We start from the raw sequence: 72,089 nt of genomic DNA, 5'->3' as shown, positions 1-72,089 counted from the left end.
AATTCAGGAGGAGATTTCTTTTTTCTAAGGAAAAACAAAAAGTTCTTCCCAGCTAGAACTGTATCATACCTAGAGATGGTAAACAGATCTAGAACAGCAAAAAGGAAAAAAAAAAAAGCAATTCCCTTGGTTCCGGTGTGATATTCCTAGAGATGACTGTACATAATCCTGGGAGACAGCTGGACGAGTAGTGAAAGGTCTTGCCTGTAAGCCCCTTGAGGCAGACAGTCTCAAAATGGCTAAGATTTCAGGAGACTTTGCCTGCTAACTTCCTTGCATTGCAAGTAGAACATTTTGTCCACCAGTTCCTCTGAACTAGCAATGTTTGGCCAGGGAAAACTAAGACATAACAAGAATGGGACTCAATCAAAATTCTGCCTGGGACTTGGATTAATTACGGAAGGGCTGAGGTCCTCACTGGAAAAGAGTCTGAGCAGACATCAAAACAATATGGTGCTGATATAATTTAGACCCTTAAAGACAAACTTCCCAAGGCAGGATGCTATTAGAACTAGGAAGCCCGGAGAAGCTGAAGGGGGTGGCAAGGAGATGGGGAGTGCTCCCTTGCTACAGTGCACCTGCCAGGTGGCAAGGTTGGCTTTTTACAGGCAAAAATTAGCTCTTTTTTCTTCCTATAGGTACTTCTATAGGTTCCAGTTTCCTTTCCCCCTCCCCCTTTTAAAAATTTTGTATTACAGAATAAGTCTACATGGAAACAAGGTCTCCATTTTATTGGAATCCAGCAGTTGCAGGTGCTTATTCCTTGCACAAGTCATAATCCTTTGTCATCATCTCCGTCTTATGACAGCCAAATGCAATGTCACAAACAAGAGATTATGACTTCACATAGAAAACAAACATCTGGACCCAATGAATCCCTGCGGAACTAAGACCCTGTCTTCATGCAAATCAGCTCAGTAATAAAAATGAAGGAAAAGACATAAACCCTTTGGAAATACAGGGTGATGTATGAGCAGAATTCCCTCTAGATAGAGYTGTTGCCATATGTTCCCATGGCATATCAACCATTGGATTTCAAAAGAACAGATCTATTTTCATAGAGGAGTGAAATCCTGCTAAGTATATACATTAAAAGGTAGCCATTTAAAACAAATTTGAGCCTTTCCTTTGATTACTGCTGTCAAAAGCTTTCTATCTTAAGACCATSATTGCTGCTGAATTAGAGGGACACTTGGGGTGTTGTGAAATATAGCGACGTGTTGGATATGGGACTCTTCACAAGATTACTTGTCTCGCATGTGGCATTTCAGATATATTTGTCAGTACAAAAATGCATCAAAATGCTATCAACAGAAAATACCTACATTCATAACCTTCCCTGGCCCAATGGATCATACTAGCATATACCAACAAACAAAAATTAATGTACATGTCTTGTCATAGGTGTATTAGAGTCTGTGCACAGTCTTCCAGCTTCCACTAGCCCTGAGACCATCGCTGAGAGTACAAGCAATGAAAATCTACTGAGGATAGTTGTTTTGAACTGAACTGCTCAGCATCAATAAACCTGAATTTTCCATTTATTTGCAGCATTACATTTATTGGAACGTTTCCAAAGTTTCCTGTGCTGCAGCTCTAGTTCAGGCACCTTTGCATGAACAGTGGTAATGTAAAGTGTTCTCAAGCAGAGATTAGTCCAAGTGCTCTCGATATGCTCCTGACTTACTCCAACTATAAAAGGCTAATATCTTCTCTTCTGATGAAGGGCCTGTTACCAGTTTGAACATGCACAAACACTGGGAACTACATGGTGGCAGAACAATACAAATACGCACTTCAGGTGGAAAAATGTCCAATTCATCTACAGTAAAAAGACTGACTATAAAACAATAATCTGTGTAGCAAGTTTACAAGCTTGTATTCACCATTTATCAGCCCACAAGTACATACAAAGGACTGAAGTCCTTTATAATCACAGTGTGCCCCAGGAATTTCCTCACAACAACGTCCTCTTTTCTCACTTTGACAATTCTCATTAACGGCTGCCTACCCTCCATGCTACTACGCGGAAAGGTCTATGTGACCAGCATGCTTACACACAAAGAACATTCATTTGAGTCTGCAAAATTTAAATTTGGTACAAATGCTTATGGAAAGCAGAGGGAAGGAAAGGGAGAGGGAAGAGCATTTCAAAAAAACGTTAAAGAACTAGGCAAATGAAAGAGTAATCCGTAAACCAATCTCTACAAAGTATATTAAAGTGTATTTGTTGAGATGGTCTGCCCATGGAAACCTGTGTCCCAGGTTTCTACTCCTTTCTACCTTACACCTTGCCTTTTCCAAGAAAAATTTTGACAATGAAAAACAAGGAAGTTTTAAGGTATTTTTTCTTAATATGTAATAACCCAAACATATTATCAGCTACTCTCAAAAGATTCTGTAAAATACTGAAGGTCCAACTCTGCCATGTTTCATTGCATGAAGCGTGATGAAGGTTCCCCAACCTCAGTGCCTAAGTCTGGAAAATCTGGCACAGAGCATACAGAACACACAGAACCATGGTACAGTTCAGCTCACATTTCATGCTGACTGAGAACTTGGCCTGAATTAAAAACTTTTAATAATTAAAATTCAGACGTGCTTATTTATCAACTTACTCACACCACAGARCACTGATGAACTGAACTGAGCCATAAATTAAGAACAGCTGCTCTGAAAGAGAAGGAGACAGTTCAATCAAACATGGAGGTAGAGGCTGCTTTGATTTGACCTGATTTTTTAAACCCCCGCTGGAACATCCCTTTTTCAACCAGGTTTTGCAAAATACCTTAATACTTGCATTATCCTGAAGGTTTTTTTCCTGCCTTATACTCTCAAATTCTACAACCTCCCMCTTACTTAGAAGCAGAACTAGAGGACAATCCATGCTAGTGAAACCTTCCTCTGAGGACCAACATGGTATGTGCATATCTGAAAGCACTCGATATGTCTCTAAGATATGCTACTGCTGGCTCAGTACCAGATTTCTCTCACAAGAATTTGTCTAATGGCTCTGTACTAATACTTGGTTTCACTCCAAAATGCAACTCACCSACACAGTTAATACTATTTCAATCATCCTCTACGGCATATTTCCTAAACTTGAGCATGCCTCTTCAGAATGTTATTTCCCCAGATTTGTTACGGCTAACTTTTGATTTTTTTCTTACTGAGCATTATAGAGACCTGCACTTGTTTTTACAATGGTGCTATAGTTAGTATATGCAATTAAAGTAGTCTTGTTTTTAAATATTGGCAATTCTTGAGAAAAAAGAAAAGAAAAGAAAAAAAAGGTCATTAGTTCCCAAATGCAGAAATAAAAGTTGTTGGATGAGCACTTTTGCAGATGTGGTCCTTACTTAAGTACCTTAACAGTAGGAACTTGAAATTTAACCCAGTCATAGGGATAAAAGAGGCAACTGAACCTTGTCCAAGACAGGAGACTCAAGCTATGATGAATTATCATTTAAATTGTTCAGTAAATGTTAAAAGAAGGGCTAAATTTAGAAAACCACTTAAGTAGTCAAGCAAAATGGCATGCTGATATCAAATACATAATAAACAGTAAAGCATGCATTTTCATCTAAAACAGCAATTGGGCAATAAACGATCAACCCATACCAGAAAGCCAGGAATTTCTCTTAGTTCTTAAAGCAGGCACAGTTCAGATGAAAGAAAGTCTGCTTAGACTCAAGGAAGATTACTCCAAAAGAAGAGAAACCAAATTATTGTCCCTGCATGTACCGATTTATTAATAATAAATAGCATTGTCCTGAAACAACCATCTGGGTTTTTTTTAAAGTGCTTATGCTGTATTTATTATTAATGGCAATGAATTTGAATTCAGGCAGAACTTATTATCTGGAAATTTAGTCTCCATTGACTAAACACCTTTTTACTGAATAATTGGGTGTTACGCTAACCTTTCCCCCTCTCTCTCTCTTTTTTTAAGTGACTGATGTATTTTTTGAACACTTCAGTTTTCTTTTTCTAAACTAGCATGAATGGAGTGGGARCAAGACAAATCCTTGATTTGACAGAAAAATACTGTGTTCTCTCAGGACTGTAACATACCCACAAACATARATTATGTTTGGGAAAACTCTAATCAAAACTCTTATGAGTAACAACACATCTGTTCTTATTTACAGATGTTAGAAGATACAAGCAAGAGCTCCCAATCAAAAGTAAGGGGCATTAAATTTGATTTACTGTCCTTGCAGGCTGTAAGGAGTTCAAAGGCCACCTCCTCCCCATACACACAAACTCGTCTAACCTCCTTCCTTTCAGGAAACCTCTAATTGTGTTTCTAGAGATATTTGTTCTGTCCTTGGCCAAAATCTTGTTCTAAACATTTTCAGCGACTGCAGATGTAGCTTATTCCTTTGAATTCAGATTGCTTTACATTTGAAAGTGTTTTTGTGTACACCATTAACCGAGGGGGTTCAAACCACAGGGTTAAAGGCTCTTCCAATTATGTTACAGCATTATGGAATTTGAAAGTGTATAGAGAAATTAAGCACAAAAGCTATATTTAGTTTATAAATGAGAAAAAGTTGAGAGAGTCAAAGTTAAAGATGATGGTTTTTCAATCAGTCATCAGGCAAAATGGCAGGAATTACAAAGAAATGGTCTTTTTTCTTTTTTTTTTTTTTAAACCCACAATAGGGAGTGTAGTGCACTATGTTAAAGATAAAGGCAGAGAACCAAACAATATTGTGGGTGTTACTTTACATAATGCATAGCTCACTTCACAACTAGGGAAGTCCAACTTGATATGCAGCTGCTGGATGGGTAGTAGCTACTTCCAGCCACAGCATTAGCTTCAAATGAGCAGACTTTACTGCTCAGTTCATCTGCAGAGGTTCGTCCCTGGCCTTGAATCTAAACAGCATGCTTCAGAAACACCTCTGGGTATGAGAGACCACRGGAACGCTGTCTTTTGACACTGCTGAGGGAATTTACTTAGCACTTGGGAGATAATCAGGGTATTCCTGGCTCAGAATTTGGTCAGTCCCTCAGAGGGAACGCTTCGTGAGAAGCTTCATGGGATTTATAATGACCATCAGTGATCAACAGTGCTTCTTATTCAAGGCACAGCTCCTTCAGTCACTTCCAAGTAACACCTAGCTATCCACTTCCACCTGTTCCCCAGCTGATTCAGCACAAAATCACACGCAGAGACTGAGAGTGATGCAAAGCATGAAAACATACTTTTCAGTTTCTCTTGTTTTCCTACTAGTACAATATGGTTAACCTCCAGTGACACAAGAATACCTGGAGGAGGAAGTACAAGGATTTTTTGCAGTTGTCTACAACAAAGAAAGAAAACAAATAGCTACTTACTAAAGGTTATGGAGTAGATCATTTATTGGCATATATGTTTTAATTTTTAGTTTTATTAAACATTTTTGAAAATGCATGACATATGCCTCTGCCCTATCAATTGGGCATACTAGCTTTGAGTAATGCACAGAACATTAACCATAATTCACAAAACTCTGTGTAACCCCAAACCAAGTGGAAGCACAAAATCTTCTACCACCCCAGCTTGAAGAGAAGCTGTGAGCTTTTGGCAGTTTGGAGACTGCAAGGAGAAGCTAAGCAGTTCTCTTTAGACTTAGTAGATAGATGTGGTATCCCCCGAGACAGACCTGCATAGCTGAGTAGTGCATTAGGTCACAGCTCCGGATGAGACTGACAAGTCAATCACTCAAATTTATTTCAAAGTATATTAATATTTGTGAGACTGGCAGCTACAGGAAAACTATTCACCATAAATAGGATGGAGAATTCAACAGTGAGCATGAAGAGGGTACCAAAACTTGCTGAGCAGGAGTGAAAATGCTAAGCACTTGCTGCAGTAGGTAAAAATTGATAAGACAGCTCTCTAGCATTATTTTGCTCAACTCTGTTTATGGCAACTATYGTACAGAACCGAAGGGTCTTACCATCCCACTAGTCCTTCTTGGTATGCATGCACATCGCCATCCCAGCCCAAGGTCAGGGCATTCCCTCYAAACACCTTGTTCTGTTTTTCCAAGTGTGAAACTTGTGGCTGGAAGCACATCAAGACTCTCTGACAGCACATAACTTTCTGCCTCCTCTCTGAGGAGCACCCCTTCAGAACAAAAATGTAATACAGCTCACAGTGTCACCAGAGCTGCTGTAAAATGCACTTGGGCATTGTGAAGATTCATGCTTAACGCCTTTGTATAATTCGTGGGAATATGCTCAAAATCTCCACTGCATACTAATGAGGTATTATGCAGAAGAGCAGGATTGCATTAAAGTAAAACATTTTTAGATGACAAAGAGGAAGAATGAATAGCAGAGACTGAAGTAGAGATCATTCCATCTACCTGTGATCACRAAAATGTTAATGTATAGTAATGCTAGTTTCTGCTCTAACTCTACAGGGACTCACAATTCTACAGGGACAGTCCTGATTTCAAAGGTTAGTTCATTTTTATGGCAGAGAGAATGACGGGCAGTCGGTGTACTCCAACAGATAAAATATAAGAACTAGGACTCAAAGACCAAATTTGACTGGTTTCTGTGACCTCACACATTTCACATAACATTTTTATCTAGATTTCTTGGTCTGATAAGACAACAAACTTGATTGGAATAGAATTACTGTTTTCTGTGCTTTTATTCGAGATACTAAGATAAGTACTGTTGTTGAGCTTTAATAAAATACAAAAAGATTGTAGCCAACATCTACTCCACTGAAATACAGAAGCACACTTAACTATATCTGGCTCAGCCTATCTTCTGGACTCAAGAGTGACTTAACTAATCTGGCACAAACTTATGAATATGAGCCAGATACTGCATTCAGAGTTTCTTCTTTTGTCCTGCTAGGTAGCTGAAATGCAAATCCTGTAGGCTATTAGAAAAGGGGAGATCTAGGAATCTTCTTTCATTATTATTACAAATATCAGCTGAATTCAGACAGCACTAAATACTGTCCACTAGCGTATGAAAGTAGAACCACTGCCTGAGAGAGCTTATAATGAAAAAGACCAGTTTTGTTTACTTTTTAGAAAACTTTTGGTTCTTTTAAACAGCAAAATACGATCTCATAATTACTACTTTATGCTATCCTGACATTTACGTTACCATACACTGCTGAAAGCCAGAAAATACCAACTGTTCTGCAGGGGGCTTTGTTCTCTACAGGGTAGAAATCTCTTAAATTGCACTCAGATCTGTGAAACAAAACAAACAAACAAACAACAAATACACTCTTCTATTGCAAGGTTGGAAGAGTTTTGAGTCCTGAACTCTATGTGGAATAGCATATTACATATCAATTTATGATAATAGTTTAGGGAGAAATAAAGAGATATTATGAAAAGCCTCATAATGAAAAGGATAGATTGTGTGTACTTATTAATTTTATTTCCCCCTGCCCCAGTTAACAAAATTTAAGCTATAACCCTGCTCTTCTGTATCCATAAGTGTCCAGTTCTGAGCACTTCCTGGGAAACGTACATAGGTCCATATAATGGCCCAAAAGATTTCATTGTCCTATATTTGCATCACTTACTGAACTAAATGGAATCTGTCCATGAAACTGGAAGGTAAGGTGACATCAGAGACTGGGGCTTGATCCAAACCCCTTATATCCCATGGAAAGTCCTCCTAACTTCAAGGGTCACTGACAGCACTATTTCTATATAGAGATTTAACACCTCCTCCCCCCCCCCCCCAAATTTAGCAGCTTTTACAACTTCCATTGCTCACAACAGTGACATTTAGTAGGGATTGTAAAGGGCTTAGAGCAGCACTAATTTTTCTGATTCTCACTGGACTGATGAATGGCTCCTTTAAAAGGTTAAATCATCATTTATCCTGCCTGTCTCAGAACTGCAGCGCTTCCCAATCTAAACTGTGCTGTGAGCACTAGAAGCACAGAGGAGATAGGGGTGAGTAACAACAGCTTTTACCTAACAGCACAAAGGCAGTGTCCCCCATAGCCCGTTTGCCTTTACTTTACTCTGCCTTTAGCATGACGGTCTGTTTCTCTGCATCTTCCATGCAAAGACGAGACTGAGGAAGGAAAATGGATGGGGCAGATAAGCTGTGTGCTGCATCTAAGGTTTGTCCCATCCTCCACTCTTGGCGCAGGAGGTTTGCTGGGACCACCTGATCAGCGTCGTGGTGGGCGATGGGGACTGACCCTGGCTGCCGCTGCAGGGTGGCCCCTGGGGATGCCAGGGCCTTGCTGGATGTCAGCCGAGGACAGAAAGACTCTTCTCTGCATTAGAAAATCAGCAGCCAGCTGAGCTAGGAGGACTGCGTTAGGTGACCTCTGTCACAGCTTGGTCAGTTCCAGTGCAGTCTGCTACGTACAAGCGTTCGCTATTTAAAAAGATGAGTTTTAGCAGCTCAGTGAGCTGCCCGCATGCCAGTCTTGAAACAGCGTTACCAGCCGGGGGTGCTGCTTGTGTATGACATATACCACCAGTGCAAAGGAAGAGCTGGACTGGGGGCTTTTTTCCCCACTGACTTGATAGGCCAAAAAATTTAAAGACAACATGGCTTTGACACTTATCCTCATGTCACTGGTGCCAGATTGCACCTGCGTATCACCTGACACAGTCCAGCCAGGTAATGTGTGGCAGTTATCTTTAATTTAGAAAATAATTTAAAAACACAGTCTCCGTATTCAGTCATGCTACGGGGAATACAGCAGTGCCTAATTATAGATAAAACTGTAAATTAAGATGTCTCCTCTCCTTTGACTGAAGAGGGAGCAAGAGTTTCCTTCAAAGCTGATTCAGAACAGAAGCCCAATTTATGTGCTCCAAGTTGCCTCTGAAGGAGTCTTGTTCCCTTCCCACCACTCATCTCGCTGGCAATAGGGAGAAATCACTGTGTAGTTCCTAGCCTCTACTTCTGTGTCCATGTCATCCATACAAGGTATCAGCATGACACCAGATTCGCTTGTTCCTCCATTGTATACTAAATACTAATTAGTTGGACAGGCAGAACAATGAAGTTCCATTGTTTCCACMRGATCTCAATCTAGATTAAGACTTTAAGAAAAATGGCTTAGTTTGTAATTTAAAAGCAACAGAGAACTTTGTGTGAAAACAAGGATAAATGAATTTTTCCTGAAAATTAAATTCCTAAGTTAACAATAGAGAGAGCACAAGTTAACAGGTAAAGATGATTTATGTAATTAAAATACTCATGTACTATTAATAATCCTAATTTGCATGAGCATTAGGTCATTTTTATGTAATTAGCTGAAGCAGAAGGTTTTTTGTCAATTAAACTAATTGCTTTTCACACTAGGTGTAGATTGAATATTGATCTTTTCATTCAGCTCACTTGCATACGCAAATTAGATCTAATTGCATCCTTACCACATTGTTACTCAGTTCCTGTAAATTACAGAAAATATATTCTCTTGTAGAATAACGCTTTCTTTGTGGTATTGATGTTGAAAAGAGAGCTTAAAGAGCTTAAAATTCTTTTTCCATCTGGCAACACAGTAGACACTGGCATCATAGAGTATGGGTCATTATTAGTTAACCTAACATATTATTACAGATCTACATGGATACAAGAGATGCCCAGAAGCAGAGCTGTTTCTTTTGAAATAAGTTAAAAGAACTCAAGTGATGGGAGCTGACACATACAAATAATGACTGATGACCTTTCTAATTTAATAACATATTACTTCCAATTTTCCAGAATGAATTTGTTCTTTGGCTTAGATAGGATCAAAAGAGATGGGGAATTTCAGTTTTTTGTTTTTTGTTTTTTTTTTTTAAGAGAATGGAACGACTTTTTTAAAAGTAGGGGGAGAGAAAACGTACTTGTCATGTTTTACTTGCAGCGAATTCTAGTCTCTCAGTGGTTTTGCTGCACATTTCACTTCACAGTTCCTTCCTATTTTTATTAAAAGGGGATAAGGGAAAATGATTATCTAAGTCTTACAGATTTCTTCTCTATTTGTAACACATTAGCTCTTGAAGGGAGGCTGGAGATAAAAACGCAACAGCTCACATCAGAAACACTTTAAAAATTTTGGGGAGATGGTGAGGTGGACTGTCTCCCCTCAAAGSAGGGCTTTCACTCCACAGTGGGGATCTGAACACGTTGCTCCAAGCCTGGTACACGCAGCCCTCCCCTCTCCTCCACCCTGCTCGTGTGCGCACCGCGACAACCCTTCTCCTGAAGGAACTACACTTCTAGGTCCCGACTGAGAATGACACTGGTATGGATTTAAGCAGCTTATGCACTACCTCCTTTCTCATCTTTCCGCTTCCAAATATCTTAGAAACTCATACCCTAAAGGTACATGGGAATAAACCTGAATTGCCTACACAGCTTAGGAACATCGCTAACTTTGTTCAACGTGAATAATTATTTGAGAATGCAGACAGGCCACTACAGTGCGATTCACAAAGAACTGCAGCCACATGCAGCTCCAGTCTAAAGCTTGTAGCACTTAAATGATCACAAACCACTTTCACTGCAGCAGCAGCTTGCAGGTACTAGCTGCATGCTTGCTCCTACACATCATACATGTTTCCACCTCCAYCTCTGGCTCCCCATCCACGTAGTTCTCCCAAACACGACTAGAAGGAAGTAGCTGCTGTCCTGCCCACCGGGACCGTGGACAACAAGAGACCATAGTGTCTTATAAAGGTGGCCGGAAAGTTCCCATTTGTCCAGTCAGCCGCTTTGATAGAGCTTCAGAAATTTCCTTGCATATTGTAGCTTCAATAACATAGGTAGCTATATAGCACATTACCTTACTATGGGAAAGAAAACGCTGAGCAAGGAAAAGAAGGACTTTCCTAGAGGTATTTTCAGTAAGAGGCTGCACCCACACAAGTCTTCACAGACAGCAGTGGCAATAGGTACTAGAGAACGGCCTCTGCTCTTGACTAAATATCAAGGTATGGCCAAAAGCTTTATAAAAGGGTTGGGGGGAGGGAAACTACAGGAAAAAACAAAAGGTCTTCAAAGCAAAAGACAAGCTTCATACCACAAGAACAGTACATGCTTCGAAAAGGTGCTGTACAACTGTTGAGCAACACAGGCTATCTGGGGGTGGCTGAGGGGAAAAGGAAGGGAATAGAGAGCAAGATTTTTAAGAAAAAGCTAGTTATGCATGCACAGTGGCATACCACTTATTTTACATATCTACATACATACCTAAGAATGGCAGCTGGAATCAAGCAAGGCAGCAATTGGTCAAAGCTGTTAAAGTCACTTGCTTGTTCATAAAGAGTTTAGCCTTGCAAGYTGGAACATGGATGACTCAACCCCTAGCCAGGTTTGCTATTTTCTATCCATTACTTTCCCTTTCCAGTGTTTTTGCAGATTAGGAAAGAAAAGAAAATGCTATTTTTATTAGTCTTTGATGTCTAGAAAAGAACTATTCCCAGGTCACCAGGTACTCTGGGGACCAGACTTCATTATCCAAATATTTTCTTACAGAGAGGACTGATGCAGTTATTGCCCACACAGAAGCAYGTTATTTTCCCTCAGACTATTTGCAGTTTGATTGACTCATCATCATGAAGTGCTCAGCTATAAACCTGCTCTAAGAACAGGTTTATATAGCTGTAAAATAGTAAGAGACGAACACAGGAAGAGGAAGACACTGACACTAGCAAAAATTCACTTTTTGCATCACTCTTATATCCAACCAGAGTGTGGGCAGGAGGGGGCGGGAAGGATGCATTAGGTCTTCTGTGAAGAATTACTTTATCCTTGGATGTAGAGGAAGACGACTCTGCAGAACTCAGCTGGGSAGGATTTTTCATCGGGGTGGGAATCCCCCCCTGGAATGGAGCTGAAAAGGTTACACCATATCTTCCCTTCCATTCTGATTTCCAGACCCGGTATAAAATGTATTCCATTTGCTCATACTATTCTTGATAACAAATACCAATTCGTGTATCCTAGCACTGATTCAGAGCAGTGGCAGTCTGCAGAGGAGTCCAAAGCTCATTAATAGAAGTATTTATCACTGGAAGCATTTACAGCAAGAAAGAAGGACACTGACACTAAGGATATCTACCCTGCAGTCTGTTGTGTCTGTAGTTCAGAGACACATGAAAAATCTAGTTATTGGTAGTGCTAGCAGYGTAATTAACAGCAGGCTCCTGAGTATGACTGAACAGGTACTCAGGTGTTTGGCCTCTGCTAGTATCTACACTACTGTGTTTAAGCTGCAGTAGCCCTGGTCAGGCTCCAGCGTTTATTAAACTGTAGTGTTAATTCATATATTCTATCTTAACATAGAGAAGTCTTCAAAATATATTCAAACTTGTTATTTCAGCAAAATTTCAAATATTTTGCAAGGAAAAAATACTTGCTTTTCTTCTCCAATTCAGGCTAGAAGAAATGCTCCTGAATAGAAGTCACTAGGAACAGCAGCRTGTCTTAATATAGTACAAATTGCTTTCCTTAAAAATAAAAAATGAACAGTATTTAGGGTTGATGGATTGTTTGTCCTTTTCGCTTGTTAAGATTCTCTGGTGTTAAAACTGGGACATATGGAGCATAGTTGTTGGTGTCAGAGCCCAGATGCCAGCTGCCTAYGTTCTTACAGCAACTGCATCTGGATTTTTCATCACTCCAGTTTCCAAGTTAAAATAAAAAGTGCTAATTTCCAAAGACAGAACACTTCCCCCCCTTCCCCCCCCCCCGAAATTCAAGTGACTTCACAGTACAGCAAAGCTGGGGCAAAGGCACAGAATTAGACAGATTCCTCCCTTCTGCTGAGCGGTCATCACTAATCACATGGCCAGTACTTGCCCATTGCAACTGTGAGGCAAAATACATTCATTTTGGCATTGCCATAGGTGGCTTAGGTGAACACATTTTATTCTCAGTGAGGTAGAGCTACCAGCACTTGCAAAATCAGGGATAGCAACTCAGCTGACAAGTGGTAGCTTGTTAAGCCACTATAAATCAGTCGTATTCAATCTTATACCAAAAGCCTTTAAACAACAGGGGAAAAAACCCTTAAGAAGAAGCAATCTACCATCAGCTAAATGTAGCCACCTTGGCAACTTCTCAGTTAGGAAAGCAGACTTCAAGTGGGTATAACATATCTGGTCAAGTTATTGAAAGAGCCACTACGCTTTCTACATGCTCCCTGAGAAAAACAAGCATTTGAATTTAGGCTCTTGAAATAGATTTGCAGATTCTTATTAAGCATGCAAAGAAAATACTCTACATCTCTGACTAAAATGTCTAAAAGCCCATTCAGATATCTAAAAAGATAAGGTTAAGTGCAGAGAAATATAATGCTTCTCTTGAACAGTGGAAGAACCATGCTCACAACTAGCTTGGATAAATCTGATAAAACATGCTGTTGGAGAGCTGAAAATATTTACATTATTCTAAAGCATCTTAAACTTATCTGTACTTATGAAACCCAATGGTGTAATGCTTTTTTTCTTCTGTTTGATCTGAAGTAGAAATTAAAGGACTTCAAGGCTTTTGATGATAATTTAGACTCTTGCATGTAGGGCGTTTTTCAAAAGTAGAGAAATGCCTTCTTATTAGAGTAAGTACACAGTGCAGAACAGGAAGCCACTCACTATTTTAAAGAATGTTGACTTATCCAACAACTTCAGGTTTGCAGTAGATTGATTCAGTTTTGTTCACTAAAGACTGCACCGACTGGATGGGATTCCACAATTCATCTGCAACATAATGCCTTTTATATGCAACAGGATAATGAAGACGGTTCTCTGTTAGCTACGTACAAAGGTATCGGGACTCACAACTGACCCCACAGGCCATGTTTGGGGAACTCCCACTGAATAGTTCACCACCAAGATATACTCGGAGCCATGAAGTATCTTAGATGTCTGTTTTGAGGGACCTATCAGTGCTGAGAATAAGCAAACATGTAAAAACTGCTTATTTAGACAGTCTTATTTAGTATCTTGTAGACCACAAGTGAGATTTACTTCCTGACCTACCTTTAGTATGTTCAGCTTTTAACACATCCTAAATTGTTACTCTGGACTTGACCTTGCTGGCTACTTGCATACATTAAGTATTAGTTTCTAAAACTCAAATGTGCATGTCCTGTACATAAAATGATGGCAACCATTTCACTACAGCCAGCTTAGACAACTAAGAAAGTTTTGCATGCCAATGAGTGGATTTCAGCTTCCTTGTGATTATTTTGCTCCATAAGATGGTTATTTTAGATATTCAAGAGCCCACAATGAAAACACCTGTCTTCAAAATCCACATTCTGACACTCAGAGGGGGCTGCACATAGAGAGAGCTCACTTTACTCATTGTCTTGACCTATAGTGTTAAATACCTTTTTACAGATCCTCAGATTTGCGTTGTGTCTGAGAAGTAAGGAGGCTTCCTTTGAAATACATAGCCCTTTTGCTCTTTCTGTAAAGAAAAGGCAACTTTTGATACCGTATGCTGCCAGCCAGCTTCATTCCAAGCATACTGGAATAGTAAGTATAGACAGCAAGAGGGATTCTACAGATGCTAAAAGCAATATACCACAATAGGTATGAGGTACATTTGGGACCATCAGTGAACAGCTAATATTAGCTAGAAAGAATCGATATACAAGAATATTTCTAGAAAATCCTGTTGGATACATCTCTACCACTACAAACAAAATGTAAAAACACTACCTCGCACACTGTGGGTGCTATTCAAATCTTGGTGCAAATTCAAATTGAAGTACTCCATTTTTTATTTGTCATATAAATTTTAATGTTCAATGTTATCTTCTGAAAGCTTGAACAGGAAGGGAATGGCCCAATCTATACTCCCCCAAGTGTCTTCATATCTACCCCCACTAAAGTTACCAGGCAAAGTGGTACCAATGGATACTCTCTTAAAATATTTCTCCCTGAAGTATTTTTACCTACTGTCGAAAGAAGAAAGTATTGCAACACAGCATATAGTCAAATGTGCAAAGAATAACCTTCTCCCCTCTTCTATCCTTTCCTTTGCACATACAAAACCTCCTCTTGTACTAAGGGGAGTCCCACCGCAGTCAATTAGAACAAGGCTGCTTGTGGACAGAAAAGCCAYCCCTTTACAAATCAACTCACAGTTTTCTTTGTTCTGGGAACAAAAGCAGAATTGGGAAGGAATGGGGAGGCTGGAAAACAGCATGATCATTCTTGTTGATAGAACAGGTTTAAGGTTTCAGCAGGACAATCTTCTTGAAATGTCAGATTTTGATCAACAGGTAAAATGTTAAAGCAATTCTCATTTAGTCCTTGCCCTATCTTACTAACATATAAACAGTACTCTGTTTCTCAGAAAGTTCAGTTAGTATCTTAAAGCACCTAGCATTTTTCAATTGATTAATATTCAAGTTGACAATGTTCCCTTGAAGAAACAAGGTAAATGGCAGAACCACGGACTTCCTTGCCTTTCTGATTTAGGGTGTATATACGCACTTGTCTTTTGCTATATAATTTCTTTTTATTTCCTCTATGTGAAATATTTGGACAAAATCATTAGCGTCACAGTTAAACATACATTTTCTCTTGATAAAAAAGTTCTAGCCATTGCTATCCATTCAGTTAGCAGAGCTAACTAAAACTGCATGAAGTCTGAAAACTTTGATTTGGGCTGACATCAAGCCTTGATTAATTTTTGAAAGCAAAAGCTGGCTGAGGTATCTCCTCTAAAAAAATTCTTGCTGTATTCAAAAATACATTTTACAGCTGAGTGTTTAGCAAAGAAGCAACTCTTGGCTGACTTCATGTAGAAACTTCACATATAAAACTCCTTTCTTACTGCACTCACAAACGTCTGAGAATATTCACTGGGCACAATTTCACTGCACAACCTACATCATGCACTTTTAACACTCTGGAAATAACAGAAGGACGATACACAATCAAGAACAAACTATTTTTGACACTGGGAGAAAGTGAGAACTGTTAGCTTTGGGGCCTGACTTTCAGGTGTTCGAACACACACATACTATCAAGCTTTACAAACTGAAATGCACTCAATTCTATATATGACCTTTTCAAAGTAAAGATTCTTAGCATCTTACCTAATGCTTTCAGTCTAATTCAAAGCCTATTAAAAGCATGCTGCTCACCTTGAATGATGCTTAGTGTTTTTGGAAAGCCTCACCGAGTACCTTCAGCTGCCGCTGAAATCACCAGGAGTTGCAAGCACTCAATATTTTATGCTAGACAAGCAACCACCGTGATCAAACACCGTCTGAAGTAATGTTTGTCTCGCCTGCTGCGACTTACTCACATTCTGCATCTGGTGTTCTAACCTTTCTGCTAAAAGAAATTTCTCTCAAGGGAACATCTTGGCTCTAAGAATCAACTGACTGGCCCTTTTTTTAGTGGTTTCTTAATTTAGGTTCACTCTTTGTTCCTAGAGGAGGAAAATCTCCTCTGCTCTTTTTGCTTTCTGTGCTATTTCTCTAATGTATGTGTGTGTTACTACAATACCTTTCTATTATCATTATTTTTCTAAGTACAGATTTTTCCTGGCAAGGAAGAAAAACTGGTGTCAGCTTTAATACAATGATTTAAAAGCTTCTTTCGTCTGTGGACAAATTCTCACTCCAGGTTTAAAAATCTAGTGGCATTTTGTCAGAAAACACATCTTTTATTACTCCCCTCTCTTTTCTCTTCCCTGTTACAGTTAGGCTTGAAGATACATTAAGAACTAAAAGTGAAAGGAACCCAGAAAACAGCAAATAGCACAGACAAAAAGAAAAGCTGATTAGCTTTTTCTCCATGTCTTGCTTCCTTTTTCAATTTTTTTAAATAAGCAAAATCTCCTGGAATAGTTTTACAGTTGTTATGACTTTTGCAGGGCTTCTTTAATGACTCTTCAGGGTGATAAAAAGTACAATTAAGAACTCTAGCTTCCTCAGTTAATTTGTATTTTTTTCTTGTGGCACTAACACGATCAGCTTTATAATCCAGATGATTCACCTTTTCTGTGGACYATAATTAGATCCTTAAGCAAGAATTTCCTTAAGCTGTTAATTTCATGCCTGTCTTTTATCTAAGATTATTTGCAAGAGATATGTCTGCTTTGCCTCTTAAAGGTAGGAATACTGAAACAGAGATTAACCACAGTGTTTCAGTTATTAAATTAGCAAAAGAAGTGCTTATATTTGAACATTCAAACGTAAGGCAAGACTTGGCCAGACATTATTCTGGTTTGGAGGTACATGTTTCAGATAGCCCCACGATTCACTCGGGTTTGCAGTCAGACACCATTTCACAGCTGTGCTGTGGACAGTCATCAAAATGCTAACAAACAGTCTCAAAGATGACAAAATTGTTTTAGGCCTTTATTTTACAGAAAATCTCTTGTTGCAGACATCAACAGGTCAGGTCTACCTCAGAAGCCAACAGGGAAGGTATTCAGACACAGGAGGAACTAGCTGCTCCCCTAAGGCTGAGAGGCACCTCGGTTACAGGCAGGTAGARATAAGGTACAACAGGCTAAAACTGCTCAGATTTAAGTTAGAGAATGACATGATCAAGGGAAATCAAAGGCAAACTGAAAGTCGCTTCAGCCATCAATCCAGAGCAAGGCTCTGATAAGGACCAGAACTGTGGTCAAATTTAGATGTTRAATTTTATTTTGCCTCATATTAGATCATGGAAGGCAATGTTTGCATTCCCCTTCTCCCCCCCCCCCCAAAACCCGGGCAAGTCTTTTGCTTCCTTAGTTGGAGGCTTTATTTTTTTTACAAAATTAACATCCTTTGGGTTGTCCTAGGAGAGCTCCATGACACCACTGACTATGACTAGGTGCTGCATGAGTGTCTTAGGATAATAAATACCATGTTATTTCAGTGTGTTACATTGACTTTTATCTTTTTCTTCCCCTGTACCTTCACCATCTTTCTCATTAGAGTCCCTTTCTTCTCTCTTCACTCCTGACTTTCCTTACACTGTTTGCACTTCTTTATTCTTGTTCCCTATCCATGTATCAAAACTATTCTGTTGAAGAGCAAACGTCTGAGAGTGAAGATTTTTTTGGGGGTATCGAATGTGCTTTTTGATGCTCAAAGTGCAGCACAAAGAATTAAGATTAAAAGAACTGAGTGATACAGCGGAGATTAGAGAGAGCAGAGAATGCTAAAGACACACAAAGAGTGCAGGAGAGCTAAAACCACTTCAAACATTAATATCCTTCTTTGTGCCATATTTTACAAAAAGTGTTCTGTATCATAAGCTTGAATCTTTTATTCTTTTTATTTCAGGCAGTTCTGTGATAAGATGAACATCCAAACTTTTTAAAAATTAATGTTGTTATATAGATAAAAATATATTTCAGGAATATAATGCACTGTGAGGACTTCTGTTAAACCAAAAGTTAGTGCCTGAAAAACATAAATCATAAAAGTTTTAGTATATGGGACCATTAGAGGAAAAAAGGCAGAGAAATGTGATGAGAACAGAAAGAAAAATGCTTTGCCTCTTTCCCTCATAGCCTTTTCAAATAGAAGTTGAGAGCAAACAAAGTTTTACACACTACAACCACTAGTGGATGCTATTACACAGAAAGGAGTATGCAGTGAGAGGAACCCTTAAAAAGGAAAGTTTTCAATGAGGGAGTCTCATTTATGTAACAAAATTTTGAAAGTTTTCATAAACGTCCTGAGAAGCTTTGCTTAGACCTTGTCCAGCTCTGCTTCTACTTATGATCTATCCATTAAGTATACTTTAACCAGGAAGAGCTCAATGAACAGTGCTTCAACCTCAAAGTCAAAGGATAGTAAATAAAACTTAACCTAGATTATACTGGGTTTTGCAAAGCAATGGCTTTAAGTTCATAACTTTCTACGTAAGACAATCTTCTACGCAAATGATTCAACTATAAAGTCTAAATCCACTAAGGTTTTAAACTGATTTCTCTTTGTTGCAGAAAGAGCATGAAATGGGAGGCTGGAGCAGGCAAGAGTTAGTCCCTTCCCAAGTCCCTGCTTCTGCATACCAGTGCTGGATACCAGTTCCCAGAGGAAAGGGCCACTCTCCACAGTGGATTCAGCTCAGCGCACAATATTGGCATCACAAGCTTCTGGGGAAAACGCTACTTTCTTATACAATGAAGGACGAATACCAGTAACCTTCAGGAACTGACATGTAAATATGGGAAGAAAGTATTTTCTTGCTTACCTCAAATTTGTCTTCTCTGCTTCTACAAATACAGTGAAGACACGTCCATTATTTGCCTGCCCTGGAGCACAGACCAGCAGACACACCAGCAATGTAACATTCAAAGCAGATCATAGGCTCCAATTGTTTCTTTCCTCCAGTTTTCACTCAATTTGTGCCCACACTTTCTAATGCTTGCAATTGTGAGAGTATATGGAAGCACTCCAGATCCTTAATGCCACACAAAAGGTTTGGTTCATGTCACTTTGCCATGGCCCATTTTCCTGCATCTGCCACCTACTGTGTTCTTACGCAGATACAGGAATAAAGAGAGAGGCTCCCCACCGGGCCGATTCTGTCGCATCACAGCGGCCACAACAGTCCAGATGTTCAACGGGATGTTTGAGCGAAGCTGGCTCCTACAGCTTCTTGCAGAGCTCCGGCCCRCAGCACCATTTGAAGGATTTCCAGGGTAATAATGGAAGTCTGACAAAACAAACTGCTAGTATTTTTAGCTGGACAGTAGCACTATCCAAATTCAAATCTGCTTCCAGAAGAAATAATCCAAGTTCTGCCAGCACAATGTTACACTGGATGGTTTTTATCAAAGGTTAGCTGTGGGGGGAAGGTGGTGGCATGAGGAAGAATAGTCCAGACAGTGACTTGTCAGGCCGCTGTATTCTGAGAAACAGGACAAATGCACGATGTAATAGCCACCAACACAACAAAATTCCAGGACGTTTATTGTGGCCTGAATGCCTAGCTCGGCCTTCCTGGTTTGCTAACGAATTTCCTTATATCATACACCTCTTATGATAAAAGACTTGTTAAATACACTTGATTCTCAGTATTACAGTTCCTGGGCCTTAACAATTAATAAAGCATCGCAGGGAAAGCCAACTGCACACACTGACGATGAACAAGTCATTTGGCCTGTCCCTCCACCTCCGGGCTCCCATCGGATGCAACAGCACGTCAGGGTTTGCATTAGTGTTATCCAAGTGACTTCGCTGAGCAACCTGGTACAACACACGTGTTTCTAGAACTGAACAGTTCTCTCCATGGAGAGTACGGCAGGCAGYTGTGCGCCTAATCTGCACGCCCAATTTGCATGCAGCTGGATAGTTTCTTTAATTTGACTGTGTAAATACCCAATCCAAGAACAGAGTACTGGCCACTACACACAAGTTTGACATGCATTTAGACTTCTGGACTAAGAAAATAAGGAAAGAGGATTTTTTGCTTTTGCTTTTTTCTTTTAAAAGAAATATCACACTGAAAGTGAATGATGGCTAAGAAAAAAAAATTCTTGTATTTCTTCAGCTATTCAGGAATAATTCCTAGAATAAAAACTGCATTGTCAGAGCAGCTGAATGTATATATGGAAACTGTCTGGGAATCATCCCTGACTTCAAGAAACACTAGATCAGTGCCAAAGCACACAACTGAGTTATASTGTTGGAGCGTCAGCTGTACAATACGTGGAGGGCTTGACTGAAATAGATATAAATGTGTCTTCTAAGTTTGGAAGCAGTCACCCTCTTTGATTACCACAAATGCAACTTTAACGCAGTCTTCCCAACAGCTACATAGCTCTCCTACAATTTCATGCCATAGTAACAATGCTGAGGAAAGCACAGCTGTCTTCTCCTTTAAGTCAGATATCTCTGGGCAGACCTTCCGAAATCCCTCAGGGCATACGTGGCATTTCCCATCCAGTTGCCCCTCTCATGACCCAGCTTCCACAGGAGGATAAGGTCTTCGGAAAAATAGGAGACTAGCACCGGAACCAAAACACACGCCTCAGCAGCCAATATTCTCCATAAAGTCAGCCCATTAAGGTATCTCAGTTTCAGTTTTTAAAAAGAAGCACCAACACCCAGAGCTATTCTKGAGAATATTCCCCCCCTCCCTCAAATGCTGTTTGACTTTCCCCAGATAGACTCTTATTTTGCCGAACTTTATTAAATGCCATGCAGTCATTTACTAGCAGAGCAACTGAAGAACCGAACACTTGGAAGCCCAGAACAGAAAAATGCACTTTTCTTCCCAAGTATTTTATCGTACAGCTCCACGTCATTACTACTGCATTAAAAAGACYTATGTCGCTAGGAAGCCAAAGCTGTTGAGTATTAAGAGTCATACTTTCAGTGGGGAGAAGGGAAGAGCAAATTAAAGATTAAACAATCGCACGACTTCCGTCATGTCAGATGATACTAAATTTGCTCTGGCCAGAGTCACTAAATCAAAATGTGCGACTTCCTCCAAGTTGAGTGGCTGATACATTGGGTCAAAACAAATGACACATTTGCACAGAGAGAGGATCAGAGGCGAATTTAAGGTGGACATTACAACTGAAACCCTAATGTATTTCTGAAGCAACATGACAGGAGCTATAAAATAGCCAGGAGAGCACTATAATTTCCTTTGGGTGGCTGATACTGCATAGCAATATTCCAGTGGGAAATAAAAAAAACAAAAGCAAGAAACAAGAGGTGCTTTACAGGCGAACGCTGATCTACAGTGCTTGTGAGTTTTAAAAGAATAATTATAAATAATGATACAGAGCCTGATGGGATCACCAGGCTACCTAGAAAAAAGCACCCCTCTACCCAAACACATTGCAGCAGGCAGGCTTCCTTCAAGCAAACGCTGTCATTAATCCCACACAGTTCTCATAATAAATACAACCTTGCCACGACTAAGAATTGCTCCCAGATTTCCTGTGCTTAGATACAAAGGAAGACAGCTGTTCTCACCAGGCAAATATCAAGGTGGCAGTTTCCCTAGCAACAATAGCTTAAGAACTTTTTCCCCCTTAATCATGTAAATTTTCAGCAATTCAGGACAAGTGCTGGAGAAAAGATTCAGTCTGAGCTGTACCAGTGGAAGAATATAGTTTATACAGTAACATGAACCCTAACAGTAGGTAGCTACCCTTACAGTGTTGTGGGTATTAGGACTAACTAACTGAGAGCCCACTCCTGGAGCTTGACTCCTGCAGGCTCTTAAAAAAAAAAAAAAAAAAAATTCTTTCTTATTTTTCCTTAGCTGTAAATCTAAATAATCTACTTTGAGAAGGGAAGTTTTATAGTGTTTAAATGGAGCAAACTCTGCTAAGATCCTTGTGTGTTTTATTAAAAAGTAAAACCCAGGGGTATAAGATGTCTGCCTATATCCAAAACTTAAAAGTTTCAAGAGTGATATAACAGAGCCTTGAAACTGTAGCTTGCAATTAAAACTACACTCTCCTGCACCCCATTAAATGTTACCCTCATCCCTATTTTTTTCAACATCATCTGATGATGTACCTCATTAAGGCAATTACAGCATATTTATGAACAGTCTCCGGTCTCTGAGCACAGCTACTGAAAAGTGGTGGTGGTAGGGGATCTTATTTCTAAATCTTCCAGAGCTCTTCTTCCTCTCTGTGTATTTTTAAAATATTTTAATTAAATCCCTGGGCACAAGTGGATATGATTTAGAAGGCAATTCAGGTCTTTAGGCCTACACAGATGTCACATAAAATCATCTTTGAAGGATGATTTTAGAAACAACTAAAGCACCCTTAACTAGAGTAAATTGGAGGCACATGAGTAACAACCACTATTATTTTGACAGCATCTGAGTTAAACAGAAGCTACAAGGAACGTCTGCCCATTAATGCTGAGCTGATCAGCATTCAGGAGATTTCATTAGAGTATCAGTCAAATTTTTTAAACTTTGGTGAATGAAGAATCTGAATACAATGCAGAATTTGCAAGAAACAGATAAAACCAYGAATTTTCATAAAGTACTGAACACAGAAGAAAAAAAAAAATCAAACAAATTTACAAGGTTAAATATGCATACTGAGGTCCTCTCACACGTGACTGTACTCTGTTTTTATTGAATTGTTCGTGAGATGTATTGGTGATTCTTTCAAAAGTGAATGGTGTAGCAACCAGAATCTTGAAGTTAATATGAAATTAAGTATAAAGCAAGCTGAAATTCAGCTGTCATCAGGTCTTTTGCAACCTGAAACCAAGTTCAGCAGCATAAGCAGGACGGAGTTTTACAGACTTTTGAGCAAAACTAGACCGAGTTTGGAGCAAACGCAGACCAACTTACTGCAGGAGGCAGCAAGGCTCCTCAGCGCTTGTGCACAAATCCCACACCGGAGCAGCTTCTGCTGCCTCAGAGATGAGGTATCTTCTCTGACTTGCCATGACAGACACAGTCTAGATGAATGCTCTGGGTGAACTGCTACAGGCTCAGCTCTACTGGCAGCCCTTTTACTCACCAGAAGATTCAAAACGAGCTCACTTTTTCACAGCAACGGCAACCTGTCTTCTTGGATCGTCATCTCATGATGAGATCAGAACAGCCTATGAACTCTCCTGGAGGCAAGTGTAAAATCCTTTCTAATCATTTCTGCTTCGCACAATGCCACTCATGCCCAGGCGCCGCAGGGAAGGGAACAATATGAAATCAAGGCAAGGGTGCAAGTTCCCATGGCAAAGCTGACAGACTCAAAGTACCACGGTTCCCCTTCTTACACCAAGCAGGGCAAGGCAGACAATAAGCTGTTGCTAAATACAAACTAGTCATCACAACATCCAAAATTTGCAGCACCCCTACTAGTCCATAGAAATGTATATTTAAGAGAATCACACACACAAAATCTATTTTCAGGTTGTAGTGATTCAAAATGAACACCCTTTAATCAAGCATTCAGTTTTTCAGTATATTTTTGCACAATCTTTTATGCTTTTGTCAGCTGAGYGAGGTCGCATCAGCTAGTCACAGAAGCCTAAGACAGAGAGCTTAAGTATGCAGAGGGTACAAGGCAGTGGAGAATCTGCCTACTTGTGTCATTTTGCGTATGCGCATACATTGCGGACAAGACTTGGATTAAATAGTAAAAATATTAGAGATGATATGCAGGAAGGCAGTGCCAGTGCAGAYATGGGTTCAGAGGTAAAGATAAATAAAGATTTAATTTATACAAGGCTAAGTCATGCTTGTCTTGTTTTTTCTAGTTATTTTCATCGGAGTCATTAATCCCAGAAGAAAAGTATGCAGGATCATCCTTCTTATGGTTATATTTTCTCTCATTACCTTACAAAGGAAAACATCAGAATTTTTAACCTGGGGAAATCAGAATTGTTACACAAATCATTTTGAGAATGATATGTGAATAGCGGTCAAGGATATAAAACATTTTACAGCATCCAATTTAAGAACAAGCAAGTCCAGCAATGCCAAAGTCGAGGGTCATCTTGAAAGAGCTTCCCAAAGGTCAAACCAAAGCCCAGACAGGCTACTCACCAGTTGGAGTCCACTCCTCACCAGGACAGCCAAAACCACCTCTCTTTCAGACACAACTCAAGCTGTAAATGGGAACATTCAGGTATTAAAAGACAAGACACCATCATCCATCCTTTTTTCTGACTTTTAATAGGTTTGAACTTCCTCTTTCCCCTTAACTGACAGCTGCACAAACACTTTGAGATGAAGCAGGGGTCTCTTTGCAGGAAGTTGGTTAATCCCCACTTTCCCCACAGCGATCTTAACCTGCTGTTGCAAATTGGTACGAAGCACACCTTTGTGCAATTACACTGTTAGCTTCCTTCCCACTATCATCATTATTTTCTGAGGCCAAAGGAAAAATGAAGGTCCAAGTTCTCTACCTGTCTCAAGTTTCTACCTCATTTAAGGAAGTTTTGTCTGCAAAAGAGCAAGCTGTGGAAGATTTTTTTTTTTCCTTGAAACTAAAATAAAAAAGCTCCTTTTTTATCTCTTAATGAAGTCTGGGGCCAGTGCTTGGGAATATACCTTGAGCTGCAGGTGAGAGCTGGGAAGGTAGAAGGTAATAAAGAGGGTTGAGCTGCAGGGTACTGACAGAAATTATAAGGAGAACTGACTCCATATCCAGCGCTCCTCAGGCACAGCTAGATTAGTGGGCCGGCTGGTTCCAGCAGAAAGAGGTCTTTTATTTTTTTCTGGAGTGCCTGCAACCCCTCCTTTCTCTGCATTCACTCTCAGATCTGAGAACTTGCTGCAGAAATCTCATTTTTCCTCTGAAGAGRAAGGCAGGCAAGGGCTACCAGCAATCCCGGCTCTCCCCACCTCCCAGGTGGGGGTTTCATTTCACACAACCCTAGCAGACCTGTGAGGTGAATACTTCCTTCAGTGAGGAGTGATTTCTCCCTGCTACCCCACAGTGTAACCTAAAACATATACGTGTTGCAAACGCAAGTCAGCGATGAGCCCTTGTCTCGGCTCATGCAAACAGCACCATCCCTGCCGTCTCCCGGTAATCAGTCTTCCCATTGCGCACAGCTATATCCAAAGTAAACAACAAATCATGTGTCCTTGGAAGAAGGAAAATAGCAAGTGTTCCCTTGGCAGCAAGAAATGTTTTACATTATTAGTATAATAACCGGGTTATTAATTAGCATTTTACTGCTGCATGAAACACGAGGTGTCCTGTGACAGGGGGTAGCCGAGTGCAAGTGGCGTGGGGATGGCGGTGCCTCCTTCCCCGGGAGCAGCTCTCCGGCCAGGCTGGCAGCAGGGCCAGGCCAGCGCAGCGGGCGTCAGCATCCACCCGCCGCTCGGAGGGGCCTGAAAGAGATGAAGCCCGGCAAGGAGCACTGCTGGGTGGCAAGGCCAGGCCCGGGGCCTTGGACGTTTTGTGAAAACCTTGTTTATTAATGCAACGAGCTGCAAGTTTTCACTGCAGCGGAGGAGCTGCAGGCCTGCCCCATGCCTAACCCCGGGGTTTTCCCAGGGACAGGCAGGTTTTGGAAGGGGGGTGGCAGCAAATCCCAGGTTATTTCTAGGCTTGCACCTAGTAGTCTGCCCTGAAAGGGAACAGTGCTTGATACGGTTTCTCGGGAAATCAAGAGGATACAAACCTTTCCCGTTCTTTGCTTTTCCTTCTGTGAGAGCAGAGCGTGTGTCTCCTTTTATCAGCCAGCTTACTCCAACAAACAGGCTGCAGGAGACGTGCTGGTGCCAAAGGTGAGACCTTTGGGGGAAATTTGTATCAGCTCTTTCCCTTCCTCTAACAACTTGCATTTTTTTTTTACTGAGCTCTTCACTTTCAGCTTCCCCCTCTTTATCTGATTTAACTTCTTAGGCTTTCATACTCTATCAGGAAGTACATAAAAATACAACAAAATCAGCTCTTCAGGTTTGTGTCAGCCTTTGGTCAAGTGGGTGACTATTTGCTAAATGTTCTGTGCCGTGTTATTGAATATCTGAACGGATTTTGGCCTGCAGCTCAGTTAAGCTTCCAGGGAGGCAGCACAGGCAGGCAAGCAAACTTTTCTGGAAGAAAAAAGAAGAAAATTCCCAGAGGGAAAACTCACAGGTAGAGAGCAGAGGCAGGGTCAGGGCTCACAGTTCTCTCCACAGCAAATTTCTGGATCGGGGTCTCCCATGAAGGACAGGTCCCTTAGTCACCTATGGTCAAAACATCACCATAGCATGTCAGGATGTACGTGACACAACTCACGTAATCCAAAATACACTCAGGACCCTAAAAGTAAAAAAAACCTCCACACTTAATACAAGTGTTTATTTTTTTCCTAAATCTCTGCAAATTCTATCAAGAAACAATAARAACAGAACTTTAAAAAGTCATTCTCTGCACATAAATACCTTGGCTCTCACTTAATTTTAATTAGTAAATTTGTTAAAGACTTTAAAACAGAGAGCACCTGAACAAGATTTCCTGCAACTCAGCTGGCAGTTTGTAGAATATCTATTTTTCCAGCTGCTCCAGCTTTTTATCTGATGGGTAGTTAGCAAATTAGCTCATTCTTATCTCCGAACACTTTACAAACCACTACATAACAAATAACTCTCTGATCACTGAACAGCAACCATTTCAAAAGTGAAATCCAGACAGAGTTTAATAGTTGCCAACCACCACATCATGCCACAATTCAATGCGCAAATAGCTTTCCCAAGAGAAGCTGCAAGGCAAATTTAGAGAGAAAGCAAACAAGGGCTAAAAAAAGAAATGGGGCCCATGACCGAGGTTAATAACTCACAGCTACTGTGGTTTGGACCAGTCAAGAACACAACTAAATATTTAATTGCTACAAGTATTTAGAAGTCAGTTTTCATGCTTAACTCTCATTAAAGGAGCTTTACTGGCTGCACTGCACTGAGGGAACTTCTCGTTTGATGCTTCCCAGCCTAGTCTGACCCAAAGCGTTTGGCCAGGGTGATACAGGCAATACCGGCAATGACTGATCAGTACTAAACGTAACCATCACAGGACGTCTCCTTAGGAGGCTGCTATGGTGAGATTTTTCAAAGTGAAAAAAAAAGGCAGAGAAGCATTTTTTCCAGAGTTTCTCCAACCATATGTCTCCATGTTTCCAGATATGCAAGCATTATGGAGTTGGATGTGGCTAGAAAGTAGGAGTTCTGTCACCCAGCAGCTTCAAAATGCACCCTGATTTCCAGTGGAATGAGAAATTTTTTTGAAAATGTTTTTAAAATATGCGTGTGAGAGAGGAAAAAAGGAGTAGAGAGTCCTGTGTCAGCAAAGCCTCGTTGCTCGCTCGCTCTCTCAGCCTAAATGCACAAAGGATCTGTTTCACTTTGTGTAAAAAATTAAAATTCAGTGGTCTGAAAGCCCAGTGTTTTCTTACCTGAGATACGGAAACCTCCAGATCAAGACCCTTCTAGTTGCAGCAGAGCCTATATTTGAACTTGATTGTTCCATAACCTTTTGTTCCTGAATATTTTGGGAGGAGTGTCCTTCTTTGACCAGCAGTTCCACTCCAGAGGGATAAACGCCCAGAAAAAATAGCTGCAAGAAAGGAGTATTCTTCCTTCAGAAAGGATGTTCACACTATATTTCTTTTTACTTCTCACTGCCTCTAACAAGGTGAATAAGATATAACAAAAGTTTAAATATCTGGAGATCAGCCTCTGATGTTCTCATTTTATTTTCACAATATTCTTTGATTAAAAAAAAATAAAAAGGTGAATAAAAGACTGGAAAAACTTTAGCTATCTCAGCTCTTCATATTTCATGCATTAATAGAAGCACCGCAGAAGACCTTTCATTTTCAGAAAAACACAAATTAACGTTCAAATCTTTCACTTCCTTTGTTGGGACAGATGAAATGACATTTTGTCAGTTACGTATGCAAATAGGTGCAAGGAATTGTTTGAATTCATGATCATCTTGAGAATAAGTGCTACTGACATTGAACTTTCAATACTGTATTATTAAAAAAACACACTTTAGGGTAGCAAAAGAAGATATTTTTTTTCCTTCATGTATACGCTGCGCCTTTGTTCCTGGCAGACAAACTAATAGTGTATGGGGGAAAAAAACCCTTCACTCAGACCCACGGTGTTAAGATAGAAAGAACAGGGCTCTCTTAGAAACTCGTTGTATATTAAATTCACAGGTCTAAAGACAAACATGCCTTTAACTTCATACTGAGCAAAACGTGCTTTTCCTGCTTTGGCATTTATCACACATTTGACAGTGAAGGAACAACTGAATCACAATTAGGGATGAGAAGATTTCCCAAGGTCCAGACATTGGAAGGTTTTTCAAATTCAATGCTTATTCAAACTTTATTAAGGACTTTAGGTAGGAGTTTTCCTCTAAAACGGGTTAGAGAATGTCTGAAGGTCTGAAAACCTCTTGGTACCAGAATACCAAAGGTTAGAGCCAACTCTTTTATTTATTTCCCTGAACATTTCTGTTGTCCCCTAATCATAAACCTGTCATTCAACAGAGAGATATTAGAGCGTGGAAAAACTGAAGCTAAAGGTCAGATTTAGCAGATGAAAGGTCTGGTAGAAAGGTGCATTTGTGGAATTTGATTCCTTCTTACATGTCATGATGTAGATTAGCAGTAAACCCCTGGAAATCAAAGGAGTAAAACCAACCCACTACTGATTTTGGTAGGATTTGGTTCCACGGTCTTTCTCTGTGCATGGAGACAGGATCACTCTGCACAATGTGAAGTTTAAATCAACAGACTAATTTATTATTCAACAAAATGCAAACACTAAGTCCAACCTAAAAGCTTTGATCTTTCTCTAAGAGCCTCTTTATAGGGCTTTCATCATTCAGTTACATGCTTATAGTATCAGTTATGAAACATATCCATTTTCAGCAGTGGCTAAAGCAATATATTTAACACCTTCCATGTAGGCTTGTGATATCATGATTGGTAATGTTTCTAGAACGTGAGCTTACAAAGTCTTCAGATTTCATCCCCTGCTGCATATGCTACTTCTCAAATGGAGTAAAAAAAGAAACACCCAGATCAAATCAGTGAGATCTCTGAGTCACATAAACTTTTATGGCCTTCTGCCAAAAATGTATCTGCAGTTGGGTGATGTAAACAGCTGACTCAATAGAAACTGAAATTCTGAGTGTTCCTCAAAATTACAGTAGTCTACTGCTGGAACAGAGGAAGAGCAGGTACTGGGGTGAAGACCGACGGGTTCAAAATCATTTAACTAACTTCATCCATTTACAAGTTTGGAGCTTAAATTACTCATACGTGCTGCCTCCGCAGTCAGGGTGGGAAGTCTTCTCTCATGGGCGAGGACAGGAGTAAACCCTGCAGAACGATTCATCCTACCCTTACATGGGGAGATGACCTGTGCTTTTGAAGTGCTTGTCTCTGTTGAATAGGGTAGGGCTTTGACACCACAGGGCTTTCCCCATCCACAGAAATCAATGTGTTAGGCCCTTTTACAACAATTTACAGTGGAATTTGGTTCTTCTTTTGCCTTCCCTGACATACACCTGGAGAMAACCCATTTTAATCACTGGCATAACAGCAATCACTAGAATTGAGTATTGACTGTCGTTAGTAGAATTTTCAAAAGGAAAATACAATATATCTGAATACAAAATATCTGAACCCAGCACAAGAAAATTGAAAACTTTAGATGTTGAATTTTTAGTTCTTTTGCCTGAAAAAGAAACTGTTTTAGTTAAGTTTCAGAGGTATGTTTAAAATATGCAAATATTGTTTAGAGCTGAAAATCAGAATTTCCAGTCAGCAGGGAATAATGAAATGCTAGTATTTTTTCATATTCTAGTACAAACTGCTGAAGCTCCAGCATATTTCCACAGATGCCCCATTTTTATTAAGAATTTAATTAACAGTTTTAATTAAGAATTCTACTGTTTGGCTAACTGCATATGAAATAGCTGGAGTGATGAAAAATGAGACCAATAGTTTTAAAACTCAATAAAGCTTTCTTGGAATCTGCACTGAGTAATTTATAAAAGATCTCTGGAATYGGAGAACTGTTTTTCAATACTTTATGGTGGTTGCTATTATACATGCTCATAGGTACCCTCTTCCATAAGGAGCAGGCTCTACAAAAATCCCAGAAAGTTTAAAAAATCAACAAGGTAAAATATTTAGAGTACAACTGCAGCAACATGATGAACAGAATTTTAAAGGCATTTCGCCATAGCTTTATAACATCTGATGTCTTCCTGGAAGTATTTTTTCCAGTCATATTCTCATTGCACCAAATTCACCACGCATAAAATTCTTTATCCAGTAATATGTGTAGTGTGGTTTCAACAAACAGAAAAAGAACTGTAATTGCGGTTCTCTGAATCACACTTTCTCCTCACTTTCTATGCTTTTAAAATCATGCCCTGACCAGATTATTAATACATATTTTACATTATACATAGTCTATACTTTTCTCAATGAAACATGACCTACTTTCTTCCACTTGTGTGTCCCAGTTTATCCATCTAGCAGCTGGGAGTTATGTTTGTTGTGACAGTTAGTGCACTTCAGAGCTGTCAGTCATGGGTGTTGTGGGAGAAAGAATTTTGGAGAAATGACTTCACCTGCATTTATCAGTGGTAAAACTTAAACTGCTTATGAAAACATAAGCAGAGTTTGATCACACTCTTTCCTTTGGGCCCAGTTCCACCACCGTTATTCACAGAGAGCAGAAGTATTCCTCTGCAAGAAGCTCCTGTGAGGTGAAATTAGATCTTTTAATATTGATATTACAAGCTTGAATGTAACCATTTCGTATGAGATAACGCAAGGGAGTAAAGCAGAGAAACTTCTCTCTTCCACAGACAGGTACCTTCCAGGACTGAAAGAAAAGCTTTGTTTGACTGCTGCTACCATTAGTCCACATGGATGGAGACCAATGGGATGAGAGGAGAAGAAAGGTGGTGAGGTCTCCAGTACTGCTGACTCCTTGAATGCCCCTGAAATCGTGAGATATATTTCAAAATAGCATACTTCAACTTCAGCATTTCAGTTTTCCGTATTTCAGATTCATTTGCATAACATTTTGAAGTTTTTTATTAGCCTAAGGTTAAAAACCTGCTGATTTTAAATGGTTCAGAATTGTCCTATCTGCTATCTCCAGTGTATGCTGCAGAACCTATCTAATAATGTGGACAGAGTGAGGAGAAGAAACTGGCAGTGTGAAACACTGCAAGGGAGTGAAAATTAGCATATCCTGCAGGATCATTTTCTTCAGCTAATAACTTTTATTATGCCACTAAAGCGTATGTTATTGCAAATTCTACTTTGATTAGAGCTGGGCAATCTACAATTGCTGTAATGCTGCAACACTGGGTTTGTTCCAATTACGAGCTGTCAGGAGTCTCTGCAGAAGGGATGGGAGCTGTACTGGCGGCTACCTGATCGCAGCATTGGAAGGTCCGGCTGCGCAGGCTGCGATAACACAGGCGCCTGGGATCCCAACTGCGGAGCAGCCGGCAGCCTGCAAGAGTGGCTTTGGAGATACCAGGCAGTCAGGTCCTAACCAACACATTAACTGTACTCTTGGGAAAAAAAGAAGACAAGATGCCTGAATAGAATTTAGAGGAACTTACGTAAAAATGTGCCTGTATGAAAAATTTGAATTTTGACCAATAAAGAAGTTCCTTCCCCAAAAAGTATTTTGTCAAAATTTCTTGAACTCACTATAATTTGCACTGCTCTTTACTCTGGTAGAGAATTTGCACTGTAAACACCCTTGTCTACATGATGATACAGGTTGATACACAARGGTAGGACATAATTAACTGCATTTGCAATGGATCTTGAAGACCGCTTATGATAAAATGAAAGTCCGGAAATTTGAAGATCTTCAGAATGTACTCTGAGTCCAGATCTAAATTTAGCGGCATTGATTTGAGAAAAATTATTATGAAAAGTTACCTGTATTTCTGTTTCAAAAGTATATTTGTTTTGCTAATGTAAATGAATCCCTGGTGCACAGCTTCTTGGGAAACATATTCTCCTGAGTTACAGAATTCTGAATTCTGCCTACCTCCCAAAATAGTTGTTTTCTTTCTTTTCTATAGCGAATAAATAATATACATCATCAAAGCAAATTGCCTTTTCAATTGAAAAAGGATACTGAATCATCAAAATGATGCACCATAATGATGAGTTTCCTTAAAACAAAGATTACTGGCAGACAAGGTCAAAGAAAAGATTTCATATTAAAATTCAGCTGCMTCATGGTATTTCAGAAGCTACGTTTCATATTTGGTCAGACAATGTGACTTGTATTTTATATTTCATCAGAGAACATTTGGATTGCTGGGAAATGTGTGAGTTTCCAAGTAAGAGAAGAGATAGGAAATATGTGGAGGTACCTCACATTCCCACGTCCAGGAATGCAACCTACACTGATATAACACAGATGCTACATGGTAGCTATGCTTATTATATKCTCCTTGACATTGTATTTCTAATGAGATAATGGATTTTTTTCAGAGGAGTTGCATCAGTTTAGCTTCCAAATACATTTTATCAGCACTAATGGTTAAAGTATATTACCACCATTACTCAACATATTACAAGACGCTGAAAGGACAGCAGAGATTCTTTATGAAGAAGAATTTCCAATGAGACAATTGTAACCCTGCTCTAAACATGAGTATGGATAGTCATATGAAGTGGAAATACATCCTAATATTCCCTTAATCTCAATGCTGAATTTGTGTTTATTCCATTTTCTTCCCAGTGCTACTCTCTACCTTAACTTAATTCTGATTTCAGTCTGGGAATATATTTCTATGTTCATATATATGTGGGTATCTTCCCACACGCTTGTAAAAGACAACTAGTCAATTCAATAAACGTTCACATAGAGAACAGGACTTGTGTCAAATGATAATCAGATTGGGGTTTGGAATTTAAAATTGAATTGAAATTAAAAACTGGTGTGTCAATAAGTGTTCAATTTTCATTTAATGTTTGGAAGGAAGTGGTAACAAAATAATGAGGGTTTTGGGAGGAAGAAGTTTTGTTGCTTATTAACTGGATTCGAAATTAATAAGAGCAGTAATAATTAGATCCTCTTTTGACCACTGTTCAATGTGAATGGTAATTTATCAAACCCACAGATAATATACTCAGGCTTCTGGACAGATTTATATACAAATAAGACATAAGATTGTTTACATACARCTGTGCAGTGTATGACCCTAATGCAACTGGGGTAACAACATACTCTCTCTAAAGGCAATTCTTAACGTTTGAAGTTAGTTAAGTCTGAAAATTATGTTTTAAATAAATCTCAAGTATCTCTCTGAAGCAAGTGGCACAAAAACCTCTGTTATGAGAAGTAATTTTGAAAATGTATCTTCATTGATWAGTATTGTTAAAAAAATGGGAATTTATTATACAAGAATCTCTGTACGCTTTCTTGSTACTGAAAATTTATATCAAGACATACAGGAAAAGCTAAAGGTGATTAAAGACTTTGACTAGACACAGTATGAGTAGCCCTTCTTGAAAATGATGCTGTATTACAACAAATTAATCATGTCAGAATAGAGAAGGTGACTTACGAGAAATCTTGACATAAAAAGTGATGTTATTCTGCACCTTTCTTTGTAAAGAAAGAATAAAGTTCAAGCCATACAATTAACTCTCTTGTGAATGCAGTTAACTCCCCTGATTTAGCTGATGGTAGAATCCTCTTCTGTTTCCTGATGGATCAATAGTTAACAACAAGCCCAGACACCAGTACGCCTTAGAAAGATTATGTATCAGACAAGATTATGTTCTGTGTACCAGTGAACAGTTAAAAAAAAGGTCAAGACACAGCGCTGTGCTTCATGTTTATAAATGTTTAAAACAACARCGAAACAGATTGTGGACCTGGATCTTCAAAATAAGTCAAGGATATTTATAAACCATCAAGTCACTGGCACAGATTTTTTCAAGGATTTGACAGTAAAGAAGAGTTCTTTTTTGTAGTTGGCCAATTTCATACACAAGATTTTAAAAACTATCAGAGCAGAAAACTATGGGTACAAGTGAGGAACTAAGAGTCCTGAAGCGGGGTACACTTCAGGAACTGAATTTTGTCACCATAATGAAGCTATTTACTGTCATTCAAGATTGCAGGTACAATAATCTGCAACTCTTTGCTACCAAATTTTTAATCCCAGTTTTGTAATGGTCATATGATTAGAAAATTTAAGGATTATTGACACAGATGGCCCAGCTTGCCTTTTCTCTTGGGRTCTGGACTGATAGTCTTTTGGCTGTGTGAGCAGTTTATTGCCCTTGGGTTAGTGAGGGATCCACTCACGCCACTGACATCAGTATTTGATTTTCAGACTGAAACTGGGTAATGTCTAACCAGCTCGGACTGAATTGCTGACGTTTGTCTGTTCCCATCCTCGTAAAAACACAAACTTAAAACTGTCTGTTGAATTTGGCACAGGAAAGACTTTCTGATTTATTAATGTAAATGACAGGCTAACGTTCATGAGTCAAGACAAAGCTTAGATGTTTCTGGAGTTCTGTATTTTAATAGGGTATGATATGGTCCAATTCACTGCAGGAAGATGGAGACGAGTACCAAGAACATACAGAATTAATTTCAATTTTTGTATCATCAATCATTCTACAGATATTAGAATTTTTAGTTCTATTTTTATTGGATTTCTTTTCCCCAAAATATACACGAGTGTACGAAATGTACATAAACTGATGCATTAAATTGTTTTTACATGAAAAGATAGCTTTAAGCAATAGGCCTCCGAAGTTTGCAATAGTCACATAATCTGGATATTTATTTCATTTATTTGCATTCAATTAATATGATCTTAACAATTAATTACTATTTGGATAAAACTGGCTAAACGCTGATCTTGAAAATCCATTTCAGACAGGACCTAATAGGACATAAATAGAAGTCAATGATCACATGCAGCACATTTTCAAATCGCTATTAATTTTCAGTCAGAACACTTAGGTATCCGTCTCGAATACCATGCTTTTAACCTCTCCTCCCTATTACCTCGCATATTGGCTCCATTCCTTTCATTTTTTACTAATTAAATTAAATTAGATCAAAGCTTGATATCTGAATACTTGTGCATTAGCAACAAAATGAGGCTTCAGCTATGAAAAAATGCTGCAACATAGTTTTAAATGGTGTTTTAAGTTTTAAAACTCCAGGTAAGCCCACTTAAGTCAGTCATATTATTCACATGCTTAAAATTAAGCATATATCCTTGGCTTTGCAGAATTGTGACTTTCATTTTATCATCGTTCCCATCACAATACCCAGTAAAGTAGAAGCAAAACATGTCAATATATAGACAAAGATATAATTTGATTTTTTTAAATATATATCATTTTGCCTCTCGTTCCATGTTGTTACAATAAATGAAAAGAATGTTATAATAATTTACCATATGATTAGTGTATTTGGGTTTTTTTACTTGAAATATTGCATCAATTTATAGCCACTAATATTTTCTCTTATTTTGCTGAGACTTTGCATAGCCATGCCGAGAAATAAATACTGTGTGTTGTTAATCCATCCAGCAACAGATGTCTGATAGAGACTAGCTCAGTAAATCAAAACATGAACAAAARCGACTTTGTGCTCTGTCAAAGGCAGAATGAGGAATATATTTCATTCTTCTAATAGAAACTGAAGAGAAGGGTCAAATCCCAAACTTGCTTAAATCTCCAAAGTCTGCAGGAAATTCTTGGCAATCTCACATCTAAGGCAACGATGGGTCTTTGCATTCTTTGTAAAATCCCCTTTCATTATTTTCCAATTCTTGAGAATTACCAGCAAATAGTGATGCAAACCTCAGTCATTTTCTCATTTTCTTTTGCTACTGAAACATTAATGCTCAGTTTTTGATATCCAAGGATGTTTTCTCTTTTAAGCTTTCACATGTTTCAAGTTAAAGTATTCATTTACTGARTCTTTCATCAGATAGCACTGGTCAATATACGCCTATTGTAATTTTTCATTGATTATGACAAGTTCTTCTTTGCTATTTCCATTGATACCTCTGGATGAACCACAGGAGAATTTCTTTTCTCCTTGCCTATAAATACTCCTGAATTTCGCACAAATATTAAACGGTCCCATGMAGCCCCATGCAGACTATTAGCACCTCAGGCATGGCAAAGAGTCGCAGGATTTGTATGCCAAAGAGATGGTCCCACCGATCTCTTGCAGCTCCATTGGTTGCCTGCGTGCCCAGGAACCACCTTGGAGCTAAGAAGCTCTTTCTCACAAACTGTGGATTCCTCTCATAAATGAGTAACACCAAACTTCAGCTGCTCTTCCTGGTTATTTTTCTCCCATTTTCATCAGCATTACCTCAGTCTCATCTGCTTTGAACTTCAGCCAGACAGCTCTCATTCAAATCATGAATTCCTACAGGCATCCTACCCTCAGTTCCCTCACTCCCTATCAGACAAGATAGGTCTTTAACACTGAGGCCATGGAGCAAAATGAAATACAAAAAGTTCCATGTAAACATAAAAGAAAACTTTTTTACAGGTTGCCCAGAGAGGCTGTGGCATCTCCATCCTTGGAGACACTCAAAACCCGACTGGACACAATCCTGGGCAACCTGCTCTAGGTGACCCTGCTTGAGCAGGGCATCAGACCAGATGATCTCCAGAGGTCTCCACCAACCTCAGCCATTCGATGATTCTGTGTGATTCTGCTATTCCTAAATCCTTCTTCTGTTAGAGGAGGCATGTGTTTTTATGTGCATTAAATACATTAAGGTTTTCAACTGTTTTCTGCTCATGTGTGTAGCTATAACATACTTTCTTTGGAATAARTGTGAGAGAGCAGGCTGGACGGAGGGAGCCCAACGCCCCTCCGCCAGCCCCGTGACTCCGCGCTGCCAACGCTGGGGTTCACATAAAAAGGCTCATAGCCCTTGGCCCTCCTTTCCACATTCACATCACATTCACTAGTCCATGTGATTGAGGGAAGTGAGCGGGACTGAGTCTTAATTAGTGAGAATGAAACTTATGTAGGGTATAAGTGTATTGTTTTACATCTTCTGATAGCCAGAAGCAGACAGCTTTTCTCTGATTCCATTTGTTTGTTGCCCCAGTTATAAGGGAAACCGGTACACTTCTCCACCATTGATTTCTTAATAAAGCGAAATTGTAGAATTTTATCATCTACTCTTCCTCTGGTCAATTTTTATTCCAGAYCATGTTTACTGCCTGTCTATTTTCATGTATTATTAATATCTTCCTTCATTTGCCATCACAAAGATAGACTAGTATATATGGTACATTAATCAAATAAACAAACAGAAAGTAGTACCCAAGCTCATCTTTGTTTGCTCATTGAAAATACAGAATGTGAGAACTGACTGTGACTGAGATTTGCCTGTTGGTCTAAGAGCAGTGACAAAAAAGTGACAACAAAAGAATCTGCTGCATGGGCAAAAAGTATCRCCAGCGTGAATCGCAGAGGCTGTGTATGACTGCACCTGAGATTTTATGTCACAATCTTTGATCGTTTGATTTCTGAGCTTTCGTTTTCTTCAAGGATTTCCACAGAAAGCAAAACAAAACTCTAAAATTTGCCAAAGGCCATTTTCTTTTATTATTCATAAGTGGTAGATATTACTAACGATGGCTTCAYAAACTGAAAAAAGTTTTCTCAGTCCCATCTGCATAGTAACATTTTATGAGAGATCTATTACACACATTTATCCGGAATTGAAAAAACTGAAACATAACTTTAAAATTCACTTATCAGTGAGGGAAAAAGCCATAATAAGCAGCATTTGGGAGAGAGGGAAAAGGGGAGTTTGGGAGGAAATGTATAAACATCCCTGTCCAGGGGATACTCGTTATACACATGCTCCATCTTAATTCAAGTCATCTAGCACAACACCATCACATATATCCACAAGGGCCAAGAAATGCGTATTCTGCTCTCCTTGGTTTTTATCCAGAACAAATCTATTTCACAGAGCTAAGTGTTGCTGGCTGGTTTGGGAATATTTGTTAAATGGCTATAATGTGATACAGTTAAGTTATTTACTACTTGTGACTGGTGAGAAAATTGAGGCTTTTCATAACGTTACATTTCTGCAGCAAAAAATACATTTATGAAAATAAATCGTTTATGTCTTCTTTGACATTCTTTATTTTTCATTGGCAAAAAATGCATTAATGTGCTTTTAATGTCACCGAGAAGGGTATGGATGCAGCTATTTGTGTGGGAGTGGCTATGCAAACGAGGACACAGGCTAACGACTCCCTAACAACTCCATTGAAATTCTAAGCATGGATATTGTACACTAAATTTTTCCAGAAGTTTCAGACAACCTGCTTGTTCACGCAGTTTATAACAAAATGTTTTATTTTCCCTTCWACTAATTTGCTGCCTCTCCTCAGAATCTGATCCAATCTTTAATGCAAAATCTCCCTTCAGCTTCCCTGTTTCTTAAAATAGGCTCTAAATTTTACCAGAAAAAGRAGGCAAACAAAAACCAGAGTTAAGATCCCCATAGACCTGAGTGCTAAACTGCATAGTATTATTTCACAAAATATTGTCAAACCCTAAGCATTAACTTCATACAATCACGAACATTTAATACTGTTTTAACACACTGCCTTTCAAGATAGTAACATTTTTAGGCCTGATACATACTTAATGCTTTACTGGCATTATTATGCCAATAAAGGCATGCATCAATACGTCAGTGCCTGCTTATGACTTGCCAAACATTTTTATCATTATTCAATGTCTACTTGTTTCAGTTAACCAAATCAGAACAGGCTGTAGCAGTTTAAGCACTTCTCTAACAAAATAGTTTCATCTACTTGTAAGATGTGGCTTCTTTAACAATACTGCTATAGTTACACACCTAAACCAGCCAACTGTTAGCTGGTTTTATGCAAATGTCAAAGAATCAAAAATCACACTTAATCCCACAGCCATCATGCCATGTTGCAAAACTGCAATCTTTTTTTAATAAAAACTTTCAAAATAATGAATATCTTCTCTTATTTACCTGATAATTCATGTTCCCCCCCAATTTTTTTAGCAGCTGGGACAGAATCAGGGATGAGGCRTAAAAAGTAATGACATTTTCCTCATTTGGCTCATGGGGGACAGTATTTCTCACACCTCTTAGTAATCACAAAGTGTTCCAAGGCAGTTTATACCGTCCAGAGCTTGCTATCATCTTCTTCTGGGTAGGGGAGCGAGAACAGACTATGGTGACTGGTTGCAGCTGTAAAACATTCAGACTCTATCACACTCCAGAAGCAGATAGGTATATAGTGGTCTGCAAAGGCAGATAGGCAAGAAGAAATCACAGTTTTCACATTTTGAGAAAAAATGATTCCGAACAGCAGCAGGCTTGGAATATGATGTTAGTTGTTATGGAGAAACACAGCTAAGCAACTTTTTTTAGAAGTTACTGGCATTTTTGATAGAGATCTCCTAGGCTGGTTTGCTCTTGTAAAACTACATGTGATGGCTTCACCCGAGTTGACCAAAGCAGGAGAGTAAAGTCAGAAACTGAAGGAATAAAACAGGTCAAGTGCTCATGCCTTTGACTGAAAAATAGTACTTTAATGAGAGAGAACTTTACCAAAGCTCCGGTTTTCTCTATCTGACACTGAAAACAACAGCAGCCTGGCAGCTTGAAAAAAGCTTTGAGAGCCAAGTGGAGAAAGCTTAAGGGTCATTTCAAGTTTTCTCTGCGGGGAGTGCCAAGGGAATGGTTGAATCGCATTACTGGCTGAGCTGAAATGAAAGACGGTTCTTCTGATGAAGAATGCTTTCTGTTGGTTCCCCTATGGGTGACTTGCCCTGCAGAAGTAAGTTGTGCATCTCCCATTCTCAGCTGAAAGTCACTGACATAAAAATTCAGCTCTGTGTCACCGATACTCAGAACAAACTCTTTTTCACAAGCTGGTGAAAAATTTAGGAGATATCGCAGAAAACAAAACTTGTTCTTTCTAAAAGGTTAGTAAATGGAGCACTAACAAGCTTTAAAAATCTCTCATTTCTTATATTTTGAAGTAATCTACAAGTGAGCAAATTCTGAAGTTTCCTTATGCCAGGAATCTGTTTGCAAAGTGGATAAGAGAAAATCCTAGTCTTCAGCTTGATCAATTTACCTTGTCTTAGAGTCTGCACTGTGCTAGATTTTAGATGGCCTGACGGTTAAGAAGGTACAGAGGTGAAGGAGTAACTGTGCCCTACAGCTGGGAATGTACAGCTAGTCTAATGTGCTATGATGTAAAACAGACGAGTTTAAATCACTGTTGCAAGTTGATGGCTCATGATTGTCTGATCAGACCCTAAGATTTTAGAAATGCATTGGCTTGGCCCTGATGGCTAACAACATACCCTAAATCCTTGCCCAGGCAACCCAGAGTATATATCACATGTGCTATTAGGATCTGGAGAGATCAATGGCAAACAGAATCTGGGCTTTTTCCTGTAAATTTGAAGAAGGTGCACTGTGATTAGGAATAGCTGAATACTTTCCGTCACAAAACAGCACTGACTAGGCAGTACAGAATGAGCCTTGAGTGTTTACTAATGCATCTGTTTTCTGAATTGAGGATGACAGTATTAGAAAAGAGATAAATCAGTAAATGTAATATTAAAATCAAGCATCAAAATAACAGAACAAGRGACATGTAATTCAAACTTCCTGTGTAGTAAAAATGAATTGAAATATAGGTATAGTGCTATCAGGCTGAAAATTTCTCCAATTTAATGATATATTAAACCTAATGGTTGAAAAACAGCTTTATCCATCTAGCCCTCTCCATAATTCACACACCAAAGGTTTCTTCTGAAAGTTAATGTTGTTGTCTAAACTTAGCTTTGGTTATGTGAAACAACCAAAATGCTCTTAGTGATGGAGCTCAGGCACAAAAGAAAGGAAAGACAGGCTGGTTGAAGTACATGGAAACCAAAAGCTGAGACATGGGAACCTGGAACAAGCATCTGGTTTTGCATGATATCTTCTCTTGCTTTTTTCCCCCACACCTGAGAATTTACCTTATGCACACACAGAAGCTATGCACACACTCTTATTAGAAGGATACTACAAACAGGACTTCAATCTGACATCCTCAGAAGACAGGAAAGGCAGATTTGTGGCTGTCAGAGCACTCCTGCTTTGGCATCCACGCTGGACACACAATGGYACTGTCTTTAGTTACATTATATTCTCTTTTTTTCTCTAAGTTTTCAGGCACATGCATAAAGGAACTCCAAAACTCAGTCCTGGCTGTGTAGTGAAGGTGGCTGTTGCCTACTGCTCTTCAGTCTGATTTCTTGGTGAAGTTAGAAGAAATGAAGATGAGGCAGAGGATTTTAGGAGGAGGAAAGTGGTTCCTGTGAAGATGGCAGCTGAATGAACACAGAATAACTGTGGGGTGATAAGTAAATCACTGAAATTAAGTTCTGAAAGATGGCCTCCGATTACATATTCTATATTGCATGTGTTCCCAGCTTGATCTCTCAGGTCATATTTCAGAAGAGCAGAGCACGTGAAGCAGATGAAAATTATACCCGCAGCACTAGGAAGTGCTAAGCAATCTGAAAAATCTTGCCCTAGACCTTTTACACTGGCAATCTGAATTAGAGTATATTTTTGCCATTGATGTCAAAATGCTGTGCCTCCGTTTCTGAACTACAAAATGGAATAATACCACCTCCACCACCCACCATAACTTTCATCTGGAATATTAGTGTTTGTGCTATACCAAGTTGCTGCAAAGCAGTCAGAAGAACGATGACAAAAGAAAGGTTTTGCATTTTGAGTTAGATTACAACCTACACAATGCCTGGAACCACAGATTAAAGAGTGAGTAGCTGTTAATTTGATGGTCTCTGTCCCTCCTGTTCAGCACATGAAGCAGAACRCCAGCACGAAATACAGTACATGCACAAGGTGCTGCGTACATAATGCTGACAGTAACACTGACAGTGAAGACTTCCGAAATTTCTCAGGYTCTGAAGGCTTCTCTGAAACATTACACTACTTTAGCATACGTAATACATAACATACCACAAGGAGTTTATCTTCATAAGAACGCTGGTGACTTCAAACTTTTGTTTCAATAAGGATGTWGGTTTAAGTCAAGCATAACTAGTCATATTTGCTTTGGCTTTTCTATGTAAGTGTAGGTCGCTAAACCTTGCTTAATACTAACTGACTGAGCAGTATACTTCCAGGCTAATACTACCAGGCTTAATACCAACAGACTGAGCTGACAGCCACGACGCAGCTCTGTTATGACTTAGGTCTTTCTAGACTGGAACAGCTAAAGATTTAAGTATAAAAACCAACCCAAACCAGCCGCTTTCCAGCTTTCTCCCACAGCGCGGTGGCTGCGCTCTGCAGTGAGCAGGTTAGGTGCCACTAGAGGGTGCAGCAGCCATGTGATGCAGCAGAAGGGTTCTTACAAATGAAGCTCAGAGCAAGAMGAATAAATAGTTTTTCTTTTCAAATACATATCCTTCAGGTCCTCCTATTATTATTTTTACTTTTTCTATGGCTCTCTGCTGAGGTTACAATAACATATTATAACTTTTCCTTTTCTATCAGAAAGCACAAAACACTGAAAGCTGGTGTTGATAATCCTGTTACTGGCTTCTGTGTTTATTACCTGTAATTAAATGTTGCCATTTATAGTGGTAAAGTATATGAGACAATAAAGATTTAGTAACTGGTTAAATCCAGCATTAAACCTACAGCCTTTGACAAGAGGGAAAGCATTTTTTTCTCTTCTTTGTGCATTTCAAACCCATGAACGTAAGACTCTTAAATAGATTTAACAAAGCAYAACACAAAAATAGTCAGTAAAACACTGAGTTCCTAGCCAGACAGAAATTGAAGATGATTTGTTTTTTATTTCCTTTGACTTCACAATGACATCAGGCTGGATCCAGACAACATAACCGGGGACCACATCTATCAGAAATTTCTCAGCATTCATATTTGCTTACATGGTTCCAGTTTGTGGATTGCTCATTAGCTTTGCTGACATAAACACAGTGGTAGTGGTTCTTGTTTTTTTTTTTTTTTTCTCAGCATTCATATTTGCTTACATGGTTCCAGTTTGTGGATTGCTCATTAGCTTTGCTGACATAAACACAGTGGTAGTGGTTCTTGTTTTTGTTTTTTTTTTTTTAAGTGAATAGCCTGGGTGGAAAAACAATGATATAATTAAAACAAAACAGGACATGTATGTGTTGTAAACAAAAGGACGGCGATCTTCTTCACACAAATCTTCACTGAGCTGCCATCTGTTCCTTATAACAAGCTTGTATTTCTTGAGCATTCTCTGTCGTTTTAATTTCTGTGTAACACCGAATAAAATGAAGGGAAAAGAATTTCTGCATGTTCATGAAATTGTTTCCTCACAGAACAAATATTCTTCTAATCCCATTCTGCCTATCTCCTCCACCAAGAATTGTAGTCTCAGACCTACAGTGCCACAGACCTTCTCCGAGTCAGAGCTGTCCCCACCCCTTCAACTCAGCAGAATTTGATAATATGCCCAGCATCAGCACTGGGGCAAAATCCTGTCTCAAACAGGATTCATCACCTTTCATGCCAAATGTCCTTGCCTTGGCCCTCTCTGTAGCCCCAGTCTGATTTTAGAGGGGCTATCACTGAACTGTAGTTATAGTCTTCAATCCTAACCACAACATGAAGAAGTTGTCTTCTCTCCTGGAACATCAGTCTGCTGGAAATAATCTGGATTCAGCTCTTGCTCTAGGCATGGTTCACAATTCAACCCTAAATATGATGACTATCTGATGACAACCTCATCATAAATCTGAGGCTATATGTTCTTTCCTTAACTGTTGCTTGGAACCCAATCTCTCCAAATCCAAACTATATGAAGGAATAAAGTTAAATCAAGCCTTCAGGCAAAACTGAGTCTTGGTTGAGTAGCCAAGCCGTCTGCCATTTCATCCTACTTTGGTTCCACATGTAGATGTTATTCTCATCCTAATATTATCCTAATCCTGCCTTGCAATCACCATCACTAACTGTGCGACCACATGACTCTGATGGGACTATAGTCAAAGATCATCTCAACCATGCCTCTAATCCAGAACCCTTTCTCCTTCCAAAGGAATACACTGTCTCAGTCCAGTTTCAGACTAAATCTTCACTCTTAACACTGTCCAGATTTAATCACCCAGAAACCTCATCCAACCCTAACCTAGGTTTTAACCTGCATCACCAATTCCAACTTATAACTCTAGCTATCAGCTATCAAGACCGGCCAACAACCATCCTTCTGCAACTGCAGCCTTTTTTATCATCCATATTACTTCCACATTACCAAAGCCTGGGTTGTATCTTGGGTCATAGACAGCATTGCTTTAATTCCAGCACTACTCTGGGACAATACTCTGTAATCTCTGTATTCCTCTGACCTCAGTTACTTTCAGAAGTTAAGCTATATAAAATGAGAAACAATTTTGTCTTTTGGCTGATGATCTCTGACTGGAGCAGGTGGGAGATCATGGTCTGAATCTTCCTTCGTATGGTTTACTGTTGATACAACTAGATGCTTTTTAAATCAGAAGGAGATATTAACAGACATAAGCACTGTGTTATGTTTCTAGTACTGAGTTATACCCATATTCTCTCTAGGTAATATAAAAGGCTACTATTGGACAGCTCAACTGCTGWGAGATCTCTCTTACTCCACAGAAAAATATGATGCGGGCTGAGATTAGAATAATCTTATTTAAAAGTCCATTTTACTTTTTAAGACAAGTTTGAGATACAAATAAAAATATGCAAATGAATTTTTATCAAGACAAGTAGTGCAYGACAGCCTTAAATGCAAATTGGAAATTTACTAATAAATACATAATTAAAATAAGAATTCCTTGAAGATCAGATTAAAACTACACTTGACGGTAACTGTTCCTAATTAAACTGAACAAGTCTATTGCATTTTACAATAAGGGTAAAAAAAAAAAAAAACATAGAAGAAGAATGTACAGGAACCTGTGTATAGCTGAGCACAACATCAGAGAAAGACCAAAGAATAAGTGCAAGACAATTGCTGCATAACGAAGAGGAGGATTCCTGTTCCTCTTGTTTCAGTGTAGGTCATTCTTTCCACCCCAGCTGAAGCAAGAAATGTTACATAGAAAGATTCCCCTGGGCAGTATGTCACCACTGCAGGCTTCTCTTTGCTCTCAGTAGCCAAGAAGAAAGGGTTCATTTGATGTTTTTGGAAGCCAAGCATCGAGAAAACCTGCTACCCGAGGTCTTCTTTCTTCCATAGGCATTGAATAACCTTTTGGATACCTACAGCTGCATGAATCATGCTTGAAGTAACAATTAAATTATGCACCTGCCATCCCTTTGGAAGTTTATTTTGTATTTTGTCACTTATGCAGCTATATAGCAAATATCTTACCAGGGATGCTTTGTCAGGTTGATGAAAAGAGCTTAGAGGGAGCCAGCCTCCTGCGACCCTTCCTCAGAGGCCCTTTGTTTTTAGGCTGTTTTCAAAAGGCTTTGGACTGGGGCCAGCAGTAGAGAATTGCATGGAAATCCTTAGCTTCCAAATCTATTTCCAGTTCTTCCTTAAGGAACTYGATGGAAGGATAGAAATTGTCCTTGGCAATTCAGAAGATAATAAATAAAAACAAAAGTCATTGAGGAATAATGGACTATTTTCTGTGAACTAAAACGTCTTTGGAAATTTTGGAAAGCAAAGGTAAACCCGGCTCAGACAAGTTTTCTCTTTTGAGTATGGTAAATTCAGCAAATTTCCAAAATAGGGGTTGGTCCGTTGGCAGTCTGGCTGAGGAGGCTGCAGGGGAACTTGCTTAGTAGCGAACCTGATGCCCTACTGGCTGTTTTGTTTCTGCGAAAGGAGCTCACAGTTCAGTTCCTACARACCATCAAACAACAGAGTTTACACCCTGCTTTTACTGCAAATTTCTGGGCGTTGGGAAACCCGTCTGACCAGGACACAGCACCTGAACTCCCCTCTCTGTTGGCACAGGTTTCCCARCAGCACTCCTGCCATGCCTAGAAGGCAGATGTGCATGGAAAACCATTTCTCTGTCAGCACGAAACTCACTTTAAAAACTTAYGAGAGCTTTGCATGCAAAATGACAATCTTGGGAGACATTCTTTTCTTAATTTTTTAAACAAGGCAGACTCCTTCTCGAACAAAATAACCACAGGATATATAACAGAGCTGACAAGGGACAGGAAAAGCACAGATGGCCAAGTGCAAAGGTGACCGATTCTTTCAGGAGCAAGATGCACCAAGTACGACAATGCAGCCTGTCAGGAAACGAGGTTTCACATTGAGCAGATCATCCAATCTGATACCCGTGCTAAAGGGCACGCTATAAACTGCTGGTTAAGAGAACACACTTTTAGAAGAGGCAGCCTCTCCAACAGCATGTCTAGAAGAMAAATCCTTGCTAAACACGCACCATGAAGAATATTGTGTTAAGTTTAGCACAGACACATATATGATGCAATGTAATACTTCCTGTTCAGTAAATATGATTCTAAAAAGTTTCCTGCATCAACAGTGAAAGTGAGGAAGACAATGGCACATTATTGGGCCTCTGCTTAAGCTAAGGGCACGTCCTGATTTCTCTGGACAGCCCTGATTCCAAGCCATCTGTAGATCTGTATCTGCTAAAAACTTGGAGGAAAATGGAGAAGGTGCTATCTGCCCTCCTGGGGGTTATTCTGCTGGAAACTAGCCAAAGAGTACTAGAAGGGTACCGCAAAGAGGACACATGTAAATCACTTAGTAAATATATTGACAGTAGAAAACATTCTGCCAGTGCTGTTTGTCACTTCACACTGAATGTAATTACAGTTAAGGATTTAATTATAATTCTTCTGTTATTGCACTATCTAGTTTTCCCACTTCTTATTTTTTTACTTGACTGATCATTTTGTTGTTGCACTGATGTTCTCTTTATACTCTGGACTTCAAACAGCTTCATGCCCTGGGAATGATAAATACTTTTAGGCTTGATTACATGTAATGATGGATGCCCACATTGCAGGTAAAAGGGCTTGGAGAAAGATCTCTTGTAGTGCCTCTTCTCCTCTGCCAAGCAAATTTCTTGGAGGCAGCTGCCTGACTGGCACTCTCACCTACCTGATCCTTGAACAGCGAAATGCTATTAATTAATAACTTGTTTTTTGATGGTGACTTGTACCATATATTTTGCATACCACAGAGATCTGGCAAGGGTGGAATAACTATCATTTCAGAAGAGACCTGAGTGCCATCTGTTTTTCCTGGCACCAGTGTTACTTGGGAGGTTAGAAAGGTTGAATACCAAATACTTTCTGGTCGACTTTTCTCTAAATGATTGTCAAAGAAAAAATRATGAGTTTTGAAACACTCTGCCGCCTTCTTTCTCTCTTAGAGTCCGCACACAGAGGTTATATGTACCTTTCCAGAATTTGATCTTAYGTATTTTTTTCTGTTGCCTGACAAAATCCGTATGTTCCAGGCTCAGACCATCTGTCWCTCTTGATTCTTTTGCACAAAGAAATTTGATGTATTTCTCTCATGATTGATTTCTTCTGTAATTTCACACGGGGACGTTTGACGGAAGGAATTTTCATAACACACGCTTACACCCCATGGTAATCTACATACGCAGGCCTCTTCAGTGACAAAAGACTGGATGAATTAACAATAATATCTTAAGGAGGCTTCAGTTCCTAAGCMGAGCTGATATGAAATTCTTCCAAGACAGCAAAGCACTGCTGGAAAACAGTACAGCAGTGAAAGAATTGTTTGAAACAATTCAGGAATAGTTATTCCTTGTCAAAGCCAAGGAAAAATCCCAGAAGATTAAGATGCCTTGCCCTTGGGAAGTACAGTCTCCCCAGAGAACCAGACCCTGACAACCTAGGAAAACTCCATCCAAAACCAGCCTTCCCCCTCCCAAAAAATCCCATGAATCAAGAACCATGTTATCCASCCAGCAACTTTGGTTATAATCTTCATCTCAGCAGGGCTTCAGAAGGGCTAAGCCTCAAGCGGGAGAGTGTCATAAATACTGCAGATGTGAGAGACCTTTAAAGCCAGGGCTGTGGGACGCACATTGTCGTAAGCTTTAAGTACCAAGCAGTAAGTCTAGTGTTTGCTCTCATTCCTGCAACGCGGATTTATAAACGGCTTACTCATTGCTGGATAACTAACACCAGAAAAGGAAGTTTACAGTGCATTTCAAATGGGAAGTAAATCATGCAGGTTTATTTGGGGTTTTAGTCCATATAATTGCTGTTTGTAAATAACTATTTCATATTCTGTGTGTTGGTAAGAAATATAAAAGGGTCCAACACTCTGAATGAGTTGACYGTATCAAAGTCAACGCTTTACTGAGTTGCTCCAACTACTCACTTTCCCTGCCACATTAGGACATGAGGTCCTGCACCAAACCCTTTTCTTCTGCAGAAGAAGATCCCGTCTGCATTCTAAAGGTAGAAGTGAGGTTAGAGAGCTTGCATTTTTATTTAATTTTTTCCTGTGTAGAGCATGACAATGACAAATCAAATCGCAGTTGACATTTTCCATGGAAAACAGTAAATGTTGGGCAAAAAATTATAAACCAAATATTCCATAAAGAAAGGCACACAGTTTCTGGTGGAACTTGAAGTCCAAGCATTTCTTCATGGTGGCTTCTTGGTTTGGCTGCTTCTCCCACCTTCCATCCCAGTCTCTAAAGGAAAAGCATTTGCGATACCAGCGTCACGGGGCAGGCGAATCATGCAAGAGACAGTGTAACCAGGAGCCTCAGGCTACAGCAAGAAGGAAGGCACAGGAAAGCGTAACTGGGAGTCCCAGAAGACACTGCAGCTCCATATCCAAACTAAATTTTTCAGCTCTCCTCTGGAATATTCACAGGTAGAGGGGAAACAGCAACATTCATTTTCTTTTCCCAGAGAAGAATCTTTTTTCTCCTTCCACCACAAGTTGTGTAAAATTTTCATTTAATCAAAATCTGATTTACTATAGAAATCCAATTTGGAGGGAAAACATTTTTATCATAAGATAAAAATGGTTTTATTGTAAGAAAAAAACTCCGATAAACACTCAAGGGTATCCGTTCCCTTTCTGCAGAGTACTAGTAAAGGCCAAACCCTGCCCAAATTCTACAAAAATATACTGAAACCATTACTGCCAGTGGTTTCAAATTCTGTGACAAAACTAAAGAATTCTGCTGCTACAAAAAGGCTCAGCTGGTCACCACAGATCCTATGCTGACCCCCTAAAACTAAAGCCTTTTTAAGTTAGAGGTGCTTTCAGAAAAGGAAATTAAAATCAAATCAAGATCAAATCCAAATTCAAAATCAAACTTTTCCAAGGTCAGTCCTCAATGCCCAGCTTTAGGTCCACTACACAGCAATAGCGGGTGAAGCCAAGATCTGGAAATCAGTCAGAAGTTCACTGAAATACAAGACGTGAATACGGACAGACAGTGGTGTTTCCATGCAGGCCTACCTCTAGTTTTCATAGGTAGCAATTTTGCAGACTCATGTGATGGAGAGCCTGATTGCACTTCTCCAGAGCGATTGCTGCTAAGAGCAATTGACTGAACCCCACCGTCTCCACATTCGTGTATTTTGCTCTGATTTTCTGAAGCTGCGCTGTAAAAAGGGTGTTTCAGTGTCAGTAACCTCTGAAAAGACTGGGCTGTGTGCGCGGTGCTTGCCAATACTGTCTGACAGTTACTGTTCACAGCTCTTCAAGTAAACAATGCTACATATCTGTAATTCCTGACAGCCTGCTCTAGTGTCTTGTAGAAAAAGTTACTTTTTTCTCTTGACTGTAAAAAGAACTATACCATAAACAAATAATTCCCTTATGTATTCTGCTTCGCATTATTCAGTAGTGTTAGTCACTTTAACAGATAAGACATTTTGAGATAATCCAATTCTGTAGCCCTGTATTTGTTTTCTTGAGCTGTAGCTTTCTCAGTGTGTCTAACTAAAAAGGATTTGGGGCATCTCTGGGAAGAATCAGTATTCAGCATTGCTGGACACGTATCTTAGGTAAGGTAAAGAACAACATTTTGTTCCATTTTGCTCTCTTCCTATTAGGACATTTAAACAGTGGGTTTGTTTGGATTTTCTGACAAGTGTTTCTCGAATATTTGCTGCACAGCAGCTATAATTCCTCTAGAAAAACATATTTTGCGGGAAATTTAGGGTCTGGCATCAGGTCAAGCAGCAGGGAAGAGACTGCTCTACTAGATGTTTGAAAACCCTAATGGCCTTYTACTTTCCTTTCACCAAGTTTTATTTTCTTGCCAAATCCATTTTGGGTTGCTTGCAACATTTAACATGTGCAGCCTGTGGAGTTTTTCCAGCACGTTAGGAACATGAGGTGGTTACATCTGATAGTGTCCTGGATAGGCACGGTCTGTTTTATCATCGTTTTGGCAACTTTTTTTTTACTCTTGATAAATGTGCTCAGCTTTCATTTCAAGAAGAATTCCAATCTCCTGCTTGCCTCAGTGCGGGCTTACTCTTGACCTTGGCTGTACTGCCTTCTGGCCTGCCTGGGTACGATCTGCACCCACGACTGTTTGAGCCTCAGTGCTGACAGTGCAACGGAGAGGCACAGTATGAACTACACCTGCCCAGGCCTCGAAGCACACTGAAAAGAGAAGGTGTATGAGAACCTATTAGGAAGGTCTTAGGACAGAAGGAATGCAAGTCAAAAGCTGTATATCTTTTTTTTTGTTCTCCTCAAGTATGATACTCTTAAATAGGGACTGTTCCGACCACATTGCCCTAGGCCTGCCTTTAGACCCTTTTCAGAGGTTCTGAGAAGCCATGATTTTACTGAAGTCAGTGAGAGTTGTAGTTTTCAACTTTTTTTTTTTTAAATCAGTCCTTAGCTTATCAGAATAAAACATTTTTTTATTAAAAGTTCTGGACAGTTGGAGAACTATTCCAGAGATCTTATGTATGGTGCTTTGTACAGAGCAAGGAAAACTTTCCTTACATATAGTTTCTGAAAATACCAGAGATCTGTGTTCCCTTGGACAAACCACTTGGAAAAAATTTCCTGAGTTATTAGGCATGTTAAGAGGCTGAAAGGTGCCTAATAGGATTTCTGAAGAAACCCACGCGAGAAGAATATATCCTGCCATGGTCTAGTTTCCTTATTTTTCAAAGTAGGGAAAAAAGAGGGTACAAATACAATGGTGCTGCTTAATGTTTCTGTGCAAGTTYTACTGTGCCTTTCTGAGGTGTTTTAATACTGATAAGTGAGAAATGTTGTTTCAGTGCGTTGCTCGCATTGCTCTTAACTTACCCTTTATTTACCAGATGAGCCTTGGTCTTTTCTTTCAGCAGAGTGAATCTGCATGGGATTTTTCATGCAATAACCATAATCAAATTATAGCTTTTTATAAAATAAATTAAATTATAATGTATTTGTGCCTTACTCATGTTAGCTTCAGTCTCTGCAGAAGTAAGAGAAATTCTTGTCTCTGAAAGATGATCTGCGGAAAGAATTAATTCTCTCCTTAAATCTTTCATTTTGACCTTCTAGCTCTGATTTCTGGTAATAAAGGATGTGTAATATGAACTCAGCATAAGCTTTCCCAGCCAAAAAGAAATAACACGTGACTAATTAAGAAACACTAAAGATGATGTTAGTAACACTTCAGAATTACCRTCCATTAATTTCTGTTATACAGTAGAACTACATATTTTCACATTAATAATAAATGAAATCGTCATAATTAACATTATTTCAGTGCAGGAGGACTTACAATATATCATGCATGATTATATATCTGATTAGTTCTGTGTGACTTCCAGTGGATAATTTATGATATTCCCTATCAAAGCAAAACTAAACTAGTATATGCAGTGAATTGTTGAAAGTAAACTCATGATCTGAATTTGAAACAATCTAAATTATTTATTGGGAATAATGAAAGCAGGAACGAAGTTTTTGACGGTTTCTGTACTAGCAGTTGGATTTCCTTTCGTTTGTCTCCTTGTTCTTAACTAAAGATGGCTTGATCTCTCTCTGGTCCCAATTTATGCCTCCTAAATACTCCAATTCTATGCCGGTGATATTCTGTTCATTTTAATAACGGTAAATCCTTTCTCTCATTTTTGAGGTAAGTTTCTGCATCGCTATGACCAACAAATCAACAAGCTCTTCAGTAGTCCCAGAGATGTTAACATAATAAAAAAATTAGATTAGATAATTCTTGTGACCTTAACGTGAAGTATGCACCACCACTACAATACTGAAGTCAACTGGCTAAACACTTTCCCATTTCTTTCAGGGAGGATTCAGGAACAGTCAGGTGCAACTATTCAGGGAAGTGCTGAGGGCAGCTGKGTTTCAGAGTTAGCTGATGTTATACTGGAGGTGTCTCAATACTACAATTTTGGGGGTCTTCTAAAATTAAAGAGAATTTTTTTGTGTGCAGCATATCACTAACAAATCATTCATACAACACACATGGCGCTTGAGACAAAGTCCAATGACAGAATTCGATTCTTCCCTCTGTATTGACGCATAAAGCACTTAACAAAGATAACATAYGTGTTGTCCCTCTCGCCTAATTTGCTTTGTATTCTGAGGTCTCTCATCTGAGAGCCTAATCAATTTTCTAACGCGGACAGACCCTCTATTTAAGTTGCTAGCACTGGTTCATTTTCTCTTATATTCAGCTCTATTAAAAAGAAGAAAAAATGGTTAAACATATCATCTCCACTTTACATGTGGGCTTTAGCCTTGCACCTCTTATGAGAGCTAATAGGCTTTACACTATATTAGTTTTGATCTCCCTTTACTGACAGTCAAATAGTCACATTTACCCAGGCATTTAAACGTATTAATTAACAAAATGGGAGTTCTTTCTTTTGGGATGACAAAGCTAAAGCCTGTCTCTCCCTGATTGCCGCATATGAACAGCTGCAGAATCCCTCACTGGTGAAGTTTTGCAGAACGCAGGTGGCAGCAGGAGAACTCGGGGTAAATTGGGCTGCACTGTGGCCCGATCTGCTCATCCTCATATTGCAAACTGGGCAACCCGCGCTTGCAAAGGAGAACACCTGCACTTATCTTAAAAGTTTATAAACTGTATCTGTCAAAAATTTCTATGGAAAGCACTTCATGAATTTCTCTCACATTCATATTCTCTTATCAGAGACAGTACCCAGGAGATGACATTGATTTTGCTGAAGACAAAATAAGGCATTTTTGCTTTTTAGTAAACAGCATATTCTGCTATTTTGTTTCACTCTGCCATGTGACTTATCAGGCAGCCCACCAAAAAAAAAAAAAAAAAAGAGGATTGACACTATACTTCCCCTTAATGTTTGTCCAAAAGATTATACTGATATCCTTATTATTTGATGAGAACTGGCAAAGCAAAAAGAAAGCAAATTTTTGTTTAAAATACCACATACCAAGTCTTTGTTCTCAAAAGACTTCAATAAGGTGACCTGCACTGAGAGAGCTGGGTCTTTAAAACATACAGCACTGAGATCTACCTTTTGTGATGTGCCAGTTGCTCCTGAAACGGTTGTACAGCGAGAATCACCAAAGTGGGGGACTGAAAGGGAAAAAGAGGAGGAGCAGCAGCTTTTGCTCTCAGACTGCTCTYTCATTTCAAGCACTCCAATTCCTGGGCGTAAGGGTCTTGGCAATTACACAGGTTATGACCAGACGTTAGCAGGGTAATGGACACACCATCTCTTTGCTGACTTTAATACTGTCCAAGGTAACGATAATAAAAAGCCAGTGGTGCAGTGCCTCTGTGTCATTTCATGGGACAGCTACCGGTTAGCCAAGTCATGTGTTGTGATGGTGAAACTGTGTTCCGGGTAAAGCGCTTCCTCAGGCCAGGACTTCAACTTTACTATTCACGAAGCTCTTCAGTTCCCCAATTTCTGCATCTCTAATCATTGTGGCATAGCATTAAAAAGAAATGACTAAGACAAAGCACAAAGAGATTGAATAAATTACTAAAGATTCCCATTTTCAGTGCCTTGCTCAAGTCAGAAGAAAATACCGGTTCTCTGAGACAGGGGGAGGTTGCTAACACCCTAAGCAAGGGAAGATCTCGGTCGCGGTGTCAGCACACATGCTCCTGGGCAAGGATGCAGCAAAGGCACTTGTGCTGTGCTGCAATTCAGCCTGGCACAAGCACAAGCCGGAAGAGGCACCATTCCCAGATATTCATTCTTTCTGTTGTAYCCCCCCTTCTTCCAGCTCCGGCGTGTAATCCCAGGGTGAACTGGATCAGGGGACAGACCTGAGTTCAAATTTAATTGTAAGTACTTACTTTTTTATCATTTAACTAACATGGTCTGTACCAGCTTTGTGAACCTCTGGAGTCATTGCTGCAGCTCCAGAAGTTGAATTCACGGGTTAGACGTGGCCTACGGAGTCACGCAGATACCGTCTGGGCAGAGTTAAGGTCCTAGAGCAGGCTGTAGCAGCCAGGGCATTATGTGCTGTAATGCTTAAACCAGCTAAATTTCTAAGGAGGATGAAAAACTTTTTCCTGCTTCAGTGGAGACTCCTCCGCCAGACAATTCTGCAAACTGGGATTTGGGGATTTGGTGTACATCCTTCCCCAGAAGCAGGCCTATATACCCAAGCACCTCCATTTTCAGGTTAGTGTGCTAAATCCTAGCAAATAACGAAATGGCTCTTACTGCCTTTTTTTTCCACTTCTCTGAACCTTCAAATAGATTTACGCAGGTGATGAATACTTTGAAAGTCCATTTGGCAAAGAAGCGTGAGACAGACTGGGAATCCAAGTTAAAGCGCCAGGTAATTCCCACATTAAACCTTGTATATTGTAAATACCCAAAGAGGATTTTTCCACATATTTTCCCTTAACTACATCACCTGGCATTGCACATGCATAAAAGAGTTTGCTGATCACCTTTTGACATAAACCCTTGCCACAGCTTAAGCATTTGTAATATACACTCTACCAACCCATAAGCAACAAAATAATGATCCAGCCTACACCCGGAAAGACCTAATAGCAATATTGCCTTAAAAGCATACTTTTTAAAAGCCAAAACACAAAGCAGAAGGCCACATTTTGTAAGATTCRGAATAAAAAGCTGCAGCACAGTGAAACACATCCGGAGCCTGCTCGTGAGTACTAGAGCCCCCTGCGAGAGACACCATATAGATATATAAGAAAAGCTGGTCCCTGATCTGATCCCCAGAGCTTTCCCTGCAAGCGTGGAAACAGGAACAAAACGACAGGCCCAACAAGCAGGCGGGGAGAGCCCCGGAACGSTGAAGGGATGAAGACTGCAGCAGGAAGCAGAACGCGCTGCACACCAGCTGCTTCCCCATCGCCAAGCCTTTGCAGATCACAGCCGCTGAGCAGCTCCTCCTGGTTTGACTTCTCTGTTAGAAACAGCAGAAGGAGGCTCTGATCTTTCCTTTTTTAACAAACAAAATGAACAACTGCCATCTCAGATCTTCTTTAAAGTCATTCTCCTTTATTCATCTACATTTTTACAGCCTAAATCTACATTTTTATGTTAGGAAATAGCCATTATTGCTTAACTACTACTTATTTAAAGAAACCCTTAAAACCRAGATAGACACGATCATCTAAACATGGAATGAATGACTTTTCACCCTTTAGCAAGATCCTTTTCTATGATATCAAATTCCGCTGTTGATCCCCTTTTCGTAGCTTCTCCCCATGTGGGGTTACACCCAAGACAAAGCAGCAGGGTACATCAGAGRAGAGATGTGAGACTGCCAAAGAAGGAATCTGTTTTTCTTATTATTTTTATCCACTAACATTTTGCAGGTTCCTTCAGCAAGTTGTAGGCCGAAGGGGGTTAAACACCTTCGAGGGGTTTCTGTAGTGTTCAGTGAATTTAACAGTGACATACTTAAGACCTTTCTATTTCCATTTTAAAAGCATGCAATCTGTAACACGCAAACAAAAGGAACTGTACATTAGTACAAAAATCTGTGAGTAAGACTGAGATGCTGTTTCTGTGTTAAAAGTTTCTTTTGCTATAGGTGCGGGCATTTCTACTCAGATTTCGCTCTGCTTTCATTCAGTGTCAAGCTCTAACTATCTAGTGGATATTAAATCAGATAATTCAGCTTTACAATTTATACCCTGAATTGCTGAATGCCCAAAGATTATCCACACCTGTATTTTCTCCCTCTTTTTTTTAAGAGGTAATCATTCCAGGACTCATGAAATAACTTTCTTTTAGTCCTGTTTGTACCCGTTTAACAAACTGTCCCTTTTGCAAAAAATGGACATACATTTGCGATGACTGTCTTGCATCTGTTAGGTCTTCTTCTATGTGTGCTGACTTCCTTTTCAAAAAGCTGTCGGTAGCTCTCGATAGCCCCTGACAGCAAGCAGTGAGAGCATGCTGGCATGGTTATGTTCAGAGAAGCTGAAGACCCAAGAACCCCAAAGCTCTGCTGAGGTAACACACATACTGCACGGTTTCTCTGTACAGTTGGTTTTTCTCTTTTCTCTTTCTTGTTCTCGAGGGTAAGATTGCTCTTTGTGAAGAAACTATATCAGAAATTGCTGTTAAAGATATCCTGAAATGCTGTACCTGGTGTCCTACCAGAGAAAGAAGATACAAAGCACAAGCAGAATTTTGCCTGAAGAAGATGTATTGGGAACACAGAGAATAATGGAATATAATAAATACTTAAAAATCACTATATGCATAAAGAGTCTGTGCTTTCAAGTAATATTCATTACATAATGGTTCTACCAGAAGAGCAAAGCATCTACAAGGTTTGAAACTGCAAACGCATGAGAAAAAGCATTTAACCTAAAAGTGTACACATCTCTCCRTTTTCAAGTCAGCAGGAAGAACAAGAACTAATTTATGTTTACAATCACTCAGTTTGATTAAAAAGTCATACTTCAACAACTCTAAAGATGCATTTTTTGAACATCCTCCTTTCCATTCAATTAATTCCAAATGATATTTGCCCAGAAAATGTAGAGCATGTTTAACGGCAATAGAGATAATGCTAAAGCAAGCAATCCCTGGTTAAAACTTAGACTCACTTCTGTCAGCATTCTTGCAAGAACATTACACCTTGGTTTCCTCATTAATATTGTTCTACATTAGCCTAATGTACAACTAAGTAATGTGTCAGGCGGCGGCAATGAGCATGCAAACATAAAGCATTTTACATATGGTAGATTTCAAATGACCTTCTCTGTTTCACTTACCATAAAATCAGTAATTTTCAGCACTGCAACTGGGTCTTTGCTATGTTCTTAAATGGTGAGCACCTTTCAGAAAAATGACTACTACTAGAGTCAGAATACATTAGGGATAGGAACTGCGGCTGAGATTTAGGACACTGGTTCTATTTTTACTTGTGTCAGTGATTCATTTCATGGGTAAGTCGCGTCCAAACGGACATGACTGACATGGCTTGAAATGTTGCAAGTAATGCTATGAGAACAGGTATGGATTGCTTCTCTGTCTCCATTTCCCAGGCTGTCAAATAGAGCAAATTCTATTTATATTTTATTATCTTAAAAAAATGAAGAGTCAAAAAATCATRAAGTTTTACATAAAGTTACTGAGACTTCAGGCATAATTACCACAACAGTGTGGCCAAAGGGTCAACTGAGTATATTGAGAGTATTTATTCCCATGCCTCACTGTCATTAGAAAGGGTTTCTTGACATCCTGCAGAGTATCATCTTTCCAATATTTCCAGGGTTTACCTAAAAATAGAGTCCCATAAAAAATACCCATGATTTTAATTTAAAATATTTGCACTTTTGAGCCTTTTTCTTCCGTGAAGGCTAAGAAGTACTTTTATTGCCCACATGATCGGTTTCAAAATCTCCTGCAAGGATGCTAAAAATCATGCGAATAATTAACTGGTGCAATTGAGCATTTAACACCACACCTGCAAAGTTTGTTGGCCATGAAGATTTATAGTTTAATAATGTAATATGGGTTCACTTTAATGCGTAAAATACAGCACTGCAATGGAAACAACTGTAAATTTTCATGGCTAACAAACTTTGCAGGTGTGGTGTTTCACGCTCAGTCGCACCAGTTAATTATTTCTATGACTGTTGGGATCCCAACAGAAGACCATGAAACAGACCATCTTTGACAGTAAAATTATTTTAGAGAATTAGTTTCCTCCCCCATAAAAACATGAATATGTARCTTCAAGTGCTCATTTTACAGCTAGTGCCATATTCTAGGTGTATGATAAGAAATCCCAGTAGAACCAAAATATATTGGTTTCAGATTTAGGTGTCAACAGAGTATATGAATTCATGTTAGGTTGGAAGATTGAAAAAGAGGGAAAAGGAGATTCAAACTTGATGTTCAGCCCAATTTACATGATTCCAGGTTACAAATCATTCTATTTACCTGCATTATCTAATTGAGCCTTATTTCCCTTTTTCAATGTTGGTGAAATCTCTCATTTTGATGCAGAGTCTCCAGGGTTTTTAGCTGTAGCCTATCCTCTGCTGAGCCCCAAACACACCCCATATGCTGTAAAGCAGGACGCGTGTGAAACAATGATCGATTCAAAGGCCATTGAAATCAATAGAAGTCTTTCCATTGGTTTGAATCATTTTCGGATCAGGCCTTACTATTTTCAGGAACAGAAGCTTGTTTCTTCCACAGTGAAAACATTTATCAGAGAGCAATTTTTCATCTCTGTGTTCAAATGGTGAATAGTCGGGAATCTGAACTTTGATATCTGCTCTGACAGAAGAGCAAGCCGTGTCAACACCTTTGGTTTACAAATCACYGTCAAACTGTCAAACTAATCAGGAATTCAAAAAACCTAGGACCTTTTAAATGTTGCTAGTGTTCTGTCATAAAATATATTTAAATATTATGAAACTTTCAGTTTCAATGTCTTTTTTCTAAAGAGAAGTGATACAAAAATTTCTAATAAGTGTATTCTATTATTTTTCATTTATTGAAACTACAACCTCCCCATCTTTTTAGACAAATATTCCATTATTCAGATTTCATTTAGACAAGAAACACTTTTACCTTGGTGAGCATCACAGTTTTCAGTCCTTTAGATAATGCTGGATACCAGAACTTTCCCTCATAGACTAAAAGGCTAACTAACATTCTCAAATCTGTTTCTAAAGTGGATGAGACAATATTAGTAGGTCACAAAAATTTATCTGCTGATATATCTAAGGACAAATATAGTAGAATGGAAATCCTTAGAGCTCAGGATCAAGGATCCTGGTAAAGTGAGTTTTGCACTGATCCAGCCAGAAACTATGTAAAGCTGCTCTACCACTGCATTACCTAAAGCTGCTTGAAGGATTCAGAAACTTATAATGGCGACCAGAAACACCTACAGAGGACAGAAAGTTCTCCTAGCTCTCCTTCTTCCCTATGTATTTCTTCTTCAAATGTCAGAAGAGCACTGGCTGCCATAGGAGTTACTCTATCTCAATTCTCCACCTCCAAAGCATCCCCAGCATTACAGATATCCCTCCAATCCACCCAGCTTGTGTCACCACAGYGCAGGACCTAGGCACAGCTGTCTGAGCACATTTTGCACGGATTGCTTAAATGATAGCTTCAAAGCAGGCACCAAAGGTTTCACGCGTTTCTCAAAGCACACATAGAGACAAAAACACTGTGGCGAGTTTTCTCACAATGAGCATTTCCGTGCAACCACAGCAGCACAGTGAAGCACTCTGGTTATCGAATCTGCATAGAGCAGTCAGGAATTGATCTGCATTTATGAAGAGTCAGTCCTGTGCCTGCTGCTCTCATTTATGTGGGTATAACGGACGTGTGATGAACCGAGGATGTCAAGCTGCTAGGACAGTGCTTGCATATATACAAAAGAATAATACAGGAAAAGGAAGATTAGAAACTGTGGTACTGATGACCATGAAGACACTTCTTAGATTTAGTAAAGAGCCAGCAAAATACCAGCCTAAAGAGGAACCACGAGGAGGTACAGGACCTGTTAAATGACATGTAAAACATATCTGGCACACCAACTTTCATAAAAACATAAGGCCAAATTCTATTACAAGTAAATATAGTCAGGTAGTTTAGGCATATTATAACATTGTTTTACTTACAAAAAGGAACACTCGGATAATTTAAGCAAATGCAGCATCTCATTTAATACAAATATCTTGTGATGAAACTGAAATGCTAAATTGGATTTTACTTCTAGTTTGTCAAAAACCCATCAGTTTCAACATTTCAACAGATATTTTTATGAGTAACAGCTAAGCAAAAGCCAGCAGGAGCTAAGGAAATAGAAAATAAAACAAATTGCCCTAGTAAAGTCAAGGTGAATGTTTCCTCCTTATAGCTGTCCACTATAGCCTCCATGTCTAAAATATTGTGCAGTGTTAGCCACTATATTTGCTGCCACATTCAGCTCCAATGGTAATTGCACTTTGGGTTTTGGTGATATAGTGTGATCCCATGGTGTACAGGATTATAGATGGAACACAGGGTAGCGAAGCACTTAGCTATGTGCTTAAGTTTTAAACATGGAAGTTGTTTCACCAGGATGTTAGGCTATAGTTTGCAATTGTACATAGCATTTGGAAGTGCAATTGTATATTGCTCTTGGAAGGTTTGCAAAAACTATGAGAGATAAATAACAAGGTTAATACATCTGGGATAAAATATCAGCACCGCTGAAGTTGCTAGGAATTTTGCAATTGGCTATACTAGGACAAAGATTTCACCCTAACTCCTTTGCAGCTTTTGAAGTTATCATAAATAAGGGTATTATCGGATATTATGAAAGCAGATTATGAAAATCACAACATAATTATCCATGTCAATTAAATCTTTCCCCTGGAAATTTCTCTATTGATTCTGCAATGATAAATCTTACATACATAGGAAAAGCGGCACAGTTTCCCGCAGAAATGTTTTGATGTGTCATTGCCAAACTTCAAAGAAACAAAGGACGTGAAAAGTGTCTGCCCAGTGATCCATGCTGCTGTCATTTTGCAGGGTATGCCAGAGGTCAGCACTTCACAGAATCAGTTATATTCACCAAAGACTTTTATGAGGACTGTATTTTTTTTAAGAACATGAAAAAAGATTTCTCAGTTGTTCTCATTCTCTCTCCTCACTCCAAACTTTTGAAGTTCTAAGAATTACAAAAAATTTGTAATTATTATCAATCCGGTTAGTATGTGTTGATTTCTGAAAAGTTACTACAGCAGCCTGACAACAGCACAGTGCCGCTGCCATGCTTCACACCAGAATTAAACTGAGGTCTCGCAGCACCCATCACGCTGTAATTATAGCAGGCATCAAGCCTGTCAGTGCTTCTACTTGTCTGGCTTTGGAAAGAAAAGCAAGTCTCATTGTCACGGCTATTTTAGTCTAAGACCGTAGAGGAATATTTTTTCCCTCTGATTCGTTAAAGACTTTTGTTGGTACCCTGAAGAACATTTCCAACCATCCATGCTAAAATAAGGGAATTATTCTCTTCACTCTCGTTCAGGGATTAGAGAAAGGATAGAGTTTTTTGAAACCCATCAAAACATTCAGTTGTCCAAAACCGCATGAGATAAAATAAGTCATCCCATTCATTTTTATTTCTTGAATCACTGTCTGGAAGTTTTTGTTCAGTTAAAACTTCCATTATCTCCTACTGGCTGGACCTCCTGATGTCTGTGTAGCTTCACTCTTACTGTAGATTTTCTCCAGTATAAAAAAATGGTATGATTTCAAAAATGCAAGCTTTTTTTTCAAAAATGCAGTATTTTTAAAGGAGAAGATTTTGCCTTGACCACCAAAGTAGCAGCAGAAAGAAGGAGCTCACCTGGGCTCGTCACAATAATGTTTTCTACTTGACAGAGAACATCACTGAAAACTTTTCTTTGCTGAGCTTTACTAGAAGCAAGTATTTTTGAAGTGTCGCAAAAACATCTTCAGAAAATATCCTTAAAAACTCTTAGAACAATTTTTTCAATTTTGTTAATTTCAGGCTGTTTTCGCAATTCGTGTCAGCCGGAGTCCCAGCGGCGCCTGATGCGGTCCTTTCCGTCTGGCACAGCATGCCAGAATGTGACACAGTTGTCAGAGTAGCTCTTTGGTTTTTTTAAATTCACTAAGGGGCAGCTCCTCCTTGGTGGAAATATTTCTCTTTTCAAATCAGCTCCTCTCAGCTGTATTGCAATGAAACAGTTTGACATGACCATTTGATCTGAAAAAAATATGGTAAGCACTCGATGAATTAATTAGAGGAGCAATTGTTTCCAATATCCTTGTGTTAGCCTATAACCTGTCCTCTGTCTGTCAGCTTTATCTGATCCCCTAATATGGTCAGGAACTGCTGATCTTACTTTTAGATAGAATTTGCAGAATGTCAAGCTGCTTAATTTTAATAAATAAAGAAGYCATCATAGCTTTTCCAGTACGTTAGGGTATATGAAAAAGAAYGGCAGAGTAACTACTTGAACAGAGCTGCCAAGATCTAAACTGGATATTGTAACCAGTGGGTTATTCACTTTACTGCAGCCAGTGAAGATCTACTTCTGAATGTAATTTCAGGACTGTAAAAGTGTTTTTGAAGAAAAACTTCCACTACTATGAGTTTATTTTGTTTTGATAAATTACTACTTTCCATGGAAAAAAAATTTCAAAATAAAATATGTTTCAGCAAAAAGTTCGTTATCAGTTTTAAYGGCTGTGTCAAATAGCAGTGAAATGAACTCAGTGATTTTATTTGGAGATATTGGTGAAGCATTTTTTACCTTATGTGATCATGTCTACATCCTTCATGCATTATTTTAATACTGAACGCATCCTGAGAAACAAGGCCCTGGAGAGTGTAATTATGAATGAATGCAGTTCTTCGGTGCCCTGTACAGACCAATACGAAGCTGCCTCGGCGCAGTGTGGAGTTCACAACCTGCGGCTGACAGGTTCTGCTAATGAAACTGAGCGCGCTGGCTGGAAGCCCTCGCGCTGCCAGGCRGGAGAGCAGAGACCCGGCCAGGCGCAAGGAACGTCTGCGCTCATTTGCGATGTGCCATAGGCATTTCTAGTTAGGATAAGGAGTGTGTCATAAAGAAGAATGCCCAGTGGGACTACCTATTTCCAGTTTTGTGTGGATGGGCACGTGTGTATTCTTTGTGCCTCTTCTCATGTATTGCAAACGGAAAATTGCCAGCTGAGCTGCGGATACTGAGAGCTAACCTGAAATTTGGCTATAGACTGCAAGGTTACATTTTACTCCCTTTCTCATATTTGGAACTGTATTCCATAGCAGCTAAGTTAGAAAAAAAATTCAAGTAGGATGTAATTTTAATTATTTCTGGTAAGTATAAAGAGATAGCACATGTGAAACTACATACCATCCTTTATTTAATGTCTTTTAAGAAAAAGATACTACTTCTGGTTTCTTTCGAGTACTGTGGCCTCTGTGATGCAGATGAGAAATCTTTAAAACAGCAAAGCATGTGACTTTTTTCCTCCAGTTCAGAGTGATGAAGAGCATGATTTAGTGTATGCTTACAGCAAAACTATGTATTTCAAACACACATCCCTCTCTTTCTGCAATGCATACATCCCTCCTTGCCATYGACAGAACTGGCTTTCTGGTAACTACAGGGGAAATCAGGCTGTTGCTGTTGAGACCATTTAGCCACCCACTCTAACATTATATTTTGGGCTGTTGGAATTAATTCTTCCTTAGCTACCTTTCTAAATAAAGAGATGAAATACTGATTAAAATACTGCAACGTATTATGAGAAAATCAGACAGATGTCTGTAGTTCTTAGCATATTATAATTTGTATCATCTTGATTAATTCCAGTCAAAACACTTAATTAGTTAAAAATACAAAATATACAAGTTAAAAGTGAGCATGGTTAGTTGTCCCCAAACTATCAATTTCTTACTAGGTTTTGGCAAAGGTATTTTTGATCCAGAATTAAAATAGTTAGTGATAACTAGGAAGAAGGCACAGATTTCCTTTAGCAAATACCGCCTAGATTAAAGAGGGGGTTATTTACTTTAGATTAATAGCATGAGTCACTGCCCTTCTTAGCTATTCAGTTTTGACTCATCTTGCAGATTGGAGGTCAGCTGAGGCAGCCGGTGATCAGCACGCAAAGCTTCTCAACCTCCACTGTTTATGTAATTAATCTGCAAAGTGACAAAGCAGGATAACAGGCTTACAAAATAATGACATTTTAATTTGCTAAAATATTTTTAAGCAGGATTCATTCACAAAGCACCTAAAAATACATATAAAAATACYGCATGCAAGTGAGCAATGCTAAAAGGCGGCGTATGCTGCCGGGGCGATTTCCCGCAGCCCCGTGTTTTGGGAGGCCGCGGCCGCGCGCCCCCAGGCACCGTTTCCCCCTGGCCGCAGTCCGGCCGCAGCTTCAGCCCTCGCCGAGCRGCGCGGCAAGGCCCTGCGCTGCCTGCTACAAAACCAACTTCCTGCACAAGTGAGAAAACGTACCGCAGCCGCCTTTCGCAGGGTGACCCTTGCAAGCCCACTCATGCTGAAACCTAACGATAACCGTTCAGATACTGGATTCCCTTAATTCTTTCATAGCTGACGAACCAAACAGCACTTCATTTGCCGGCTCACCAGTAATTGGCATGCACTGAAGACAAGATGGTACTTGGGTATAAGCAGCAGCTGCTTTGGCGAAGATGATGGGGAAGATGAAGGCAGCCCTATCTGTGCCCAAACCAACAACTTTTCTCTACCAAAAACTTGAACTTCCCCCTCTGCAAATCAGTACTGCACCCACCACACACTATGCAAATCATCCCTGTGGCGGAGCTCAGCAAATCACAACTGTGTATTATAAGTAGTTTTAAAGAATAGAAAGAAATACATGAGACATTATGTTATCTATTCTCATCTTTCATAATTAAGCACCTTAATTTTCACAATTATTGAACCTGCCTTCTGCAGAACGCAGTAAGCAAAAGCTAGATTTATGACGGCTTTCACACAGCATTTAACTTGGTTGTAATGAGGAGTATAGGTGGCTTTGGCGATAAAGCACCTTCTATCCTTAAAAAGTCACACTTAATCAGCTACTTAAATATCACTGCATCTCAGATGAAATGAAGTCTGTGCTCAGCAAGCATAAAGCAACACAACAATTTACAGCCCAGTTCTACAACAGATATATACATAAATAAAACAAATGGGATCTGCAGGAGTGTAACCCAGGCTCTCAAGATGATTTGGAGGTCTCAGTGTCTGTAAGTATATTTTAATATAAAATTTTTGTGAACCAAAACACAGACTTTTTTACCTATATGTAGCTAAACAAATGAGATGGGGGCAGATACATTATTGATTAGACAACGTGCATGAAGGTAAAAATTGCTTGTATCTCACTCCATTAGGATTTTATATTGCTCTAGCTTTTTCAGGGTAGCTACCTCAGTACAAGATTACATTAATCTTTAGTCAGATAAAGAAGTTCATATCCATTGAATCTGGCAAAGAAATTATAATCTCTGGAATACCAAGTGTGCCTTAGAGATGTTGCACGTAAGAAAAGATAAAACTATAGTCTAATTAGCTTAGGAAATACGAGAGAGTATTAGAGGTAAGTCACCGCAGCAATACCTGTTCAGGTGGGAATCCCGGTTGGGGCAGCCTTTGGGGTGCACACAGCACAGGGGAAGGCAGAGGGGGCTTAGTGCCTCCTGGCAGGCGTGCTGCGCTGGGGGATGCAGCAGCTGACCAAAAACTTTCCCCTCAAACTAAATTAAAAGTCAAGATCCCTAAGGGATCAGACACACTTTTACAAGGTTACATTTTTCACATCCAACTGCTCCGAAATTTCTATGTTGTTCTTTCTGGTGTAGCTCTTYTTTAACCAAAGCCATCCACTACCCATTGCCTGATTCAGAACTAAAGTGCCGCGCTGTGATTTCTGCAAGGTGAGAAAAACCACAAGATTAAACAACAGAAATCACCCAGCATGAAAAGATAGGTGAAATTCCTATCTGCTTCCAGCATAGACAGCCACAACCGAGAGTCAGTCTGGAAAAAAATAGGGGTTGGGACAAAGTGAAAATAAAACCATTTCTTAAAGTGCCTTGGCTTCAAGCGGATGATTCCCTTAAAGGTTGCTATTCTCATTTAAATAAGCACCACTAGACTCTGAAGGCAGCAGCTGCTGAGGCAAAGGGTGGAGTGGAGCTTGGGCCCCCCTGGGCAGCACCTTTTTAAAAAAAAAAAMCCCAAACCACAAAATCCAAAAAACCCAACCCCCCAAGAAACGATCCCAGAGAGGAGCAGCAGTTCTTCCTGCGGACACAGACACAAGGGCCGCGTTTCTCAGGGTTCCCCCAGGCCCCTGCGCCTCCCTGTGCATGGGCTGCACTAGCACTACCGGAGCCGCCCAGCCCAGTGCGGCCTCTTTCCTTCCCTGCTGCCTGCTCGTTTGGGCAAATCATTTAACCTAATTGTGGGAGTATTAATCAGGCACTATTTACTATACCTAACGGTGTTAATTAATGTTTGCAACAGTTTTATTGATATTTGAAACAAAATGGATAATGAAGGCAAAAGTTTTATTTACCAGGATTTTATGATTACTAAACGTTAAAAAACGAGGTGGATTAGAGACCAAATTGGTTGTTAGCATTTGATAGGGCCTGTGTGAGGACATCCCCTGCTCGTATAATAGAGTCTTAAATTGCTAGCACTTTTTTCCACCAGGATCTGAGCAATTAGGTAGAAGAATTAGAGCTCTTTTTGTGATTGCCAGCAAAACTGCCTTTAGACTGATGGAATTAGCTCGGCTCCCCTCGTAAGTGAGGCAGGTAGGCACAGAGGGAGGCGCAGCGGCCTGCTGGCGTCTCGGCCGTGACCAGACCACCTAAGGAAGCCGCAAAGCGGACAGTTAACGCCACATCAAACTTCTTAACAACCTTTTACAGTAGCTGTTTATTAAACACCTTTGAAGAGCCTGACCTTCAGAAATGAATCAGAGAGCAATCTGCATGCATCAAATCCGAGTTCAGTGGCGCGGGAAAGAGCTGTGGTCGAGCCCAAGGTACAGTACAGACAGCCCTCCTGAGCGCGTAGCATAGCGTAGTTGCATTCACACCCCCAGCGTAACCGAGCGCCCACAACCCTGGCCATGCGAAACATCTGCCTGAGCCTGGGGCCTGGGGCAGTCGCAGTGGGAACCTGCTGGAAATACGGGTGGGTCAGGCTGGGGGACGACACTTGCGCTGCAACGAGGAGAAACTCCTCAGCCTAGTTCAAGAGTCAGATCTACGAAAGCAAGCTGCTTCCAACATGTTCGGTGTGACTYGTGATCGTGACGGGATCCCTGCCATCCTCTCCCACAGCCTCCTGGACAGATGCCCCTGCTGAGGCAAAAGTCAGCCTGTCCTTCCATCTGCCAGCAGGACGTGGCCTTAGCCAGGAGTAATTGGATGATAAATGATGCAAAACTTGGGCTGTCTGTCACCCCCCAAATCTCCTGGGGTCAGATTGCCATCTAATCCATCAATGTAGCTCCACTGAAACTGGATTTACCTCTTCCAGAGCAAGGCAGCAAGCAGACCAGCAGGAATACACCTTACCTGGTGGGTAAAAATTCTGGCTAAATATGCATCTTATCTGTCTAGAGCAGATGCTGTCTCTTTATCTCTGTTTGCACAGTGTTCAGCAAACAGKGCCCCCTTTCTGATCAGGACCTTGAAATACAACAGCAGTATTCTAGATGTAGGACAAGATGTAAAGAAGAAGAATATATACAACCAAAAGTGACTTTTGGGTCTTAGGCTGTGAGATACATGTAACGAATATTTGGTGTCAAGGAAAAGTGTAACTGTGGGGCAGAGAAATCCTGTATATAAATAAAACCTATGCATTTTAATAGCAAATACAATGAGAGATGAAAGGCCTTCCTTTGTGGTAGCACCAAAGACATCAGAACTCATTCGCTCAAATTATATTTTGCACAAAGTAAGGTTTAGTGATGCATCAACCTAACAGAAGCCAGCAAATTGCTAAATAACACTGACCTCGCTGCCACCAACTGCCATACATGCCTTTGAAAAGGAAGAGACTGGATTCCCCTTTCAAGAGATTACTGCTCATTAAATGACTGCTAAATTATGTGGTGAGGTCAGACAATATGCTAAAATGTTTAATTTAGCAGTTATCTCACAGCATATTAGTTGTGGCTCTTGGTCAGTTTTTCTCCCCTTAAGAGCCTGAATTGCAAGACAGGTAAATTAAGTCCCCTGTGAAACTCGAATTTCACTGACCTTTCCTTAAAAACCTACTAGCTGATAATGTTACTGCTAGCTGATAACGTTACTGAAGGCCCCCTAGGTCTTCAGTGATAGCAAATAATGAATAATAGTTCCTGACCTTCTTGATTGTATGATCAAAACATTAGTGCGGCGCAAATCCACACGCTATACATTACAAATCTCAGAGAGCAGCGACTGGTTATGAACAGTTCCCAGGCTGATGACAACAGTAACTTCCCAGCAGTCAGTTGCTATCTGATGGGACCAGGCAGGACTGGGCATTTAGCTGGGTATCACAGAAACATAATTTCATCCTTGGCCAGACCACTTACTCTCTTAGCCAGAAATTCAGATTATCTAACTGCTCCTGAGCAACAGAGTTACACTTGAAATGTGCAGGAGCCCATATGGGCTGGTGGCCCCTTCTGCTCTGGTCATAAACTCCCTCCGTTTTTTTGTTGTACAGGTTAAAAAGTCCAACTCTGTCTGTGCTCTCCAAGTAGTAGCTTCCAGGTACCACAGTACCAGAGCACAGGGAGTGGCAAAAGAAAAACGACATTATAAAGCTGGTTTCAGGTTTATTTATTTTTTTCTTTCTTGTTAAATCTCACTTGTATAGCTGTACTGCATGAATCATTTATGAGCACAGTCTTAGAGCTCTGCAAACTAGTCAGGCAATATTCAAATCTCGCTTAGTCTGTTGCAAACTTTAAAATCAGCGGAGGGATGGGGAGAGGCCCAGTGAGGTTCGTTGGCCTTTAGTACAACTTGCAGCTACAGCTTTAACTTGAAACTTTGAGTATCCTTTAGACACTTCGCTGGAGAATGCAAAGCAGGGATGGTGCACTCTGACATGAAATAAACTGAAACGGGGTATATTTGCTTTGAATTTCAGGTTCATTAAAGGGTCTTAGTCTATTGGAATGCATGGAAGTTTTACATAAATCCCTGTGATCTGAACCTGCTCTTTTTTTCTAGGAAGAAGTAGTCTTTTTTTTTTGCATCTAAAATGGATTATCTGAAAAGACACCTAGTCCCTTCTATTACGCCCCACTTGTATCACTTCCCCCCTCAGACCTCCTACAGCAGGACGCAGGCGGCAGCGTTGCGGCGGGCAGGACGGCGGGACGGGGGGGACGGGCGTTAGCCAGCAGCACTGCCCGCGGCCGGGGCTGGTGGCCCCGGGGACCTGGCCCCCACGACAGGGAGCTGCACGCGCAGCCCTGGGGAACCCTGCAGGGGAAAGGCGTGTGTCGGCACTAGTGCGCCAGCACCCAGCGTGCAGATCTGTTAAAAGCACTTCTTCCCTCCTTTTGCTCTTTTTTTACCTTTCTGGCAATATTTTTAGCAGGCTCCCCTCTGCTCCCAGGTGTGCCCTGGGCTTGCTAGTGTTCCATTTCTTGTCCCATGAGGAGGTGGGCAAATGAGGTCTGTTAATTGCTGCTATTAATATCTTTCATTGCACCGCCTTGTGATTAGGAACACTGTATTGTATCTGCTCATTTGGACTGACGGCACAGAGTCCAAGGGGGCTGAGGCTGGGCTCCACAGACGGAGCTGAGATATTCCCAGCCGGGCCCACAGCACATTGCTTTTACCTCACCGTGGGAATGCAACGCACCCAGAGCCTTTTGCTAGCTTTCAGGTTCACTGTTATATATAGCTGCTATTTTCAGTTTAGAGTTGACAGACTCTGACTCAACAGTTTTTAAGCAAATGCTTTCATACCTCTAAAAATGAGTTTTATGAGAGGTGATTGCTATTGGAGGTATATAAATTCACATTATCTTTGTGGGATGTTATACTAGTCTCTTAGGGATAGTATCAACAATATGTTCTTTCTGCATCTCATCTCTTGTATTCAACAAATGGAGTCTTTCAGAATACGTTTCACAGTCTTTCATTAATTATTTCAGGTTATCCGTCACTGGAGTGGGGACTGGATAAGAGGCCAATAACAGCTAATTCCCCTTGATTTGCTCTACTGTGTCAGAAGCTACTTATCCATAAAGGGATGAGCCATGGCGCATTGGTTTGCAATCAGGGACTACCTTGGTAGAACAGAGGTTAAAAATGTCACAAAGTGTGAATCTGGAATCCAGTAAATAGATAAAATTCTTAAATACATGGGATTTCTGGATTCTTTGGGTTGATTTTGATAGAACTGTCCATATGGAGCTGTTATTTCTGTAACAAGAAATCTGCCTGTGATTTTTCTAAGGTAGCAGGATTTGTCCCTGACTCATCTGTACTTCTGCTTTGGAAATCCTCTGCTCACTGTAAGAGGATCCCTGGGTCTCTATCAAAGCTGATTAATTACCCCACACTGGGGAGAGGGCAGTGATAAGCTTTTTTGATAAAGAGTGTTAATACATTTCCTTGGTTTCAACTACTCTTACTCAGCCTTGGTCACTAAATCAATCTGCGTTAAACAGTCACTCTTATGGTCACAATTCCATCATCCATTTAAAGAAAAAGAACCCTAAAAACAAAGCCGTTAATCCTATAGCTCTTTACCTCCTGAGGTCTCCCCCAGACAATTCCAGCAGAATTCTTATTAGTGCTGTATTCATCTGTTGGGAGATGTTTAATTTACATATCTGCACTGCCACATGGAGTGATTTAACTCCTAGGGTCTCTCTCCCTCCTCAGGAAGATTCTCTATGGGAGGAAGCTATAAATAATAATGCAGGAAAGAATTCCCTTCTCTTTTGTTGTTCTTGTCTACTTTAGTGCTGCTATGAGAATCTCTGCCTGCTATATGGAAAAATCAAATCTTTTATAAAAAAAAGGCAGACTCTTCACTTTAAGCCTTTGTAGTGATTCTTTGGAATATTTTTCCATGGAATCATTAGTTTTAACAAAAAGGGATTTGAGCCTTGAGTAATATTAAAAGCATCTCTCTGTGGCAGACTGCATGCTAGATACTGTACGGTAAGGATTAGGCAAAATGGGATCTTTGGGTGTGATTACTATCACCTCTTAGCCCCTAGAGTGGCAAATTAAAAATACTTTAATTTGAAAATGATGCTGTATGGGACACTGCCGCTGTCCAGGTAGGTTGTGCTATCTTCCTAGGAAAGGAGGATTCAGTTTCGGTTTCAGTATGGAAGGTTTCAATTCAGAACACAGCTGTTACCTAATAAACTGCTGAGTCTTCTGTCATTTTTCTTAAAATGGGGAAAAACGGATGTAARCAGGAGTAGACATTTGTCCAAGACTGGTATGTTACCCCTGCAGCTAACAGACCTTTTTTGTCTCAATGTTTCTACAATTTTATACATTCAAAAAGGCTTGCATTTAGCAAAATGGGTAGGAAAATCAAGTTAAATGTTGTATTTGGTTTCCAAAATGTGTTTTGGTT

This window comes from Apteryx rowi, unplaced genomic scaffold, assembly GCF_003343035.1.
Source record: "Apteryx rowi isolate R43461 unplaced genomic scaffold, aptRow1 scaffold_4, whole genome shotgun sequence".
Classification (NCBI taxonomy): domain Eukaryota; kingdom Metazoa; phylum Chordata; class Aves; order Apterygiformes; family Apterygidae; genus Apteryx; species Apteryx rowi.
Note: the sequence above shows the minus strand (reverse complement) of the source record.